Source organism: Trachypithecus francoisi, unplaced genomic scaffold, assembly GCF_009764315.1.
Source record: "Trachypithecus francoisi isolate TF-2019V2 unplaced genomic scaffold, Tfra_2.0 Lachesis_group17, whole genome shotgun sequence".
NCBI classification, from domain to species: domain Eukaryota; kingdom Metazoa; phylum Chordata; class Mammalia; order Primates; family Cercopithecidae; genus Trachypithecus; species Trachypithecus francoisi.
In genome coordinates, this window is record NW_022681462.1 from 90,640,682 (window position 1) to 90,712,770 (window position 72,089).

At 42.8% G+C, this 72,089-nt stretch overlaps 1 protein-coding gene across 2 annotated transcripts; it reads right to left on the reverse strand.

The window, feature by feature from the left end:
* Positions 1-9,979: 9,979 nt before the first annotated feature.
* On the reverse strand, positions 9,980-59,106 carry KCNS3 (potassium voltage-gated channel modifier subfamily S member 3). Of its 2 annotated transcripts, none has more exons than XM_033176491.1 (3): positions 58,623-59,106; positions 25,127-25,318; positions 9,980-11,992 (listed from the first exon to the last, which is right to left on the reverse strand). In XM_033176491.1, the coding sequence occupies exon 3, from the start codon at positions 11,931-11,933 to the stop codon at positions 10,458-10,460; it is 1,476 nt and encodes a 491-aa protein (XP_033032382.1). In that variant the 5' UTR covers positions 11,934-11,992; positions 25,127-25,318; positions 58,623-59,106; the 3' UTR covers positions 9,980-10,457. The 2 variants fall into 2 exon arrangements, with proteins under 2 accessions (XP_033032382.1, XP_033032383.1); XM_033176492.1 differs by lacking the exon at positions 58,623-59,106 and adding an exon at positions 53,612-53,686.
* Between the last annotated feature and the right edge of the window lie 12,983 nt (positions 59,107-72,089).

Genomic DNA, 72,089 nt, shown 5'->3' on the forward strand with positions numbered 1-72,089 from the left:
AAGAATTAAATAAGTTAATTTAGATAAAGCACTTAAAACAATGTCAAGCATATATGTAATATTATTATTGTACAGTTTCTATTCCAATTGCAACAGCACATTCCAATGTATCCAAACTACTTTTAAAACTCCACTTTTATTAGATCTGCTGATTGCAGGCAGTTTCTTGAGATGGACTGAAACATTTCAGCATCAGAAATGATGGCTGCTTGTCCCAGGACAAACCTGTGCAATTGCATTGTAGACATCGGGTGCTCGGTGAGGAAGGGAAATCCCTGCCAAAACTTTCATGGAATATGGTGATCACTTCCGCACTAAAATACTGGTTTGTGAGGCAGTTATGTGGGGCATACATTGTTTTTAGAATCCTTCATTGTTTGATAAGGCAATATTAATTCATAAATGTCAGCAAGTCTGGAACTGTTCGAGGAAGCTCTCAAGGCTCAGGGGTCTCCTGACTCATGATACACAGATCATGAGGGGAAGAGGGAAAAGGTCTGTACAAGCAACCTGTCAAGGGTAGAGGATGCCCTTGACCTCAGAGCAGCACTGGAACTTAATATCATACTGATATGCCAATATGAGTTTATCAGCAAAGAATGAGAGGGGACCAAGTGATTGTAAATCTCAATCACCAACTGTCTACTCTATTCAGATTCACTAAACTGATGTCAAGGTTTCAATTCCGCTTATGTAATAAAACCTTAGCCAAGAATGCAATATTAGTTAACAAAAAAATGAGGAGAGTAACCTTTTGTGAGCACCTACAATGTGTCCTTAATGTGTGTTATCTCAGCCTTGTAAAATGGGCCTTAGTCCCCTTTGTATAGTTGAGAAAAATGGAGGCTTCAGAGAGGTTAAGTAACCTGACTGTGGTCACAGAGCAAGTAAGTGGTGAAGCCAGACTCTGAACCAAGGTCTGACCTCCAAGGCCTGTGCTCCTTTTCTGCTACCCTTAAACACCCCAGCTCTGGATGTCCATCCCATCAGACAGTGAGCATCTTATAAGCAGGAACTGTGGTTTTTTTTTTTATCCACTATATCAGAGCATAAATATATAATACAATGGAACATAACATAGAGTAGCCTTTAATATATTTTTATTGAACAAATGAAATTGGATATGAGACAAAACCATAAAAATAATCTGATCCTCAAGGGCAATCACTCACTCACAATAAAAGCTATAGGGCCCTTCCCTACTCCACTGGGAAGCTGTCACAAATAACCATACAACTCTACAAAGTCCCTTATGGACAATCTACCAAGAGCTACTGGGGCTGACTGATTAAAAGAGGGGCAATTATACTGGAGGTTCCAGGAATATGCAAGTGAAGCATGGTCCATTTAAAATCCTATTAAATATCACACAGTATCTTATGTTGAAATGACCCCAAGCTTCCAGTGGGAGTTGATAACTCTTACTAAGAACCTTGGAATGGAGTCTGATCAGGCCTGTGTCAGTCACCTGAGATCATGAACAGCCTGACACATCCAGGTCTCTCTCTCTGCGGGCTTTCAAGAAGTTAGACTAAACCCCAGCTAGCTAAGACTTAGGCTTGTCCTCAGAGGCTACCCTGGGGTAGGCTTACATGAAAATGTTCTAAAATGCGGAAACACGTAGATGGAGGGTATGAGTGGTAGCTGGAGTAATGAACAGAGAGATGATTTGCCAAGACGCAAAGGCAGATGGTGGACAAAAACCAAAGCTCAGAGTCAAGAACCAGATTACACCCGATCCAACGGAAGCAGAAAGGGCCAATGAAGAGAGTCTGGGTATACTGCTGTGAACCCTGTGGAGGGTTGCAGCTCACTTCTATGGGCTGCTAGGCTGTCTGACCCAGAGACAAAGGTTTTAAGGAAACATGAACCATTCCTGCACCCATCCCCAGCAAAGCCAACAGCAGGATCCTGGAAAGGATTCTAAAGTTTTGGCTTGTGCAGACCCCAGCAATGGGGCAAGATGGTGTCTGCAATGGTTCTGAAATCTTTTTCTTGCTAGGCAGTGAAGGGTGAAGCTGAGGATTCTGAATGTGCTGACTTTCCATGTTTCGTCTCCTTTCTGACACCATGCACCTTGCACCATGACTCTTCCTTTGCATCTGGAATCTGTTGGGGTTGGCTCAGAAAAGAATGGGCCAACTGTCTGACCCAGGGCCTTACAACGTATTCAGTCCATGATTAAAATGGCACATGCTGGAGTCAACATCATCTATAGAGAGAATCCCTTGCAGCAGTAGATTTGCTGACAGAATTTATAAATCTATCATTAGCCCTTCAGGAACAATGAGACTATTTCTTGCCAGCACTCAGGGATGAATGCATGTGCTGTGCATGCTGACAAACTGTTTTTACAGTTTATAAATACCAGAGCACGTGCTCCCTACTCCAATGGGACTATAGCTGGCTTGTCTGCTGCAACAAGGCACAATTTCATCAGATAATTGCTACTGGAAAAAGAGCTCTGTGTGTGCTTCATACAGCTGGCCTTACAGCACCATGGAACTTTGCAGTAAAATGTATACTCATGCTGGTATCTGGCGGGATTCATTTGGAAAGAAAGCTATCTTCAAATAAAGCTACACAATGCTTCAGGAAACAAACGTTCTGTTCATTGATTTTTTTTCAGTGATGTAATAAGTCCATCGTGGACACACATGTAGTTGCTTCACCTCTTCATCTTTCTCATCAGGGAAGAGGGACCCCGATGGCTCCTTACTATGAAGTGTTTATGGGACATACTTGAATAATTTTTACATATTTACAGCCATGATCTTGTTCTTTCCTTTTCATACATTAAGACACTGAAGCTTAGAAAGCTAAGGTAAGTAGTTTCCCCATGCGCAGCTAGAGAGAAACAAACAGATCTGGCACACAAACAGGTATCCTCGGCTGGGTCCAGTGGCTCACACCTGTAATCTCAGCACTTTGGGAGGCCGAGGCAGGCAGATCACTTGAGGCCAGGAGTTCAAGACCAGCTTGGCCAACAAGGTGAAACCTCATCTCTACTAAAAATACAAAAATTAGCCAGTGTGGTGGTGTGCACCTGTAATCTCAGCTACTTTGGGAGGCTGAGGCACAAGAATCACTTGAACCTGGGAGGCAGAGGTTGCAGTGAGTTGAGATGGCGCCACTGCACTCCAGCCTGGGTGACAGAGCGAGACTCTGTCTCAAAAAAAAAAGTATTCCAACTCCAGACCCAGTGCTCCTTCTCATCTTCAAATCCCTTGCCAATCAGTGACATTTTTTGTTTTGCAAAAACCTTTACAAATTTCACTTAAAAGTTGCTCCAATATGCTGTGATTCTGCTATTTTAGATTTTTATTTCCTAATTCAAAATTCTCACCATTGTCTTTTCACACAATAATACTTCATAACTTACCCTTCTATTCACTACTGTAAATGTTTTGATATCAAATTGTTTTTGGTTTCATTAATATATTGCAAACAGAAAATACCTGGTTCTGCATGGGTACCACATAAGATAAGCCAAAGGGAGTCTTGCATTATAATAATACAAGAGCTCATTTATGGAATGTGTACTATATGCCAGGTACTGCACCAGATACTTTATATAGATTAGCCAATTTCATCCTTATACTAGTCCTATGAGAAGGTTGATATCATCCCCATACACAGATGAGAAGACTGAGGCTCAGAGAGGTTAAAGTGCTTGCCCATAATCACAGACAAAACTAGGATTAGAACTTAAGTTTGATGCAAAAAGGCATGCTTTTGTCCACTGTCCCTTTTTCCCAACCAGTGACTTGTAATATATTGGTACAACATTAACATTAAACCTTGTAGCTGTGTAACTTTGGTGCAGTAGGCTGAATAATGGCCCCTGAAGACATCGATGTTGTAATCCCTGGAAACTGTGAATGTTATATCAAAAAAGGACTTTGAGGATGTGATTAAATTGAGGATCTTAATGTGGGAAGAGTACCCTGGATTATCCAAGGGGGCCTAAATGTAATCACAAGTGTCCTTATAAGAGAGGCAGAGGGAGATGTGACACAGAAGAGAAGGCAATGAGACTGTGGAGGCAGAGATTGGAATGATGTGGCTACAAGCCAAGGAGTGCCAGCAGCCATCATAAGCTAGAAGAGGCAAGGTCTGGATTCTAACCCCAAAGCCTCCAGCCAGAACCAACCCTACCAACTCCTTAGGTTTAGCCTCTAAGATTCAGTTCAAACTTCTGGCCTCCAGAACTGGAAGAGGGTAAATTTTTCATCTTTTCAGCAACCAAGTTTGTGATAATTTGTCACAGCAGCCATCTGAAACTAATACTCCTAGGAAAGTCATTTAAGCTCTCTACTAAAACACCTACCGCACTTGGATGTTGATTAAATTGGGTAGCATCTAATAAATATTTTCTCTTTCTTCTCCTACTTTCCTGAAAAAAAAAATACTGAGTAAAAGTTTAAAAACAGGGATTCTTTACAGCAGAAGGAAGCTCTAAATGGAAACCGAATAACTTGAAGAACTCAGACATTGATTATTCAGAGGGCAGTTAGTAATTGGTTCTACCTTCAATACATGTGAAATAAGGACAAATGGACTTGAACTGCCATTAGCAACATTTAAGTCAAATGTAAGCTGTAAGGTGTGTTCTCTCAGCCTCTGGAGGTCTTGAAAAACTGAGAATACATTGAGAATCTAAGCAGACATCATTTCAATTACTTTTTGAGGCTCACTACATTCCTGTGACTCTTCAGCATAACGTTTGTAGAAATTCCTACTCAAACTGGGTGTTCAGAAATGCCACGTAACTAGAAAGTGATGGTTATACAATACTAAGTCTGGCTATTTCATAGCATTAAGGAGTAATCATTAATTTTTAGTTTTACTAATGGCATTGCAATCATGTTTAGAAAAAGACTGCTCTTTTAAAGATACTTTGTGAAATATTTATGGATTAAATGATATGATTGAGACTTGCTTCGAAATAAACTGGGGAGAAGAGGAAATGAGTCACAGAGATGAAACAAGCTTCTGTTAAAGCTGGTGATGGTCCCAGGGAAGTATATGATACTATTCTTGCAACTTCTGTATATATTTACACTCTTTTATAACAAAAGCAAGGAGAGGGAGGGAGAAAGGAAAGGAGGGCATCAAAGAGGAGGGGAGCCAAGGGGAGATGGGGAGGCAGGGGAGGGGAGGACAAGGAGAGAAGGAGGAAGGAAGGCACAGAGAGGGAGGAAGGCAAAAGGGAGGCGATAAGAAGGGAGCAGGGAGGGAGGGAGGGTGGTATGTCTGTATTCTAGTCTGGATTTGGTCTCTGCTGCTGCATGGCATACTGTATTAGGCCGTTCTTGCACTGCTGTAAAGAAATGTCTGAGACTGGGTAATTTATAAAGAAAGGATGTTTAATTGGCTCACAGTTCTGCAGGCTTTATAGGAAGCATAGTCCTGGCACCTGCTTGGCTTCTAGGGAGGCCTCAGGAAGCTTACAGTCAAGGCAGAAAGCAAAGCAGGAACGGACACATCACATGGCAAAGGCAGGAGCAAGCAAGGCAGTGCAGGGGGCGGTGCCACACGCTTTTAAATGACCAGATCTTGCAAGAACTATCATAAAGGCAGCCCCGAGGCACGTGAGATCCAACCCCCTGATCCAAACACCTCCCTCCAGGCCCTGCCTCCAGCACTGGGGATTACAATTAAGCATGAGATTTGAGCCCCGGGACACAGATCCAAACTATATCACATGCCTTACTTAGGTAAGTCATTCCTTTTCCTCATCTATTAAATGGGAAGGGGGCCAGACTGTCACATTCCATGGCTTTAAGCAGTGCTTAGACATCAAGGACCTGTGAGTTTTCTCTCTCTCAGCTCACCCCTGCTCTTTTTCCTGTGTTCTTAAATGCTTTGGCATTCTTCCTGAGAAGGACAAAGCAGCAGATGCTGAAAATGAACAAAGTTCAAGCCACCAAGTGATTTAAAAGCAAACCAAAATCATGCACTTTTTGAAGTTCAAGAGGTTTTCACCCAATATCATTCCAGCATTTTAGGGGCCTTCACTCCTCGCCAGCAGACATAGGGAAATAAATGATCCTTTGCAAGTGTTTTTAATAACCTAAGTTTTAAGGTAGTCAATCCCTTGGGCCATCAACAACCGGAAGTAAAACCTCATTGGTTAGGATTCTACTGAGAAGATAAGAAAAATCAGAAAGTAGTTTAAAATTGGTTTTTGCTATGCACATTTATAACGAAAGCCAAGTTAGAAGGGAATTAGCCATTTTGCAGTCACAAAGCAAATTACACAAGTGTCAGAGATATAAAGAATTCCAGCAATTGGGCCGCCGGGCCCAGTGGCTCGTGCCTGTAATCCCAGCACTTTGGGAGGCCAAGGCGGGCAGATCGCGAGGTCAGGAGATTGAGACCACCCTGGCTAACACGGTGAAACCCTGTCTCTATTAAAAATACAAAAAATTGCCAGGCATGGTGGCGGGCACCTGTAGTCCCAGCTACTCAGGAGGCTGAGGCAGGAGAATGGCGTGAACCCGGGAGGCGGAGCTTGCAGTGCACTGCACTCCAGCCTGGGTGACAGAGTGAGACTCTGTCTCTAAAAAAAAAAAAAAATTCCAGTAATTAATGTATTCATCTCAAATCTAAGAAAACAAGCTCAGAGAGGTTCTCCCCCATCTCCTACTCACCCAGCCAGCACGCCCTGGTGCTAGTCCTAAATCACCAGGCATCCTGGTGCCCACTTCTTCCTTAAACCAGACATGTAGTAGATAGGACCTGTTACAAGCTTGTCTAAGAACTTGAGAAATACCTTTGTGCTAACATGAGGCAAACCTTTAACAATAAAATGAACCATATTGAAACTGCTGTTATTCTTAATCAAAAAGTGATAGATATTGGCAGTTCCATATGGTACAAATTACCCATTTCTGAACATTAGTTACAGCTTCTCCAGCAACATTAATCAGCCTCTATAAAACAGAACAGCGGTCTCACAGCATAGAAGCCCCAAGACAATGGCCCACCATAACTATCCAGACAGAAACAATAGCAAGTGCCCCTAAAACTCTGAGTTAAATACAAAATAAACACTTGAGGGAGATTTCAGGCATGTACACAAGCAACTGAGGACCAAAAACAAACAATGAAAAAAAAAAACAGGAAGAGCAAGTAAAGTCACAAAGTTACCTATATCTGCATATTTAAACCTCTATAGGAAAAAAAAAAAAAGAGAGCGATCAGCACATCTAAAGGTGAAAGATCTTTTAACGGAAGTTGGGTGGTCAGCAAAAGGGGAGAAAAGAGAAGCTCCAGAGGCAGAGATTAGTAGTGTATATGGCTGGAAAGGGGGATCTGGGAGGCAACAAACTCCGCCTGCTCAGTATCAGTGAAGGTTTTATCTCTAATATCAAACTGAACTCACCAGATCACCAGACTCAGAGACTAGCACCCCAAACAGCTCAGGTGTCACCTCCTCCAGGAAGCCTCTTCTCTCTTTGCTCTCTCTCTCCAAACAGAGAGAGAAAGAGGTGAGTCAATTGACCCCTGTTTCCTGTTAGCCTGAAGGCCCCCAGAGGATAAGGATGGAGTCTCAGTCTGCTATTCCCGGAGGCTGCCCTGAACATACATCAGAGCAAGCACTCAGGAAATGCTGAATGAAAACAAGCGGAAGTTGAAACAATCTCCAGGGCAGAGGGAATGGGAAAGAGAAAATCGACTCAGGTGGGACAGGTGCCTGGGGAGTCAACGGCCTTCCAAACCGCCATAAAGAACTGCTGTGGATGAAAACAAATCTGAGGAACTGGAAGGAGAAAAAGCGGTCACAGGACAAGAACAAAGAACTGGAAAGAAATACAGGATAAAACTCCTCAAGTGGTCGAGTCTCCCACAAATGAACCCTGATGCCCAGGACCAATCAACACAGAAACAGGCAGTGCCTCAGTCCTCAGCCAGCATCCTGCGAGTGCGTGTTCAGCCACTGACTCAAGCCTTGGAGAAAGAAGGAACCCAGCATGTCACCATGTGGGAATGAAGAAGAGGAGCCCTTTGTGGACAATGGGAAAACTCAGAGAGGCTAAAATAAACACAACAAGGCACTGCAATTTGTGGCATGGAGGCCTAGGGATGTGGCAGGGATTCTAACTGAAGAGTATGGCAGGGACCGGGCTGAGAAGGAGTTGAGGGAAGGGTTTGCAGCTGGCCAAGCCCAGAGGGAAGCCACCATCGCCACTCATGCCACATAGCAAGCCGCTCTCCAGCAATTAATATGAGACACAGGCAGAAATCCAGTTCCTACGCAGGTCCAACTATCAAAGCTCCCCTTAATCTACTTGCTCTCACCAGCGAAGAGACATTTCTAGGCTCTTACAGAGCCACGGTTTATGCTGTGTCTGCCATGCAGTGTCCTCAAGGACAGACCCTCAGAGCCTGTTCCAGCTTCAAGGGGCATTCTAGAAAACTGTCTCTGTAAACAAGTGTGTCTGATGTCTGGATTAGGAAAGGAAAGATACATAAGCCAGCATTTCCCTCTTTCAGCTCACATCCTTAAAAAGTCAAAGTTTGACAGCATTTGTGGCTCGTTGTCCCTTCAGATGCACTCTGTTCTAATGTTTCCTTAAATCCACTCCCTAACACAGCAGAGCAGGGGGCAGTGAAAAGCATAGGCCCTGGAGTCAGCCTCCTGGGTCCAGAGCCCAAGCCACTGCTGACTCTTGAACTTTTACAAGCCCCTTTCCCTGCAAACCTTTGTTTCCTCATGCCTTGAACTTACGCAAGTCACTTTCCCTGCAAACCTTGGTTTCCCATTTTAAAATGGGAATAGTAACAAACTTTTCTTCCAGGGTGTTGTAATAAATAAATGCAATTATACAGTTACCTTATTATTATATTATTATTGCTGCTGTTGTTATTACTATTACTGCTCTTACTATTCTTACATAAGCAGTCTTCAGTTACCTCACCACTAATTAGAAAATATTTGATAAAACAAGATCCCAAATTCTCTTGCTGTGCCTCAAAACTATACTTACTCCAATATCAAAAATGCATTTTGGAGAAAAGATTTTTTTAATGAGCAGGGGGTAACACACATGCATGTAATAAACCTCCAGATTTAAAAGTGGCCATAAACACTGTTTAGTTATATCCATCTCAGAAGCCATAGAAACATTAAGAGGAGTGATGAGTCAAAGAGTTACCTATATCTGAAAATGCCCTTCTTTCAATGAAATGCATCTACAAACATAACAAATCCATGTGGCTCTTCCACTGGGAAGATTTCAGGTAAAGAATTCCATAACCAGCCCCTGGTGGCATGCATGAGAGTCTCCACACATCTCCACAATTAACGCTTTAGCTAAATAGTCTTCACATGGGATAGAATTGCTCTGCCACTGTCTGAAAATGCAAAGGTATGTCTTCTTTCCTTGTGAGAAGTTTCTACACGAGATGCAGAAATTACCATCTCTATGGCTATTGAAAAATGTTGGCTCATTTTATAGCTGCTGGCATAGCTTTTTCCAGAGATTTAAGTTTCACTCCTCTGGTCATGATGAATCACATCTGTGTGTTTGTACAACATTACTCCCTTTTTCCATTCACTGAAAGTATTCGTGCCTGTGAATGTGTAGGTTTACTCTGCTCTGCAATATTTTTTAGGTAATGAGATTTTGTCTTATAATACATTATTATAAAATTCAAAATATATACTGAAGAAATATCTGTAAGGGCACATGCTTCATACATATATGCCAATTTTGAGTGTGTCCCAAACACCTACATATTTAATCAGTTTATGCTGGACAGCACAATTTAGTCATGGACATGTTCTTCTATCTGCCAACTCCCATCAAGTCTACTGAAAAAGAGCTAGCATATGCTTGGTATATACCCCAAATTCAAAAACATAAAGAAAGGAGGGCTCTTGGTACTCCAGAAAGAACATTTTTCTTCCAAACCAATCCTGAACATACTAAAATGTAGTTACTCAACATAAAAACACACAACCAAGACATTCTCCATACTGAATCAGGAAGTTTATTAGGCTCCTAGTTTCCATGTTTAGAACATGAGCATGGATTGACATGCATCGTCTCATTTTGTGGATCTCACATGCATGTCGTCTCAGTCAGCTGAACCTCTGATTCTACTCGTGAGTAATTTAAAGTTAGCTCAATGTGAGTAAATGACAAACACAGAATGATGTATAAGCTGTAGCCACAATCCCCACCCAATGTCATTTGTCTTATATTCCAAAACCATATCACAACTCTCTCTTGTAAAAAATAAATTTCAGAACAAGGCATTTAGCTGACCTCACAGAGAAAAATAAAGACAATTCTATCATTTCAGAATTCAGCAATGAATGTCCAACTATGGCTGAAAGGTTCACCCTGAGAATTAAATGATTTTAACGAACCCATCGAGGTTTATAAAGCTGTGTTAACCTAATGTCGGGAAAGGATAAGAGAAACAGGCACAAACACCCCCGCTCATTTTGCTGTGCAATTCTCCAAGGAGGTGGTGTTACAAATGTCCTCATTGTCTTCAATGCTTGAAGCATCTGTGGAGTCAGGATCGCTCACCACAATGCCTACAGAAGAGAGACTGGTAATGAAGGCATGCATCCGCTGTGCATAAATATCCCTAATGTTAAAGTAAGGTAGCTCATGACACTTCTCTGGTGCATCCTCACTGCACTGGTCCACATCAATGTCCTTTTGCTTCTGGTAGTACTTGGAAAACTTGTTGAAGATGATGGTGATGGGAAGGGCCACCACCAAAATGCCACAGATGATGCACGTGCTGGCAATGAGCTTCCCCGCCAAGGTGACTGGGTGGGTGTCTCCATAGCCCACGGTTGTCATGCTGATGGTGGCCCACCACCAGCAGATGGGGATGCTGGTGAGGCTGGATGTGTGGTCATCTTTCTCCACAGAGTAGATAAGCACAGAAAAAATGGAAATGCCCACAGAGAGGAAGAGAAGCAGAAGCCCAACTTCATGGTAGCTGTGCCTCAGTGTGGCACCTAGAGACCGAAGTCCTACTGAGTGCCGGGCAAGCTTTAGAATTCGGAAAATCCTCATAAGCCGTAGGATCTGGACCACCTTGCCCATGTTCTCAATATCCTCACTCTCTTCCTCCTTGGTGTCTACAGCCAACGTGGCATAGAAGGGAATAATGGAGACAAAGTCAATGATGTTCAGAGGGTTTTTCCAGAATTTCTTTTGACAAGGAGCAGCAGCCAGCCGGACGGCAAGCTCCCCGGTGAACCAGGCAATGCACGCGATCTCCACTCCTTCCAGCACTGGATCATCCACTTCTCCATCCTCATTCTGGAACTCTGACATGCTGTGAATGCACATGGCCACAATGGAGGCCAGCACCACGCTCAAGGAGGAGATAGCGATAAGCTTAGCAGACAGGCAGTATGCTGGGTTCTCCATTCTGATCCAGATTTTCTTACGGAGCTGACCAAATCGCTGTGTGTCAAACTTCTCCAGCTCTTTCTCAAACAGAGACGACTCTTCAAACGAGGAGTCGGTACTCACATCATGGCTTTTCTGATCCCAGTCCTTCTCGTGGTTTTCCTCTTTGCGTTCCTGGTAGCGATTGCTGCAGCAGGAGTCAATGAAGAGCTCGTTGATGCCCCAGTACTCGATCTCCTGGCAGAATGAGAACACACACAGCTCCTCCATGACGTGCAGCTTCCCCGTGTAATAAAAATTCAAAACATATCTGAACAAAGAGGGATTCCGATCAAAGTAGTATTCCCTATCAGCCACACTGTAATCATCACACAGCTCCAGAATGGCCTCTTCAGAATGGCAAGTAAGCAGCTTCCCCAGTCTGGTGTGAGGAAACCGCAGGAGGGTGCTTTGGTCAACAGACTGCTTAAAGCCCCCCACATTCAGGTTGACAAGTTCCTCGTCTTGTCCAGGGCGATGGAAAAACTCACCAAACACCATGGTGGATACAGGAGGCAGAGTGCTGGCTGGCAAGGGAGACGAGGAAGATCAGGCTGCACCTGGAAAGAGCACAAGATGATATTAGCACTCTGTTCTGCCGTGCCTGGCCAAGCTTATTTTTAATCTGCCCTTTCCAGGATGATGGGCTACATTAAAAGCAAAGCAGGAAATGCAATAAAAATGAATACATTATTATGCATTATGATCAGAAGAAAATCAACACAAAACAGATTTTCCCCCCAAAACCTCAGGATTTTGAGAACCCATTTTCTTTAGGAAAGAGAAAGATGGCAATATAATTTTTATGAACCCTAATTGCCACTTCTCAGTTTATTAAGCATTCAAACTGTACCTCCCAACCTTGTCCCCCAAAATACAATGCAATTTAGATCACTTACATAATATAAGCATCTCCAGAGATTCAAGCACAGGCTCTTCATGTCTGGGAAAACTCAATTCAGATGTGATAGGCTAGTTGCTGCCAGGCTTGAAGCTCATCCCTTCCCATCCCTGGGGCTTGGTCATGCCCCCAATGCACACATCAAAGGGGGCTCAGCTCAGCTCTTACAAAGGATGTGAGTTTCCCTTTGCGTATCAATGTTTTACTCCTTTAAGAGAAAGCCCTACTCCCTATGTTTGGATGTGGACAATCAAGAGGATATAATTATCTCCCTGTGCTTAAGTACCTTGTATCTTTAAGATATCATTACACTTCATGGGATGGTGTTTCAGGAACATCCACATGAAAAGCACCTGACTTGGGAAAACCTCTTTATGGTAATTGCACTATCAGTTTCCTGACACAAACGCGCTCTACTCCCATCTCCTCCTTCCCCTCACAGACAGTCCCCACGTGGCCCTAATCTATAATTATCTTTCCATAGATTGTCTATGCTGGCTGAGCACGTGGCCTGTTTTTAGTTCTGACACTAATCAGGATGCACCAGGTCCATTTCTCAGAGAGAAAATAACAGCTTTTGATCCTCACCCAATGCAATGATGCTTCCTCAGAACAGATGATACAAATAAAAGGAGACTGTCATATACTGAGTCCTCACCTGATACTGCTGGATGCTCTTCCACATTATGTCATTCAGTCCTTCCAACACTATATGGTAGCTGGATAGAAAAATGGGTACTGCTCTCAGTCTCTCTAGGTACGTAATAGGTAAATGGTGGAGCCAAGCCATTTAAACCTAGGTTGAATTAATTCCAAAGTCCATGTTCTCTCCACTACATAGACTTCTCCCACCTTCTTCCTTTTTATAATCTAATAATCCAACGTGAGGCATGCTATGCGAGAGGTCAGTCAAGCATCTTTGGGATTACTGAGAAAAAAAGCAGTGACCTTAGCTGGAGAAGCTTCATAGCAGAGGTAATATGCAGCTCCAAGGTTCAAGTGGAGTTCACCTGATATGGTGTGGCTCTGTGTCCCCACCTAAATCTCATGTTGAATTGTGATCCTGTGTGTTGGAGGTGGAGCCTGGTGGGAGGTGACTGGATCGTGGAGGTGGTTTCTAATGGCTTAGCATCATCCCCCAAGTGCTGTCTCGTGATAGAGTTTCATGAGACCTGGTTCTTTCAAAGTGTGTAGCATCTCCCCCTTCATTCTCTCTCTCTCTCCTACTCTGCCATGTAAGACATGCTGGCTTCCCTTTCACCTGCTGCCAGGACTATAAATTTCCTGAGGCCTCCCCAGTCATGCCTCCTGTATATCCTGCAGAACGGTAAGTCAATTAAACCTCTATAAATTACCCAGTCTCAGGTAGTTCTTTATAGCAGTGTGAGAACAGACTAACACACCACCAAACTGAAAGGAAAAGGACATTCCCACCAGAGGCATCAAAGGGTAGACAGAAGCCAGATTGTGAAGGACCCTGTACGTCAGTCCAAAGAATCTGGATTTTATTCTGTCAGCAAGATCACTAAAGGGTCTTAATCAACAAGTGAACATAGCTATGTTTGTGACTGTGACTTAGAAAGCCACCAATGACAGCAGCATGAAAGCTGCTTGGGGCAAAAGCTGGGCCCAAGAAGACAGGGCTGCAATAGAACAGGTTAGGGGTGGCAAGAACATGGACACACACAGTGGTGGTGCATAGAAAGAGGAAGTGATAAACTCAGAAGAAGTTTATAAGATAGAATCTACAGGATTTGGTAAGTGATTGGAAAAAAAAAAAAAAAAAAGGACAAGGAAGCAGAAAGGCCAAAAGAGGATATGTTTTCTAGTCTGTAAAAGTGGGCAGACGGTAACACCATCAAAGGGAGCAGAAAGGCCAGAAAAGAATCTCTTTTCCCTTATGTTTATGGAAAGGCAAGGTTGTCTGCAAGAGAACAAACGCCTCCTCTGAAAAAAAAGAAAGGAAATAATAAAGATTAACATGCAAATAAATAAATGGAGAATAAACTTAAAAACAGAAAAAAATCAACAAAGCCATTGGTCATTTAAGGCAATCAACAAAATTGACAAATATTTAACGAGGCTAATCAAGAAAAACTGAAAGTACTTTGGCAGGCCAAGACAGATGGATCATTTGAGGCCAGGAGTTCAAGACCAGCCTGGTGAACATGGCAAAACCCCATCTCTACAAAAAATACAAAAATTAGCTGGGCATGGTGTCATGCATGTCTAGTCTCAGCTACACGAGAGGCTGAGGCATGAGAATCACTTGAACCCAGGAGGGGGAGGCTGCAGTGAGCCGAGATAGCACTACTGCACGCCACCCTCGGTGACAGAGTCAGACTCTGTCTCAAAACTTAAACAAAACAAAGGAAAATAAGAAAACGAGAGAAGATTCAAATTAGCAAAATCAGCAATGAAAGAACAACACCACTATTGACCTTACAAAATGAAAAGAACTATAAAGGAATACTATGAACAATCATATGTTCACAAATTAGATAACCTAGATGAAGTATATGAATTGCTAGTGTCGACAAAAAGAGTCAAACTCTGTAAAATATTTAAAGAGACTTATTTTGAGCCAAATACGAGTGACCAATAGCCTGTGACATAGCCCTCAGGATATCCTGAGAACATGTACCCAAGGTTGTTGGCCTACAACTTGGCTATATACATTTTAGGGAGACACAAGAAATCAATCAATATATGTAAAATGTACATTGATTCTGTCCAGAAAGCCCAGAAAACTGGTAGCTGAGGTGGGGGGGGCTTCCAGGCCATAGGTAGATTCAAAGATTGTCTGATTGGCAATTGGTTGAGAGTTAAGTTATTGTCTGATATGGTTGGGCTTTGTATCTCCACCCAAATCTCATCTCCAGTTGTGATCCCCAAGTGTCAAGAAAGAGAACTGGTGGGAGGTGATTGGATCATGGGGTGGTTTCCCCATGCTCTTCTTGTAATAGTGAGTGAGTTCTCACAAGATCTGATGGTTTTATTAGGAGCTCTTCCCCCTTTGCTCATCTCTCATCTGCTACCATGTAAGACATGCCTGTTCCCCTTCTATCAGGATTGTAAGTTTCCTGAGGCTTCCTCAGCTCTGCAGAACTGTGAGTCAATTAAACGCCTTTTCTTTATAAATTACCCAGTCTCATGTATGTCTTTATAGCAGTAAGAAAATTGAGTAATACTGTAAATTGGTACCACAGAGACTGGGGTACTCCTACAAAGATACCCTAAAATGTGGAAGCAACTTTGGAACTGGGTAACAGGTAGAGGCTGGAACAGTTTGGAGGATTCAAAGAAGACAGGAAGATGTGGAAAAGTTTGGAACTTCCCAGAGACTTGTTGAGTGATTTTGGCCAAAATGCTGGTAGTGATATGGACAATGAGCCCAGGCTGAAGTGGTCTCAGATGGAGATGAAAAACTTATTGGGACTGGGAACAAACACTCATTCTTGCTATGCTTTAGCAAAGACAGTAGTGGCATTTTCCCCCTGCTGTAGAGATCTGTAGAACTTTGAACTTGAGAGAGATGATTTAGGGTATCTGGTGGAAGAAATTTCTAAGCCACAAAGTGTCCAAGATGTGACCTGGGTGCTCTTAAAAACATTCCATTTCACTCATTCACAAAAGATCATTTGAAATTGGAACTTTTGTTTAAAAGGGAAGCAGAGCATAAAGGTTTGGGAAATTTGGAGCCTGATGATGCAATAGAAAAGAAAAAACCATTTTCTGAGGAGAAATTCAAGCCAGCTGCAGAAATTTGCATAAGTAACCAGGAGCTGAATATTAACTGCCAAGAAAATGGGGAAAATTTCTCCAGGGCATGTTAGAGGTCCTGGCGGCAGCCCCTTTCATCACAGGCTTAGAAGCCTAGGAGGAAAAATGGTTTCATGGGCTAGATCCAGGGCCCCACTGCTCTGTGCAGCCTTGGGACATGGCACCCAGCATCCCAGCCATTTCAGCTCCAGTCATGGCTATAAGGGACAATGGTACAGCTCAGGCCATGGCTTCAGATGGTGCAAGCCCCACGCTTTGGTGACTTCCATATGGTCTTGGGCCTGTGAGTGGACAGAAGTAAGAATTGAGGTTTGGGAACCTCTGCCTAGATTTCAGAGGATGTATGGAAATGCCTGGAAGTCCAGGCAGAAGTTTACTGCAAGGGCAGAGCCCTCATGGAGAACCTCTGCTAGGGCAGTGCAGAAAGGAAATGTTGGGTTAGAGTACCACACGGAGTCCCCATTGGGGCACTGCCAAGGGGAGCTGTGAGAAGAGAACCACCTACTGTCCTCCTGATCCCAGAATGGTAGATCCACTGATAGCTTGCACTGTGCACCTGGAAAAGCCACAGACACTCAACACCAGTCCATGAAAGCAGCTGGGAAGAGGGCTGTACCTTGCAAAGTCATAGGGGTGGAGCTGCCCAAGACCATGGGAGCCCACCTCTTGCATTACTGTAACCCAGATGGGAGACATGGAGTAAAAGGAGATCATTTAGGAGCTTTAAGATTTAATGGCTCCCCTGATGGGTTTCAGACTTGCCCCTTTGGGGCCAATTTGTTTTGGGGCCAAAACAATCCTTTGTTTTGGCCAATTTCTCCCATTTGGAATGGAAGCATTTATCCAATGCCTGTACCTCCATTATATCTTGGTAGTAACTAACTTGCTTTTGATTTTAGAGGCTCCTAGTTGGAAGGACTTGCCTTGTCTCAGATGAAACTTTGGACTTGGACTTTTGAATTAATGTTGAAATGAGTTAAGACTTTGGGGCACTGTTGGGAAGGCATGATTGGTTTTAAACATGAGGACATGAGATTTGGAAGGGGCCAGAGGTAGAATGATATGGTCTGGCTTTTTGTCCCCACCCTTGAGTTGTAATCCCTATGTGTCAAGGGAGAGACCTGGTAAGAGGTAATCAGATCATGGGGGCAGTTTCTCCCACGCTGTTCTCATGATAGTGAGTGAGTTCTCACAAGGTCTGATGGTTTGATAAGAGGCTCTTTTCTCTTCTCTCACCACTCTCTCTTGCCTGCCACCATGTAAGACATGCCTCTTCCCCTTCCACCATGATTGTAAGTTTCCTGAGACTCCCCCAACCCTGCGGAACTGTGAGTCAATTAAATCTCTTTTCTTTATAAATTACCCAGTATTGGGTATGTCTTTATAGCAATGTGAAAACATATTAATACATTGTCTAAAGACTTACAATCAATAGGAATGTCTGGGTTAAGATAAGTGGTTTTGAAGACCAAGGTTTTATCATGCAGATGAAGCCTCCAGGTAGCAACTTCAGAGAGAATAGATGGTAAATGTTTCTTATTGGAATTAAAGAGACTGCACTATCAGTCCTAAGGTTTGTGTTGATGTTAACGCTGGTAAGCTTTTCCTGAATTCCAAAAAAGAGGAGGGTATAATGAAGCATGTCTGACCTCTCCTTCTCATCATGGTCTGAACTCATTTTTCAGGTTAATTTTGGAATTCCCTTGGCCTAGAGGAGGGGTCCATTCAGATAGTCGGGAGGGTTTAGAATTTTATTTTTAGTTTACACTAGAAAGACATGATCTACACAAACTAACTCAAGAAGAAAAAGGAAATCTGAATAAACCTATTTATTAACAAGTAAAGATACAGAATTTGCAATTTAAAAAATTTTCATATGGAAAGCTCACGTACAGATAGCTTTGCTGGTGAATTCTACCACAATCACCACCAATCTTTCACAAACCCTCCCAAAAATTAGAAGAGAAAGGCATACTTTCCAGCTCCTTCTATGAAGCTAGTATTATCCTAATACCAAAACTAGAAAAAGACATCACAAGAAAACTACAGGCCAGTATCCCTTATGAATACAGATGAATAAATCCTCAACAAAACATCAGCAAACCAAATCCAGCAACATATAAAAAGAATTATATACCATGAGTAGTGAGATTTATCTCAGGAATTTAAGGTTAGCTTAACATGTAAATCAATCAAGGTAATATAAATACTAAAGAAATAATGAAAATGACATTATCATCTCAAAAGATGCAGAAAAAGTATTTGAAAAAATCTAGCACTCTTTCGTGATTTAAAAAAATACTCAAAAACTAAGAATAGAACAGAACTTCTCTAATTTGATAAAGAGCATCTATGAAAAACCCACAGCTAAAAACATATTTAATGATAAAAGACTAAAAGCATTTCTCTTAAGATGAGGAACAAAACATGAATGTCCAATCCCACCACTTCTATTCAACATCGTACTGGAAGTTCTAGTCAGGGAAATTAGGCAAGAAAAAGAAAGAAAATGCATCCAGACTGAAAAGGAAAAGTTAAACTACTTCTGTTTGCAGATGATATGATCTTGTATATAGAAAATCCTATGGAATATATATACAAAAAAAATTATAACTAATAAATAAGTTCAGCAATTTTGCAGGATACTAGATTGATATACAAAAAACTATCTCTATATACTAGCAATAAGAAAATACAAATATGAAATTAAGAAAACAATCACATTTTCAATAGCATCCAGAAAAATACAATATTTAGAAATAAATTTAACAAAAGTGGCATAAACCTGTAAAATGAATACTACTAAATGTTGTTGAAAAAATTAAGGAAGAAATAAATGAATAGAAAGACACCCAATGTTCATGGATTAAAAGATTTGCTATTGTTAAATGGTAATACCCTTTAAATTAATTCATAGATTAAATACAATTCCTATAAAAATCCTAGCTGCCTTTTTTCAGAAATGACAAATTGATTCTAAAATTCTAAAATTTCAGAAATTGACAAATTGATTCTTAACACACTTGTCAAAAACCAATCAATAAACTGAAAAATAAGCCCATATGGGCTTTTTGATTGATTTTTGACAAGTGTGTCAAGACAATTCAACAGGGGTAAGAACAGTCTTTTCGATAAATAGTATTGGAACAACTGGATAGCCACATGCAAAAAAACCTAAATTGGATATGTATCCCACACTATATATAAAAATTAACTTTAAATACATCAAAGGCCTGAATGTAGGTGCTACAATTATAAAACTCTTAGAAGAAAATATTAACATACATTTTCATGACCTTGAGTTAGAGAATGACTTCCTAGCTATTACACTAAAATTACAGGAAAATAAAGAAAAAATAGTTAAATTGACTTTATCAAAATGTAAAATGCACTTCAAAGGACACTATCAAGTCAAAAGACAAGTATCAAGAAAACGAAAAGACAACCCACAAAATAGAAGAAAATATTTGCAAATCATATATCTGATATGGATAGAGTATCCAGAATAAAGAACTCTTACAACTCAATAATAAAAAGACAAATAAACTCCTTTAAACTGGGCAAATAATTTTGATAGACATTTCTATGAAAACATATAAATAGCCAAAACGTACTTGAAAAGATGCTCAACATGATTAGACATTAGGAAAATGCGAATCAAAATTACAATGAGATACCACTTCATACCAGTATGATGGCTATAGTCAAAAAGTAATAATAATGCAAGTGTTGTATTATGACACATCAGGTGATGGCAGGGATGTGGAGAAAGTGGAACCCTTGTGTGTCACTGGAAGTAATGTAAAATAGTACAGCCATTTTAGAAATAGCTTAAGCCCATTCCTCAAAAAGTTAAACAGAGTTACCATATGACCCAGCAATTCCATTCCTGGGTATAGTCCCAAAAGAACCGAAAACATACATTCAAACAAAAACATGTAGGTAATGTTCATAGCAGCATTATTCATAATAGCCAAAAAGGGTAGATAATCTAAATGTCCATCAAGGAATGAAGTTCTGACACAGACTACAACCTGGATCAACTTTGAAAACATTATGCTAATGAAAAAAGCCTACTAAAAAAAAAGACAATAAAAGATCATATATTGTATGATTCCATTTATAGGAAATATCCAGAATAGTCAAAACTATAGAAACAGAAAATAGGTTAGTGGTTGCTGGGGGCTGAGGGTAGGAGAGATGGGTACTACTAATGGATTTGGGTTTCTTTTGGGGGTGATAAATATGTCTTGGAATTGGAAAGTTGTACAGTCATGAATATACCAAGAACCACTGCATTAAACACATTTTTAAAAAGGTAGATTTTTGCTGTATTCAAAGCATATCTCAATAATACTGTCATTTAAAAAGGGATACCATCCCAGCACTTTGGGTGGCCAAGGCAGGAGGATCACTTGAGCCCAGGAGTTTGAGACCAGCCTTGGCAACACACTGAGACTCCATTTCTGTTTATTATTTTAAAAGTTATGATAAAAATAAGTGAATAAATAAATAGGGATTCTAGATCATAAGTAAAAAAAGAAATAATAGAATTAAAATCTTGTCATTTTGCAACTCATAATAAAATAATAGATCTAGGCAATGATCATCAATGGCTGATAAAATCCAGCTAAAAAGCTGATGGGGAATCATAACAGAGATCAGAGTTACAATATTTGAACCCACTAATCAAGCCTAATATAACAAAACAACTAGATTTTACTGAAACAAAATAAAATTTTTAGAGGAATATGTTCAATAACACCAAAGGGGTGCAATCAGCAAAATCAAGACTGGGAAACCTTACAGGACAAATGACACAGATCAAATAAGAGGCATACAAAGCCAATATACAGACTTTGTATAGATCCTAATTCTAACAAGCCAAATGTTTAATATATATACATATGTATATTTATTTTTTCATATATATGTGTGTGTGTGTGTGTGTGTGTGTGTGTGTGTATATACACACACACATGAAAATCAGGGACTTTTGAAAACTGATATGGTCTGGCTCTGTGTCCCCACCCAAATCTCATGTCAAATTGTAATCCCCAAGTGTCAGGGGAGGGGTCTGGTGGGAGGTGACTGAATCATGGGGGCAGATTTCCCCTTGTTTTTTTCATGATTGTTAGTGAGTTCTCACAAGATCTGGTTGTTTGAAAATGTGTAGCATCTCCCACTTCACTCTCTCTCGCTCTCCTGCTTCACCATGGTAAAATGTGCTTGCTTCCCCTTTGCCTTCCGCCATGATTTTAAGTTTCCTGAGGCTTTCCCAGCCATGCAGAACTCTTAATCAATTAAACCTCTTTCCCTTATAAATTACCCAGTCTCACTTAGTGCTTTATAGCAATGTGAGACTGAACTAGTACAAAAATCAACTAGATACTTGATATTATAAAAAACTTATTATTAAGTTTTAGTGTCCCAATAGTAATATAATTATGTTCTTAAAAGGAAACCCTTATCTTTTGGAAGTACATACTAAAATATTTATTGATAAAATTACACAACATTGGGGATTGATTTCATAATAATACATGGAAAGGCAGAAGAAATGGTCATACAAGATGGCTATGAGTTAATCACTGTTGCAGCGGATGACGGGTAGGCACACAGGAGTTTAACACATTATTTTATTTTTGTACATGTTAAAATTCTCCACTAAAAATGCTTTAAGAAAAATGTACTAAGCATCTTTTTTCAGGCTATGCACTGTGGAAACTGCTTTCATATACACTATTATTCACTCTTTTATTCTCAACAACTGGTGCAGTACATAGACACTAGCAGGCAACAAGTACATGTAACTGAATGAATGAATCATTTTCTTTAATTCTCTAACAGCCCTAAGTCATAGACCTTAGACTCCCGTGTTGCAAATGGGGACATCTGAGGCTCACAATTTGCCCAACGTTGTCCAGCTTTTATGGCGCAGATTCTTTTCACGATGCCTCAAATATGAGTATTTGAAGATTTTTTTTTAAGTGGGAGGAGGTAGAGACTGGCTGATGTTCTCATTTGCATACTATGTCAGCCATACTGTAAGGACATTGACATTCACATGCTGAAGTCACATGGGGTCTCAAATCAGATGCATCTGAGGGTACAGTGGCATTGGCCACAAAGTAGAAGACCCAACTGCTATTTTCATTCTCTTCTTAAAGCTAAACTTAGCTTCACTGTCTTGACTCTCCTCCCTACTATCAACCCAAATCACTCATGGTGAGAACACTATATATACAGTATTTGACCGCTTTGTCCCTCTTGGTGTTTATAAGATTGAAAAGAAGAAAAACACGTCAAAAATCCAAGATACTCACTGGCAGCTTAAAATAAAAACTACCATTGATTCAGTTGTTTCCAACTGGCACCCTGTAAAGCTTTTTCAAAGCCATTAACCTCTTATTTGCCTCCTCTTGGTCCACTTCCTGCTCTTGTTGCTTCATGCTCTCAAACTCACCTAAGAAAATATTCTCAAAATTGTGTCTTTTTAAGGCTGACTCATACACATACACACAAGCTCATGACTGTCTCTAATAATGCACCTGCTTTGCTCAGAAAAGTAATGAAAGTATTATAATACAAGCCAATTTTTCTTGCTGGACAGAACTGCTTTTTGGTATCAATTTCATAAAAGTAAATAAAAACCCAGATTTGTTTTTCCTTCTTGTGTTGTACATGTCCAAAAACCTATATTAATCCTTTTACATCAAAGAAAAAAATACACCATTTTCAGTATTTAACACTGCCTTCTTTTTGGAACATTATTCTAAGAGTTTTCTTTTGTTCTATTAAATTTAAAAAGAAAGCTCATTTCGAATTTTTTAAAGAGTAGGTCATGCTAAATTCAATTTCTGGTCATGCCATGTGAGGATATACAAAATGGGAAAACCAAGCAAATGTAAACAGAATTAGAAACCTAAACTCAATCCACACCCATGTCTCCTCCTTACCACCCTCCTACCAGGCACCTCCCAGGTGAAAGCCTTCTCTTACAGCATTGTCTGAGCATGGCGAGGCTCCTACATGGAGCCATTACCTCCAGTAGCTTTCCAAGTGGTGCAGCCCAGTCCACTGAGAAGGCTTTCTGTAAAGCGTAAGCCCCACTGGCCAAACAGGCAGGCAAGAAAACTCCCTGCCAGCTCTGTTCTGCACTTGACGTGTTCTGACATCATGGGCCACAGTCAGACAGCACACCAATGACACAGGTCCAGAAAGTTTGCAGGGTCCCAGGGTGCTCCATTTCAGAGCATTCATAAACTGAATGCAACGTTTAAACGTTGAACTTAACAAAACAAAAACTGTGTCCTCTTATTCATGCTGAATTATCAGCAGCAACTAGCAAAAAAGAGGGAAAGACTAGGATTCTGAAAACTTGCATCTGAGCTCCCTCTTCTTATGTGCATGACCTTGGGCAGGTGAAGTCTTGATCTATAGAAGGAGATTATAAACCCACCTTGAGGATAAAATAACAAATGTAAAAGTCTTTTGAAACCATAAAGCACGAGACACATGTAAAACTGTATTCCAAAAATAAAAGATTGATATAACGGTATTTCTACCTTCCCCCACTTCCTTCCTCTATTCCCTTCCCTTCTCTTACTACCACCAACTGGTACAATCACATTAAAGTTGTACTCACTCCCTCTGGATCTGTATTTAGTGTGACTCTCTGGAAACTCCAGGGATCTCTGTAATTCACACAGCTCATCGCCAAGCAGAGAGCTGCTCAGAAGGCTGAGTGATTTAGTGAGCCAAGCAGCCAGAAAGCTGTCCTTTTTGTAAAAAGCGAAGAATCATAGATGATAGCTTTTCAAACAGAAACAGGAAAAACCTGGACTTTGCCACAAGAGGGGCCCCTAGCCCTGCTGCAAATACTCCATCACATCTCCAACTGAGCCAGGTTGCTTGGAATCATGCACATACAGAGGTCTGTCATGGGAAAGCTCTGTTGCCCAGGGGAGGGAGTTTTGGAGAATTTAGGCCCAGGCCAAATTAATGGTTCTCCCTTCTCTACCTCCCCATTGTATTCACCCTCTCCCATAGCTCATTTGTGTACACCTTGATTTTAGCACATATCACAAGGCGTTATGATGTTATCTACAATTCTCCTTATTCCCCACAAGTGTGACTGTTGCTCAGTCTAGACTCCAAGCTCCACTGTGGAAGGAACCATGTATTATCCTCTTACAGCTATAGCCCCTTATGCTAAGTGCTGCCCATAATCTAGTAAAAGATACTTGCTTTTATCTGGAGGAATTAACAAAAGCTATTACTACTTTTGTCAAAGAGCTAACAGAATGACCTAGAACAGGCATGGCGAAATTAAATACCTCCAGTGACCAAACAAGTCAAACAAATGAGATGGCTGGGGATAGTGGTGAACTGTCCCCACTTATCTAAGAGGCAGAGGCTCCTCAGTACTGGAATCCTTTTTAGGAACAGAGGCCCAGTATAGACGTATCATTCGGTCTTCCCAGGAGAACCTGGAAACCCTGATCCTTATGTGCAGTGTCTCAAGTTTAGTTAGAATTGATCCAACATGTTTTAAGCATTATGTGGCTCAAACAAAGATGTGCCTCTGGGCCAGGTACATCTGATGAGCTACCCAGTCTGTGACCTGAGCCAAACTCTGACTAATTCCATCCACAACACACATTTTAAGCCAGACTGGCTAACATGAACACAAATGGAATCTAGTTACAATAGCAGTAGTGTCATTCTCTCAAGTCTGAACTATAAATGTCAAAAAGGGAGAGGGAGGAAATGTGAAAAACAGCATTTTCTAAAGTTGTCCAATGGTGTCCCTTAATGTAACTCCATTCTAATCCTTCAAGACCAACACTTTTCTTCCCATAGTCATCTGTCCCAACTGCCCACTCGATTTGACCATCCATCAGAAGAGTCTAACTTTCATCTTTCTCACTACACTGGAAGGCTCATTCTCATCCTGCTTTGATAAATAATGGTGCTTGAGAAAATAAGATAGAATGGCAACTCTTACCCTTGAGGTGGAGATGCCACAGGCTCTGCCTTCATCCTGCCCGGTGGGATGTCCATCATCATCCAAGACGCTCTGCCCTTCTCAGCACACTGGAATGTGTGGTGCACATAGGCATTTGGTGGCCAAAAAGAAGGGAAGAATCCTGTTCTCTGGTTGTACAGGCCAAAGCAATCACTGGAAAATCACTCTCACCTGCAGAAAAAACCATCAGCCAAGCTGTAACTGCAAGGAAGAAATACACTCAAGACATTCTATCTCAGGATCAGCACTCTGGGCACTTTACTGATGAGACTCAAATCTGAAAGCCCCACCTAATTCTCAGCATGTGGAGGGTGGTCTCTTTCCCCTGTGGAACCATCACTGCCAGTGGACACGTGCTAGGTTTAAGGATCCTCGGAACTCAACAGTAGTGAAAGTCTGAGAACTCGTCGACTGGCAGAGGCCACTAAAACATCTAAAGATAAAACCAGGCACTATAATTAGGGCTGCAGTTATCTACTCCCACATGGTTTCTTATAGAAGTGTTATTCTCCCAGCTAATTCATCAAGGATATACTTGTAAGCTTCTAAATGAATGCATTCTAATCCATTTCAAAATCCAACTTCTGGGTATTACTGCTATAACAGAATTAACACTGCTGCTCTAATTTGAAATCAATAGATTTCAAAGGCTGGCCAAATTCAATTTTGCTTTATTTGCCCATTATTATATTTCACAGAACAGAAATGACACAGGTGTATTCACAGTTTCTGTGTGTGGTTATGTGTATGAAGTATGTGTTGGGGGGATGTTTTAAGTTTCTGTCACAACAAACAAAAGCCAAATTTCAGTTTGTCTCTGAATAAATTTTAAAAAGCAAAAAAATTCCAGTTTCCACCCAGGTAAGCCTTGCTTCATGCTGATGAATTCCCATACATTGGCACTAGCTTCTAAGCATCCATCCATTGATTTTCATGTTTTTCAATCAACACCAGGTCCAAAAGGGGGAGGAAAAAAAGAAGAAGAAGAAAATATTGATTGTGAGCAAAAAAAAAAAAAAAAAAAAAAAAAAAAAACCATGAAGAAAGTGCCTCTGGCTAGGTCAGTCATTAAACAAACATTCGCTGTGGTTTATGATCTGCTGGGCATTATCTTAGGCATTGGAATTATAAACCAGATGCAGTGCCTGCCCCAATCCCCCAAGAGCTCTCAGGCCCAAAACCAGATAAACAAGTGAATAGCATCCTAACAACATCAAGGGGCAATGGAGGGGAATGAAGCAGGAACACAGTTTCCAAGTTGTCCCAACAACAGCAGAGCAATCCTTCAGCACATCTGGACTTTGCAGAGGGGTAAATTCCCACCTCCAATAGAGATGATACTGAAGAAAGATCCAGAAGCAAAATGCAACTCCACCCAAACTGAACTTATAAGATGCAACACTTAGCAGAGGAGGTAGACAAATCTCAACAGGGTAAGTAAAATCAATTCAGGTGCTAAACTCCTCCTCCTTCCTCCTCCATGCTTTCCTCCTCCTCCCCTTCCTCCTCCTCCTCCTTTCTCCCTCCTCCTCCTTCACCGCCTCTCAGTAGCATGTCCTTGGGTCAGCCTCAATTCTCTGCATTCCAATGAAACACACAACTGCTGCTGAACCTTGGTAAAAGGATATAGCACATACATAGTCTTCCTTTCCCTATCAGATGCCTTTCCAACTGTAGCACATTTTAAGGGAAGGTAGGATTAATCTGGCTGAGAGGTAATTAATAAATCACTATATTAATTATTAAAGAAAAAAATAACCAAATATTTAGGCTATGCAGCATTTCTAAGAATCCCCAAGCACTACCTAAAGTTCATTGCACTGGCTTACCACAGGAAGGTCAGGGTCGGTCCAGGGACAGACTGAGAAGTTAGCCAAGTGTATCCTTTTTATAGCACTGGTACCTAATGGGCCTTTAGTCTATGTCTAATGAATAAATGACATCCCAGGCTGTCCCTTTCTCTCCCCCTCCCTGCAAAACTCAGAATTCCTGTGCCTTGCCCCATTTTCCATCACCATGATTCCGATCCAAAAAAAAACTGGACTTTTAGACAAGATGTAATACCAGACAATACCTCTTGTTATGAATTTATGTAAATTAGCACCCCTCTAAGAGCATTCACATTCTAAGTGTGACTTCTCAACATAAAATTACAACTAGCATCTTCTGAGACCCACAGGAAGCCAAGTACCTTTTTAGGAGTTTTATACACATCTCCTCTGCCCTCAGCCATGATAAGTGGTATTATTCCCATTTAATAGGTGGGACATTGAGGCTCAGAGAAGTGATCTGTCCAAAGTCCTACACCTAAGGTGCACCACAGCCAGGAGTGAAACTCAGGTGGCTCTGTCTGAGATCAGTTAGTGTGGAAAATCAAGATCTCTCTTAGTTGTTGGGGAAGGTCAAGCAGGGATTGCGGGGAGTGGGCAGAACACGACCCAAGCCAGCAGGCAATGGGGAAGAAAAATGTGTGCATTCAACATATCCTCCCATTCCTGCCTAACAATCCCATCCAGTGTTTCCATTTCTCTGTGTTCCTACCAGCCCAATCCTTGTTGGCCTGTTCAAAAGAAAAGAGCATTGTTTGTGACTTAGCACTTAACAGGTTTCTGACTTTGCTGAGTGATTCAGCCTGATCCTGGAAAACACACCAAGCTCACTCAAGTATTGCCACCTTCTGCAGAATTCCCTCCTTTCTTGACAAAACTCTCTGCATCATCCTTGTACTTCCCTCCAGGCTGGCTGTATTTCCTGGTGGGTTGACTACAGCATTCAAAAGTGAACAAGTGACTGCCTCCATTATTGAGAGGGAAAAGGTAATGACTAAGTGGCATATTGGACTCTTTCATCTTCCAGACACCTGATACCCAATCTTGGAACAGAACCCAAGGAAAAGCAAATGGACAGCAGACAGTCCACATGAGTGAGAATAACTCCCTGCACCCTTCGCCCAGGTCTCAGAATCATAGGAATAAGGTTGCTCTCCAAAAACCACAAAATCAGTGCCTGATAGATCAAAGCAGATACTCCAAGTGACACTGCACCATAAGTCTGTGTCCTCTGTACTTGCACAGAATCCTGTGTGGCCCCATCACTATCCTGGCCATAATCTTCTGAAAAGTTGTCACACCAGTGCCACCCACTAGACGGGGAGAAAGCCTCCAGTTAGGGACAGTATCCTAACATCAATCTTCATATTAATTATCCCTGTCACAGAGTAGTATGATACATTTTTTGAACCAATTCCTCTTCCCTGAGCCAACAAGACTAAATTAATGAAAAGAATAAATATGGATAATGAAAGGCAGCTGGTAAGTAGTAGAAGCAGAGAAGGAAAATGTGAAAGACTGAGGTTGGTTCCCAAGACCCATCCCAGCAGTGGTGAAAACAGAAGAGTCTCATCCTGAAGAGTCAGCATGTCCAACTCAAATGGTGGGACATCTTGAGTGGGGTCTTGAGTTTCAAGACCTCGGAGTTTCAGGTATCTTTATAATCCCCAAAGACGTCCCTTTGTTCTGACTCCAGGCTCCCTGAGGCACCTCCTGCTGATCTGGGTTCCCACACACCTTGCTATCAGGAGCAAACGAGCTATACAGACAACACAAGTGTCTACTCTGCTAGTTCTGTCTATGACTGTACTGGAACTTAGTAAGTCAGCAAGAGGTCTATTTATGCAGTTTCCTGTGAGTTTCAATGCAAGTCAACCTCCTACAGTTTGATCAGCTCTGGGACACCTGAGAGTGAAATTCTGAAGTTGCAAGGCTAAGAGATAGCTGACTCCAACCTGTGATAATCTTACCTGGAAAATGGGACCTGTGAGTACCCTCCTGGCAGCCGGCTGGCTTATCTGGAGATATCCTGACCTTGAAAACTTCTATGGCAGGATGTCTCAGCCTCAGCACTATTGACATTGTGGGGTCAGGTAATTCTTTCTTGTGGGGGCTGTCCCATGCACTGTAGAGTGTTTAGCAGCATCTCTAGCCTCCATCTACTAGATGCCAGTTATACACCACCCACCCATCACAATGCTGTGATAACCAAAAATGTCTCCAGATACTGCCAATATCCCTTGGGGATCAAAATCATCCCCACTTGAGAACCAGTGCTCTACAAGTAGAGTAAAAGAACCCCAGGCAGCTGTTTGGGAGCTGGAAGGTCAGAGGGCTTGGAATGACAAATTGTACTAATACTTCATGTGCTGACAGGGGCTGGGGATGCCCTCCCAACACTTGTTCTTTCAGAATTCAGTCATGGCATTTCCAGTGTCATACAACCAAAACTTTAAAAATGAAGAAAGATAAAGGCAAGTTTAACCTTTTGTTGAAACTCAAACCATGCTTCATGCAATTTGAGTCTAAAGGTTAGTGAGTCTGTCTTAAATTTTCCAACATTTTCCGTGCCAGAATGATATACTGTGCACATGCACTAATCTAGTTTCAGATCTATAGCCTGCTGCAGCTTTCTGCAGGTAGTGCTGCTCCTGCTGAATACGCCCACTCCTGACCAAAGCTCCAACCTTGTGGAGACTAATTGGTGTCCCTGGAAAAAAATGCAAATTCATGTCAGTTTTGTAGTCTTGCTACCACTCATCAACCACAGACCCACTTTTAATAAAATCTGAGAGCAATAAAATTAAATGAATAGTAACAAAAAGTGAAACCCAACCCTAATTCTCTCTATCTGGCTTAACTATTGAAAATTGTCACCCAGTATTTTGCTTAAATAAAATTAAAATATCATAATCATACTGTCATAATTGGATTCAGCATGCTAGAAAAAAAAAATTCTACTGATATTTAAATCCTATAATCCAAAGCAATCAGAATCAAACATCTTCCAGTTGATTCAGACAGGGCATTACTAAGAATATCCCTCCACTACTCACTCTGTCCAAATTTAACTCTGTCAAATTTCAAGAAGTACCTTAAGTTAATATGGCAAATCCTTGAATTAACATGCTTTTTAAAAATCTGTCCCTAAAAGAAAATGAAAACTTCTCAGGGTCTAATATATTCAGGGACAAACCAGTAAGTGCTTTCTAAAGCAAAGTCTCTAAATGATTTTTGAAAGCTTAGTATAAATTATATTTTTCTTGGTCATTCAGAGTGAGTAAATGCCACACCAACTGCAGAAATCCCAAGACTTGATGCATGGGTAACTAAACACCACCTTCCTCTCCTCTTGCTCCATGTTTCTAGACAACCTCCCCCTGGGGAATGGAGGGGAGGCAGCAGGGACGCAGCTGTGTCACCTCGGCAAGAAAATCTAGAGAAAGGAAAGGAGAGACAGGCAGACCAGGAGCTTCCCTGGGGAAGGGTGTGCCCCTCACAGAAGGAGGCACCACACAGCCACTGAGTGTTGACAAGGCTCTAGGGTCACTCGGAGTGGTCCATGCAACTGCTCCTGGCCCCAGAAAGGAACTGCACTGGCTCCATCCACCTTGTAGTCATCTCCCTACTGCATGGCTAGCTGGAGACAGAGGCTAGGGCTGTCCCGTTTTAATGCATCAAATGACTGCACTAACACAGGCAGATAAAGAGGAACTGAAAGCAAGCAGCTTTGGAGTGAGCAGGAAAGTATCGTACAATGATAGCAGTGAAAACTTCTTAAAGAAACCTTTCTGGAGGACATCATAGCAATGTGTATTACAAAATCCCAGGGTTTCGCATTTTGGAATATATCCTGAAGAAATAAATCAGACAAGCGTTGAAAGATGCATGTACAAGGTTGTTCACCGCATCATTAATTATTTGTAAGAGTGAAATGTCAAAGACAACCTGCACATCCATCAACAGAGGAATGATTAAATAGACTGGGGGTAGCCATGCAATGAATACTCTGTAGCTATTAAAAATGCTGAAATAATAAAAGTTACAGAAGTTAAAGCTTCCTTATACTAAGTCTGGCCCTGTGCTTTTTACATGTCTAAATCCATTTAATCCTCGCAGCACTCAGACAAGTGTGTTTTTATTGCATTCGTTTTGCAGACAGAGAAACTGGTAGAGAAGTTAACTGATTTTACGGAGTCAACAGCTATTAAGTGACAACTCCACAATTCAAACCCAAACAATAATGCTTCAAAGCCATTCTCTTAGCTACTATAGCTCTACTACCTTTATAACCATTACAAAGTCACAATATGCTAAGTACAAAAGAGAAATAATTATGGTGCAATATATAGCATGATTCTATCTTTGTAAAATACGTCTTTTTAGAGGAAATAAGAATATATACCAAAATGTTAAAGTCATTGTCTCTGGATGATGGAATTTAGAGTGATTTTCACTTTCTACTCTCTACCTTTCAACATTGTGTACATTTCTCACTTTAAACAAATAGGTATTATAAAATATTTATGAAAATAGTTATTTCTACATAGAAAAATAAAAGGTCATAAGCAGCTCCAGTCAGCATTTGGGCAGGGGAAAAGGGGAATGAGAGAGATATCAAATGAACATACAGATTCAAGTGAGAAAGGGTCCCCAGCCCCCAGCCAAAGCCCTCCACTATCATGAGATGCTGCTGTTCATTCATGGCTGCTTTATGATGGGCAATATCCTGGGAACTACCAAGGACAAAAGATAACATGGATCTTGCCCTCGAAGCTTATAGGAGCTGAGAAGAACAAGAAGGAGGGTAACTTTGGGAGGCCGAGGCGGGCGGATCACGAGGTCAGGAGATCGAGACCATCCTGGCTAACCCGGTGAAATCCCGTCTCTACTAAAAAAATACAAAAAACTAGCCGGGCGAGGTGGCGGGCGCCTGTGGTCCCAGCTACTCGGGAGGCTGAGGCAGGAGAATGGCGTAAACCCGGGAGGCGGAGCTTGCAGTGAGCTGAGATCCGGCCACTGCACTCCAGCCTGGGCGACAGAGCGAGACTCTGTCTCAAAAAAAAAAAAAAAAAAAAAGAAGGAGAGCAAATGGGTAAATAAATAACTGTAATACAAGGTGCAGTAGTATGTCAGGCATGGGAAAAGGTACAGAGAAGGTATTGAGGAAGTTCAGAAGAGGTAGAGTCCCTCGAGATAAGGAAGTGGGGATAGCTACATGAATAGGTAGCATTTGGAGCTAGCCCTTGAAGAGCAAGGCAGGTATGAACAAGGTAAAGGAGCCAGGTAAGGGTAAGAAGGTTCTTCTCCAAGGAGAGGAAAGAACACGTACAAAAGCATATGGCAGGAAAGTTCGTGGTAAGGACAGAGAGCAGAAAATGGTAGACTTGGGCTATAGGAGGTAGCCTATGACCTAGAGCTATTTATACAGATTATTTCTTTTAAAATATGAAGAACTGTGCCTGTACTATCTACATCTTTGTGAACTAGGAATACCAAAGTAAGAGATGTCTCTGGGAGATGAGAATGGATTGATTGTCTGTGGCCATACAGAGAACCTGCAGCTACAAAAGGACCATACCCCAGGCCTCCTGAAAGATTTAGCCACAAGGAACCGATCAGAGACTATAAAGACCTCTTGGAGTCACTGCTCTTCCTAGAACCTTTAAAAAAAAAAAAAAAAAGACACTTCCACTGGGTGTGCCAGTCTACCGAGAATCCCAGTGATCTGAAATGGCAAGCAGTGAATTCCAGGAGTGCCAACTGACATGCAGACAACAACAGAAACAGCAACATTCCATTACTTCATCCCACTCCTCTTTTGTATTCCATTTAATCTGTTCACTTAAGAGTCAGAGTAGGGGGGTCTGTGTTGAAATTCAGGAGGTCCTTGAATTTCGACAGAAAAAAAAATATTTATTTTCACTAATCTCTAACTAAAATTTTAGCAATTCCTTCCATTAAAAATGCAGGCACTGGCCCAGGGTAGTGTATATTACCAGTGCCAATGACTTCACACCAACAGAAGTGTGAATAACTTAATATCCTATCAGCGTTGTTGCAGAGATCTCAAAATACCATTTATACTCATTATTACTTTAGAATCACAGTAGTCACGGCCCTACTGCTAGATTTTAATTAATGAATTAATAAGCACATATATTGTTAACTCATAAATTGCTTTTACTATTTTGGTAATTGCATTTCAACATAACTGGATTCCTTTACATCCTGTAGGTTTCATCTTTTGTATTTAAACGTGCTATTCTGAAAAGGGGTCCATAGGCTTCTCAGACTCCCAAAGGAGTTCATGGCAAAAGGAAGGATTAAGAATCCTTTAGCTAGAGGTCCTGTTAAAATGTGCATCACATCACGTCACTCCTATGTTCAACCCTCCAGTGGCTTCCATCCTACTCAGAGTCAAAGTGGCCACCACCCACCCTCCCCTAACTTCATTTGTCTAATCTTACTTCAGACTCCTCTCATCCTCTGTCATTCCCATCTGGCATCCTGATCTCCTTGCTAATGCTTATCCTGCCAAGTGAGGCACATCCTAACTTACGGCCTCTGCAGTGGCTGATCCCTCTGCCTGGAATGCTCTTTCTCCAGGTGAGACTGCATGGCTTGCCTCTTCACTTCCCTCAAGTCTTCACTCAAATGATATCTTCTCAACAACACCTTCCTTGGTTAGCCTATCTAAAATGTCAATAACCCCCTACAAGTTCAATTCCCTTCCTTGCTTTATTTTTAATCCGTAGCATTTATCGCTTTCAAAAATATACTTAGACATATACTTTATAATTTCATTATCTTATTTATTGTTTGCTTCTCCAGTCCAATATGAGCTCCCTTAGTGCAGGGATTTGCATCTGTCTTACATATCACTGCATTCCCAGTCCCTAGAACTTCATCTGACACATGTTAAATTCTTAACAATGTATTTGCTGAAACTATCACAAGGACAGAAAACCAAACACCGCATGTTCTCACTTACAGGTGGGAACTGAACAATGAGAACACTTGGACACAGGAAGGGGAACATCACACACTAGGGTCTGTTGTGGGGTGGGGGTCTGGGGGAGGGATAGCATTAGGAGATATACCTAATGTAAGTGACGAGTTAATGGGTGCAGCACACCAACATGGCACATGTATACAAATGTAAAAAACCTGCACGTTGTGCACATGTACCCTAGAACTTAAAGTATAATAATTTTTAAAAAATTTTTTTTGCTGAATTAATGAGTTGGTTGACATTTGCCAATAGCTTAGCTACTGGCTGCTTCCATTCTATATCAAATTTTAAAGTCTCTCTTGCCCACTGCATTAACTGGGAGAAAAGAAATCACAACAAACGTGCTTTTGAAATGGTGGTCACCACAGAAGACAAGTAGCTTATTTATCAACCACTGCAGATGGCAGGTACATTTTTTTCCTTAATTAGGACAGTTTTTATTAAAGACAAGATAGATAAATTCTAACATACACACACATACAAGTTATTGGCTGGATCAAATTATATCATAAAACAAATACCAAAAAGTAAATGGAAAAATTGGGGATGTGGCATAAAATCAATAAAGGCACACTAACCCAGATTGTAATAGAAGTGATGCTGGCTGATAAGATCATCATACAGATTCTACCTGGCTAATACAAAAGGAAATGGACAGTGTACATACTCATGAGCAACTGTAGGTGGCAAATCACAGTAACACTGCTCAACTTAATCTACAGTTGTTAAAATGTAAAATTACCCATCTTAAGGCAGGGCTGCTTACATATTCAACTAGTAAAAATGCATTTAACACTAGTAAAGATCTAAAGGGGCAGGGCTGTTTTCGCATAGATGTATAAAATGCGCTTTATCCCATCCTATAACCTGGAGGGCTTTGTTTTCATAAAAACCACCAGTTTTAGAATAATCTATCAACCAAAGTTAAGACTAGACTTTTTGTAGTTCTTATCAAATGTAAGTCAAGGACAAACAAAGTACTATTTTATATAGACATACTCAAAGCACTCACATTAAAACACACACACACACACATACACATTAAAGTCTCCCAATCTCAAATTCCTCTAACACAGCTTCTTGAAATTATTTTCTACATTCACCCTTCCTTTTACTCTACAATTCTTGACCTAATACCCCATTTTTAAGCGTTTTTGCAAAGGGCAATTCCAGGTGACCAAACCCAAAGGACACTTCCCAATCTGCATATCTGCATCTGTCCATAGCATTTGTCCTACTGACCTCCCCTGCTTCTGCAACTCACTAACACCATTGCTGTATTCTCTCCCACTTGTCTGACTACTCATGTTTAGTTTTTATGAAACTCTGTGTCCTCTTCCCAAATTTTAAATCTGGGCTCACAAAATATTGATAAAATGCCTGCAGGAGCAAGGCAGGGGCCCAAAATGAGAGGAGGAGGACACCTGGTCGCTGTAACTACCAGGGAGCACAGGTCCTGCTGAAGGACGGCGCTGGCCAACTGTTGTCCCTTATCTGTGGGTTTCAGGTGGCCAGATCACCCAATTTGTGAAGAACACCTATAAATTTTATTTTTATAAAAAACCAATTTTTTAAATGTTGGCAACTATGGTTCTTCCTGTTTTAATATCATCAACCAAGCTGAAGACACCTGCAGCCTGGATACAATCTGCAGGCCTCCAGCTTTGTGTCATCTTCTGCCCAGCCTCACCTACCACCATGGCCTCCTCCTTGTGCCTCTGCTCTTCTCATTGGCCAGTGTCATCTGACAGTGGAGTCCAGATGTGCATCTCCAGCCCAGTCTCCATCCTGCATTCCAGACTCACAGAGCTGCCTACCAGATGTGTCTTTCTGAATGTCCCATTGGGAGCTTACAATAAGCACATCCACACTTTCCCTTCATCCTCTACTCCCTTCATACCCGCTTACTCAGGCCAGACACCTGGAGATCACCCTAGGCCCCTCCTTTTTCCTCGCCATGCAGGCCTGCTGGCAGCCAGCCAGCACTGAGGGTGAGCAAATACACATCCCCATTGCCTCTCAAATCGATTTTTTTTCTATCCCTCCTGCGTCTGCTTTAATCCAGACACTCGGTATTTTTCCACTGGTTCACCATAACAGACACCTAACTGTCCCCCACGCCTTAGGCCTATTTCCATTACCCACCCTCAAATTCTTCCTTCACACTAAGCTGAAGTTACCCTTACCATGCACATTGGATTAAGTGATACCCTACTCACCAAACTTAAAGTCCCCACATGGCTCTTTTGGCCTTCAGGGTAAACTCTGGATCCAGAATGCTTGAGTTGGTATCCTGGCTTCAGCGCTCACTAGCTGTGTGATCTTGGGTCAGTCATTTAGGTTCTTTGAGCTTTAGTTTCCTTATTTGTATAGCATGGATACTAAATATCAGATACCACAGAGAAGTTATGAGGATTGAAAATGAGATAATACAAATAAAACACTCTGTGCTTGGGATATAGAAATGCTCAATTAAATGGTAGCTATTATAATTGTTATTATTATTATTATTCCTTATCCATCAGCCTTGCCTGTCACAACCCAACTGAAACTCTAGAACAATAAAGATTAGTGAAAAACAGACGTGGTGACTCATGCCTGTAATCCCAGCACTTTGGGGGACCCAGACAGGAGGATCACCTGAGGTCAGGAGTTCGAAACCAGCCTGGCCAACATGGTGAAACCCTGTCTCTACTAAAAATACAAAAATTAGCCAGGCATGGTGGCACATGCCCGCAGTCACAGCTATTCAGGAGGCTAAGGCAGGAAAATCGCTTGAACCTGGGAGGCAGAGGTTGCAGTGAGCCAAAATCGTGCCGCTGTACTCCAGCCTGGGTGACAGAGCAAGATTCCATCCCCCAGTGAAAAACAATTAATGAAAATCCCTGAAAGTGCTCCAACTTCTCACAACTCCAGGTCTCTGCACTTGTTTGGTCTGCTCAGAATGTCCTTCAAGATTCAGCTCTATCATATTCTCCAGAACCAATCCCAGACCCCAGACCTCTCCCTACCTCAAAATCAGGCTCCCTTCCACTGCACCGCACCCACCAGTACCGGCCTCCATCAGAGTACTTAACTTGCTGAAATGCAGTAGAACAATTTACTCATTGTCTCCACACTGCACTGTGAGCTCTGCAAAAGTAGGCCTATTTTTCTTAATTTTTGTATCCTTAATGCCCAGCCAAAAGTAATGAATAAGCAAATGATCTTTTTTAATCCCAAGATCAACGCAGAGAACCAGGCATTAAGATGATTCCCCACTTATGAACGAGGACATTGAGGTTTCAAATAGTTAAATGGAAAGCAGAGGTGGCAACCCCAGAGCCCACGCCCGCTCTCCAGTGAGCCCCATATTGGGGAGGCACATCGTACTCTTTGCTTCTGTAGGGGGTGGTTGTTGTCTGTCCTAAGACACCAGGCTCATGTCCTTAAATTCAACTGTATTTTGGCTTTATCTCCCTAAATGAGTGTATAAACAATACCAATGACTTATATCACCTCATGCCCTTTCTGTGAAGAGCTACAAAACATTTACAAAGTACAGGGATAAACAGAAGAGTCACAGTTTGTTATGTGCTTATCTCTATAAAGTACATATGTGCAGTCTTCTTTATACGGTCCATTACAAAATAACTATTCTGGAAAACATTTATATAGTGCTTACTTTGTGCTGGGCACTATTTGAAGCATTTTACTTTATGCTACCTAATACTAGATAAATAAATACTATTATTACTCCCATTCTGCAAATGAGGATACTGAGGCCACAGAGGTTAAATAACTTGCCCAGCCAAACAGAAGTGGAGCTAAGATTTGAATCCAGGAGTAAGAGCACAGATTCTGTTACTACCACTTTCTGTTTGTATAATGTAGCTAAATTATTAAAATTATTCCTTGAGGTTTATTCATCTGTTGATAAATAGATGATAGATAGATGATTGACAGCAAAAGACAGATAGATGTAATATAATAATAAATAATAGTACCTATATCAAAATTTGATTATAAGAAATAAATGGGTTAATATGTATATCACATTTATAACAGTGTCTGGCACATTATATAAGTGCTATATCAATATTTACTATTGTGATTTTTTTTTTGTTTGTTTTGCTTTTTGGTTTTTTGAGACAGAGGCTCTGTTACCAGGCTGGAGTGCAGTGGTGCGATCTTGGCTCACTGAAACCTCCGCCTCCCGGGTTCAAGAGATTCTCCTGCCTCAGGCTCCTGAGTAGCTGGTGCTACAGGCATGCGCCATCACGCCCAGTTAATTTTTGTATTTTTAGTAGAGACAGGGTAACACCATGTTGGCCAGGATAGTCTCAATCTCTTGACCTTGTGATCCACCCACCTCAGACTCCCAAAGTGCTGGGATTACAGGCCTGAGTCACACACCCAGCCTACTGTTATTTTTATCACTAAGTACTGACAGAACCCTGAGTGCCATCTAAGAAAGAACTGGAATTGTAAGTACACAGGAAATGCTCCCACCTATTTGATGCTAATTTGACCCACTCTAGGTAGACCCTGGAGCAAGACCAGCCTGCAGCAATACTGGTATGCCAGCAAAGTTGGTCTGCAGGGATTTAGTTTCCTCCGCCCCTTTGAGAACATCCCTTGTTCTCTCTCTGAAAATAATGTCCTCGTGTTCTCTCCTTGTGCCCCTTTCAAACTAGTAGGAAAGGGTAGGAGATTAGTCTTTAAACTCTGGTATGAAGTATAAGACCTCTGGACGTTTTCTACTTCTATTAGGGTTCTTTGGACACAAGCAGCAGCAACTGGTTGCAGCTAACTCAAACAAATGCAACTTTTTCAGATGGCTATGTGAAGCTCCTAGAACCAAAGAGAAGCCTGAAAAGTCACACCTGGAAACAGGCAGGAGTCAGGGCCCTTCTGAGGAATCTGAAAGTTGAAATTATAGGAATAATCAATATAGTTAAAATGGTAATACAACTCAAAGCAATCTACAGATAGATTCAATGCTATTCCTATCAAACTATTAATGTCATTGTTAAAGAATTAGACAAAACTACTTTAAAATTCATATGGAACCAAAAAAAGAGCCTGAATAGCAAAAGCAATCTTAAGCAAAAAAGAAAAAAAAAACCTAGCAGCATCACATTACTGACTTTAAGCTATACTACAAGGCTACAGTAACTAAAACAGCATGGTACTAGTATAAAAACAGACACATGGACCAATGGAAGAGAACAGAGAACCCAGAATTGAAGCCACATACCCACAACCATTTGATCTTCAACAAAGTCAACAAAAATAAGCCATGGGGAAAGGACTCCCTAATCAATAAACGGTGCTGAGATAACTGGCTAACCATATGTGGAAGGACAAATTTGAACCCCTACTTATAACCATGTACAAACATTAACTCAAAATGGATTAAAGTCTTAAATGTAAGACCTCAAACTATAAAAATCCTAGAAGAAAACATGGGTTTTCTTTCTAAAAAGCATTTATTAAAGGAAATATCTTTCTCAACATCAGCCTTGGCAAAGAAGTTGTGGCTAAGTCCTCTAAGTAATTTTAACAAAAATATTTGACTAGTGGGACCTAATTAAGGAGATTCTGCACAGTAAAAGAAACTATCAAAGAGTAAACAGCCTACAGAATGGGAGAAAAAAAATTGCAAATTATGCATCTGACAAAAGACTAACATCCAGAATCTATAAGGAATTTAAATCACAATAAAGAACAAATAATCCCATTAACAGACACTTCTCAAAAGAAGACATACAAGTGGCCAACAAGCATATGAAGAAATGCTCATCATTACTCATGATCAGAGCAATGCTGGCAAGGTTGATGAGTAAAGGGAATACTTACACACTGTTGCTGGGAATTTAAGTTAGTTCAGCCATTGCGGAAAGCAGATTGGAGATTTCTCAAAGAACTTAAAACAGAACTACCATTCCATTCAGCAATATAATTACTGGTATATCCAAAGAAAATAAATCATTCTACCAAAAAGACACATGCATTTGTATGTTCTTCATGGTCTGATCACAATAGCAAAGACATAGAATCAACCTAGTTGCCCATCAACAGTGGATTGGATAAAGGAAATGTGCTACATATACACCATGGAATATTACACAACCATAAAAAAGAACAAAATCATGTCCTTTGCAGCAACATGAATGCAGCTAAAGGCCATTATCCTAAGAGAATTAACACAGAAATTGAAAATCAAATACCACATGTTCTCACTTATGTGAGTGGGAGCTAAATGTTGGGTAAAGATGGACATAAAGATAGGAACAATAAACAATGTGAACTACTAGTGGGGGAGGTAACAACGGGGGCAAGAAAAACGACCAAACTACCTATTTGGTATTATGCTCACTACCTGGGCGACTGGTTCCATCATACCCCAAACCTCAGCATCAAGCAATATATCCATGTAAACAAACCTACACACATACTCCCTGAATCTGAAATAAAAGTTGAAAAAATGAAAAAAAGCAACTACAGGAATAATTTATAGAGGAAGAGATCTCTTCAGAGAGCCACCACAGGAAAGAACTCACTCTAGTGGTCTCTTCCATTCTCAGACAGTGTCAGACTGGCTGAGCCTACACCATCTGTCCACCCAATGGCTATACTGGGGCAGGGAGAAGAAGCTGGCCAAAGGAACCTCTCGGGGGATCTTAACAGTTACTCACAAAGTCAGTACTCAACAGTGCAGTATAATTACCCAAAGGGAATTAGGGAGACCTCAGGAAGATGAAACAGACATGTGGCCAAAAAGTCCACTCAACCTTCCCAGAATTTTCGATTCAAAAAAAAAAAAAAAGAGTCTAAGGAATTTCAGCCATCAAGGAACAAACCCAATTAACTATCTGGATGACAGAGGTCCCTCTCCAATGCCCCCAAAGTCACACCAGTACATAAGCCAGTGACATCATCTTGTTTCTACTTGCAATGCCCTTCCCCCTCTGTGGATGGCTAGAGGGACTTTTCTAAACTGTAAGTCACAGGCCAGGCACAGTGGCTCACACCTATAATCCCAGTACTTTAGTGGGGCTGAAGCAGAAGAATCATTGCTTGAGTCCAGGAGTTCAAGACCAGTCTGGAAAACATAGCAAGATCCCATTTATACAAAAAAAATAAAAATAAAAAATGAGTCAGATGTGGTGGTAGGAGGCTATAGTCTCAGCTTTCAAGAGACTGAGGTGGGAGGATCGCCTGAGCCCAGGAGTTGAAGGCTGTAGTGAACTATGATTGTGCCACTGCACTCCACTGGGCAACAGAGTGAGCCCATCTCTAAAAAAAAAGAATAAATAAATAAAATTTAAAAATATATAGGTCAGAATATGCCAATACTCTATGTAAATCTTCAATAGCTTCTAGCATCTTCAGGATGGAGTCTAAACTCTATCCTGTCTGTTTGGCCTCGGCATCCAACAATACACCTCATACCTCTGCCTCACTCCACCAAATTATTCACCATCCCCAGCTGCACCACACACTCTCCCTTCCAGACCTCACCGAAGCTGCTCCCTCTGATTGGGGCGGCCTTTTCCCTTCTTTACCAGTTAACTCCAGTTTTGTCTTCAAGAAATCAGTTCAGGCCGGGCGCGGTGGCTCAAGCCTGTAATCCCAGCACTTTGGGAGGCCGAGACGGGTGGATCACGAGGTCAGGAGATCGAGACCATCCTGGTCTACACGGTGAAACCCCGTCTCTACTAAAAAATACAAAAAACTAGCCGGGCGAGATGGCGGGCGCCTGTAGTCCCAGCTACTCGGGAGGCTGAGGCAGGAGAATGGCGTGAACCCGGGAGGCGGAGCTTGCAGTGAGCCGAGATCGCGCCACTGCACTCCAGCCTGGGCGACAGAGCGAGACTCCGTCTCACAAAAAAAAAAAAAAAAAAAAAAAAAGAAATCAGTTCAAATATCACCTCTTCCAGGAAACTTTCTCTCAATGTACTCCCATCCTTCCCATATACACACACCTAATGCTACACAGGCGCCTCACCTTTGTGCCTGCAGAACAGCATTTCTTAGCAATATCACTGACATATGGTGGCATCAGTGCCTGCTACACAGTAAACAAGTGGGAGATGTCCAGGGAAAGTTTAACTAAACAAACATTCCACTTAAAGGAAAAAGTAAGGGTTTTCCTGCTCAAAGGTTGTGGAGAGGGCCGCTTGGGAGGTACCTTCTCACCATATTGGCTTTCCTAGGGGCTCCAGGACATGGCGTTGACAATGTCTGACTAAGCTGTTGTTTTTCTATACCCCATCTGAGCAACTGACATATTGTAGCATTTCCAAAGGATTTTAGAAAAGTGTTTATAGATGCTAGAAGAAAAGATGGTGGTTTTTGCCAAGCTATATAAATCTTCAGCATATTTACAGCAAAACTCTCAGAGGGCCAAGTGTCTATTGCTGTAGTATGTTGCCAGAGTGACTATTTATTTCAAGAGGTTAAAAAAAAAGTTTTACTTAACTTTTTAAAAGATATAATAAACATGATGGTTTATATAGCATCTAGACTATTCTTTAGAAGGTAGTAAAAACGGGTTTATGCTTCACAAACATCCGTATCCAGTCCCTGGAAACCATCCTGGGAGGATTTTTTAAATGCTTTGCCCAGAACTATCAATTATAACTAATCCTACACTTCATCAATATAAAAAAATTATAAAATAATGAGATCCCCAGGCAATGCAAGTCAAAAAAAGTTTTTAATTTGACTTATTAAAATGAATTATCACACCTATCCTTTCTCCAGCCCATTTTCTAAATACACCCAGCTCTCTGAGTTTCCAAGTTCTCCATACAAGAATGAACAAGGTAGAATTGAGCTGAGGAAGAAAAGGAGGTCCTTGGAAGAACACCCACACCCTAAGGCAAGCCCAGTAGTGACGTCAGCCGGCTCAGGGCCAAGCCTCAGGAGATGGTTGCAGGCGTCATCTCTGAACAGGTGCAGGCTTTCCTTCTGCCATGCAGAAAGTTCTCACTCCACAGCAAATTCAAATGCACGCTTGGAAAAAACAAACCCCAGGCAATCTGGAGTAAAACGTGGCTTTCTTTCCCTGATGTTCACAATCAAAGTTTCTGTGTTCGTACCGAGGTCAGTTTAACAAGGGAAATTTGAAATAGTTTCACACTCAATCTATTTGGTGGTATCTGAAGAAGGTCACAGTAGAATGGCATGAACAGGGTTTATGGAAGACTGTTATTGTCTGTTACATAAAAAAATATAATATGCTCTTTTGTGGTTTGTCTACTTACATCAAATTAGCTAAGCAGTTCACATTAGTGTGCACTGCCTCCTAATGGAGACACTAGGGTGTGTGTTTGTATGGATGGGTATGTGGTGCAAGTGTGTGGCCCCCTTCCCAGGAGAGAAAACTCATCTCCTCCCTTCTACATCATACAGTGCTCGGGTCCTGGTACTCAAAACAATATCACTGTGCACTCATTAGGGCTTACATCTGCTTTGGTGGGGCAGTCTGAAACCTAATCCTAGTATCTAATGATGTCTGCATGCAAATTGTTTCTGAGTTGCTCACATAACTTATAAATGAAGGATTGTAAAACAGAGCTTGCTTATGTATTCTTAACTCCATTGATGTGAGTTATAGGGATGACTGGTAAAAAGCAACTAAAAGCAAATCTACTGGAATTCAGGGCCACATTAAACTGTCCATCCTGTAATCTGTACTTCAAACCCCCATATTAAAAAAAATGGCTCCTGGGATCATGGCAGAGGGGAGGCAGGACTAGACTGCAGCTCCATATAGCATGCAGAGGTTTGCATTGTGAATTTTATCTTTAGATTGACTGCAAGAACAAACCAGCAATACCGAGAGGACCATAGACTCCCTGAAGGAAGCAGACTGCTCCTGCAGGACCCAGGAGACCCGCAAATACTGTGAGTGCCCCAACTGCGGAAGTGGGAAAGGTAGACCCTTCTCCTCCAGATACACACCCCCAGTGGAGAAGCTGAAGGTCTGTTTGCAGGAGAAGTTTCCAACTGTACCTGGAACTGAGTCAAGTTACAGAGCGGAGCAAAATACAGAGGAAGCAGCAGAAAGGCCCTGGGAGCTCACTGGGTCCCCAAGCAGCCCATTCCTGCCTAGCACCACGGGGATCCATCGTGAGGGTGACCAGAGGCGCAGGGGGTAAAACTCAACAAAGAGAAGGAATTCTCTAGGCAAAGTTCGTAACAATTTGAACAGGGTGAGAAGCCCCCTGGCCAGAACTCAAGAAAGGGTGCGGATCTGGCATGCAGACTTCACAGGTGGGGAAGAACTAAAGCCCCTTCTTTCTCAGCTGGGAGGCGGATTGTCTCGGGCAAGTTTCTAAGACCCTCTCACCCTCCACCTGGAAACAGACTCCGGGCTGCAGGATGGGACATGGTGGGAGTGGGACCAGCCCTTTGGTTTGCCTGGGAACTGGGTGAGGCCTGTGACTGCCAGCTTTCCCCCACTTAACTGAAAACCTGCATGACTCAGCAGAGGCAGTCATAACCTTCCTAGGTACACATCTCCAGTGACCTGGGAATCTCACCTCCATTCCCCACAACAGCCACAGCAAGACCCACCCAAGGAGAGTCTAAGCTCAGACACATGTGCCTAGCCCCATCCCCACCTGATGGTCCTTCCCTAGCCACCTTGGTAACTGAAGATAAAGGGCATATAATCTTGAGAGTTCTAGGGCCCCACCCACTGCTGGTTCCTCCCCATACTAGCACAGCTGAAAGTGCCACCTCCCGGCAGGGGGCCAACCAGCACAAAAATAGAGCATTAAACCACCAAAGCTAAGGATCCTCATGGAGTCCATTGCACCCTCCGCTACCTCCACCGGAACAGGCACTGGTATCCACGGCTGAGAGACCCATAGACAGTTCACATCACAGGACTCTGTGCAGGTAACTCCCAGGACCAGCCCAGAGCCAGGCAAACTCGCTGGGTGGCTAGACCCAGAAAAGAGACAACAATCACTGCAGTTCGGCTCACAGGAAGCCACATTCATAGGAAAAGGGGGAGAGTACCACATCAAGGGAACACCCCATGGGACAAAAGAATCTGCACAACAGCCTTCAGCCCTAGACCCTCCCTCCGACAGAGCCTACCCAAATGAGAAGGAACCAGAAAAATCAACTCTGGTAATATGATAAAACAAGGCTTTTCAACACCCCCAAGCAAATCATGCTAGTTCACCAGCAATGGATCCAAACCAAGACGAAATCCCTGATTTACCTGAGAAAGAATTTGGGAGGTTAGTTATTAAGTTAAACAAGGAGGGACCAGAGAAAGGTGAAGCCCAATGCAAGGAGATCCAAAAAAATGATACAATAAGTGAAGGAAGAAATATTCAAGGAAATAGATAGCTTAAAAAGAAAACAATAAAAATTTCAGGAAACTTCAGACCCACTTTTAGAAATGTGAAATGCTCTGGAAAGTCTCAGCAATAGAATTGAATAAGCAGAAGAAAGAAAATCAGAGCTTGAAGACAAGGTCTTCGAATTAACCCACCCAACAAAGACAAAGAAAAAAGAACAAGAAAATATGAACAAAACCTCAAAGAAGTATAGGATTATGTTACATGACCAAACCTAAGAATAATCAGTGTTCCTGAGGAAGAAGAGAATTCTAAAAGCTTGGAAAACATATTTGGGGGAATAATCGAGGAAAACTTTCCCGGCAGTGCTAGAGACCTAGACATCCAAATCCAAGAAGCACAAAGAACCCTGGGAAATTCATCACCAAAAGATCTTCACCTAGGCATATTGTTATCAGGTTACCCAAAGATGAGACAAAGGAAATAATTTTAAGAGCTGTGAGACAGAAGCACCAGGTAACCCATAAAGGAAAACCTATCAGATTAACAACAGATTTCTCAGCAGAAACCCTACAAGCTAGAAGGGACCAGGGCCTTATCTTCAGTCTTCTCAAACAAAACAATTATCAGCCAAGAATTCTGTATCCAGCAAAACTAAGCATCATATATGAAGAAAAGATAGTCTTTTTCAGACAAACAAATGCTGAGAGAATTCGCCATTACCAAGCCACCACCACAAGAACTGCTAAAAGGAGCTCTAAATCTTGAAACAAATCCTGGAAACACATCAAAACAGAACCTCTCTTTTTTTTTTTTTTTTTTTTTTTGAGACGGAGTCTCGCTCAGTCGCCCAGGCTGGAGTTCAGTGGCGCAATCTCAGCTCACTGCAAGCTCTGCCTCCCGAGTTCACGCCATTCTCCTGCCTCAGCCTCCCGAGTAGCTGGTACTACAGGGGCCTGCCACCACGCCCGGCTAATTTTTTGTATTTTTAGTAGAGACAGGGTTTCACCGTGTTAGCCAGGATAGTCTCGATCTCCTGACCTCGTGATCCGCCCGTCTCGGCCTCCCAAAGTGCTGGGATTACAGGCGTGAGTCACCGCGCCCGGCAAAACAGAACCTCTTTAAAGCAAAAATCACACAGGACCTATAAAGCAAAAATACAAGTTTAAAAGCAAAAACAAACAAACAAAAACACAAACTACACAGGCAACAAAGAGCACGATGAATGCAATGGTATCTCACATTTCAATACTAACATTGAATGTAACTGACCTAAATGCTCCACTTAAAAGATACAGAACTACAGACAGGATATGAATTCACCAACTATCTGCTGCTTTCAGGAGACTCACCTAACACATAAGGAATCACATAAACTTAAAGTAAAGGGGTGGAAAAAGGCATTTCATGCAAATGGACACCAAAAGTGAGCAGGGGTAGCTATTCTTATATCAGACAAAACAAACTTTAAAGCAACAGCGGTTAAAAGTGACAAAGAGGGACATTATGTAATGGTAAAAGGCCTTGTCCAACAGGAAAATATCACAGTCCTAAACATATGCACCTAACACTGGAGCATCCAAATTTATAAAACAATTACTAACAGACCTAAGAAATGAGATAGACAGCAACACAATAATATCAGGGGACTTCAATACTCCACTGACAACACTAGACAGGTCATCAAGACAGAAAGTCAACAGAGAAACAATGGATTTAAACTATATCTTGGAACAAATGGACTTAACAGATATATATAGAACATTTCATCCAACAACCAAAGAATACACACCCTATTCAACAAATGGAACTTTCTCCAAGATAGACCATATCATAGGCCATAAAATGAGCCTCAATAAGTTTTAAAAAATTGAAATTATATGAAGCATTCTCTCAGACCACAGTGGAATTAAACTGGAAATCAACTCCAAAAGGAACCTTCAAAACCATGCAAATACATGGAGATTAAATAACTTGCTCCGAAATGAGCATTGGGTCAAAAATGAAATCAAGATGGAAATTCAAAAATTCTTCGAACTGAATGATAATGATGACACAAACTATTAGAACCTCTGGGATATAGTAAAGGCAGTGTTAAGAGGAAAGTTCATAGCCCTAAATGCCTACCTCAAAAAGTCTGAAAGAGCACAAACAGACAATCTAAAGTCACACCTCAAAGAACTAGAGAATCTAGAACAAACTAAACCCAACCCCAGCAGAGGAAAGGAAATAACCAAGATCAGAGTAGAACTAAATGAAATTGAAAGAAACAAAAAAAATTACAAAAGATAAATGAAACAAAAAGCTGGTTCTTTGAAAAGATAAATAGAATTGATAGACCATTAGCAAGATTAACCAAGAAAAGAAGAGAGAAAATCCAAACAACCTCACTAAGAAACGAAACAGGAGATACTACAACTGACACCACTGAAATACAAAAGATCATTCAGGGCTACTATGAACACCTTTATGCACATAAACTAGAAAACACAGAAGAGATGGGATAAATTCCTGGAAAAATACAACCCTCCTAGCTTAAATCAGAAAGAATTAGATACCCTGAACAGACCAATAACAAGCAGTGAGATTGAAATGGTAATTTTTAAATTGCCAAAAAAAAAAAAAAAAGGCCAGGACCAGCTGGATTCACAGCAAAATTCTACCAGACATTCAAAGAAGAATTGATACCAATCTTTTTGACACTATTCCACAAGACAGAGAAAGGAGGAATCCTCCCTAATTCATTCTATGAAGCCAGGATGACCCAAAACCAGGAAAGGACATAACCAGAAAAGAAAACTACAGACCGATATCCTTCATGAACATAGATGCTAAAATCCTTAACAAAATACTAGCTAACCAAATCCAACAACATATCAAAAAGATAATCTACCATGATCAACTGGATTTCATACCAGGGATGCCAGGATGGTTTAACATACACAAATCAATAAATGAGATACACCACATAAACAGAATTAAAGAACAAAAATCACATGATCATCTCAACAGATGCAGAAAAAGCATTAGACAAAATCGAGCATCCTTTATGATTAAAACTGTCAGCAAAATCGGCATATAAGGGACATATCTTAATGTAATAAAAGCCATCTATGACAAAACCACAGCCAACATAATACTGAATGGGGAAAAGTTGAAAGCATTCCCTCTGAGAATGGGAACAAGACAAGGATGCCTACTGCCACCACTCCTCTTCAACATAGTACCTGAAGTCCTAGCCAGAGCAACCAGGCAAGAGAAAGAAATAAAGGGCATCCAGATTGGTAAGAAGGAAGTCAAACTGTCACTGTTTACTGGTGATATGATCACTTACCTGGAAAACTCTAAAGACTCCTCCAGAAAGCTCCTAGAGCTGATAAAAGAATTCAACAAAGTTTCTGGATACAAGATTAACATACACAAATCAGTAGCTCTTCTATACACCAACAGCGACCAAGTAGAGAATCAAATCAAGAACTTAACCCCTTTTACAATAGCTGCAAAAAAAATAAAATACTTAGGAATATACCTAACAAAGGAGTCAAAACACCTCTACAAGGAAAACTACAAAACACTGCTGAAAGGAATCATAGATGAGACAAACAAATGGAAACACATCTCATGCTCATGGATGGGTAGAATCAATATTGTGAAAATGACCATACTGCCAAAGGCAATCTACAAATTCAATGCAATCCCCATCAAAATACCACCATCATTCTTCACAGAATTAGAAAAAACAATTCTAAAATTCATATGGAATCAAAAAAGAGTCCACATAACCAAATCAAGACTAAGCAAAAAGAACAAATCTGGAGGCATCACACTACCTGATTTCAAACTATACTGTAAGGCCTTAGTCACCAAAACAGCATGGTACTGGTATAAAAATAGGCACATAGACCAATGGAACAGAATAGAGAACCCAGAAATAAACCCAAATACTTACAGCCAACTCATCTTTAACAAAGCAAACAAAAACATAAAGTGGGGAAAGAACACCCTTTTCAACAAATGGTGCTGGGATAATTGGCTAGCCACCTGTAGGAGAATGAAATTGGATGCTCATCTCTCACCTTACACAAAAATCAACAAGATGGATTAAGGACTTAAACCTAAGACCTGAAACTATAAAAATTCTAGAAGATAGCATTGGAACAATAACAAAAATTCTAGAAGATAACATTGGAAAAACCCTTCTAGATATTGGCTTAGGCAAGGATTTCATGACCAAGAACCCAAAAGCAAATGCAATAAAAATGAAGATAAACAGCTGGGACCTAATTAAACTAAAGAGCTTTTGCATGGCAAAAGGAACAGTCAGCAGAGTAAACAGACAACCCATAGAGTGGGAGAAAATCTTCACAATCTATATATCTGACAAAGGACTAATATCTAGAATCTACAACAAAAACAAACTCAAATCAGTACAAAAAAAAAAATCCCATCAAAAAGTGTGCTAAGGACATAAATAGACAATTCTCAAAAGAAGATATACAAATGGCCAACAAACATATGAAAAAATGCTCAACATCACTAATGATCAGGAATACTCGTGCAAGAATGGCCATAATTGAAAAACCATAAAACAGTAGATGTTGGAGTGGATGTGGTGAACAGGGGACACTTCTATACTGCTAGTGGGAATGTAAACTAGTACAACCACTACAGAAAATAGTGTGGAGATTCCTTAAAGAACTAAAAGTAGAACTACCATTTGATCCAGCAATCTCACTACTGGGTATCTACCCAGAGGAAAATAAGTCATTATTCGAAAAAGATAAATGCATACACGTTTATAGCAGTATAATTCACAATTGCAAAATCGTGGAACCAACCCAAATGCCCATCAATCAATGAGTGGATAAAGCAATTGTGATATATACAGATATAGATAGATATATATATATAGAGAGAGAGAGAGAGAGAGAAAGAGAGATGAGATGATAGAATACAATGCAGCCATAAAAAGGAATGAATTAACAGTATCTACAGTGACCTGAATGAGATTGGAGACTATTTTCTAAGTGAAGTAACTCAGGAATGGAAAATCAAACATCGTATGTTCTCACTGATATGTGGGAGCTAAGCTATGAGGATGCAAAGACATAAGAATGATACAATGGACTTTGGGGACTCAGAGGGAAGAGTGGGAGTGGGGTGAGGGATTAAAAGAGTACAAATAATGTGCAGTGTATACTGTTCGGGTGATATGTGCACCAAAATCTCACAAATCACCACTAAAGAACTTACTCATAGGCTGGGCGCGGTGGCTCAAGCCTGTAATCCCAGCACTTTGGGAGGCTGAGACGGGCGGATCACGAGGTCAGGAGATCGAGACCATCCTGGCTAACACCGTGAAACCCCGTCTCTACTAAAAAATACAAAAAACTAGCCGGGCGAGGTGGCGGGCGCCTGTAGTCCCAGCTACTCGGAGGCTGAGGCAGGAGAATGGCGTGAACCCGGGAGGCGGAGCTTGCAGTGAGCTGAGATCCGGCCACTACACTCCAGCTTGGGTGACAGAGCGAGACTCCGTCTCAAAAAAAAAAAAAAAAAAGAACTTACTCATGTAACCAAACACCACCTGTACCCAAATAACTTATGGAAAAATAAAAACAATAATAATAATAAAAGAAGAGAAAAAATAATAAAATAAAAATTACACAAGAAGGCAACGTGTGCTGCTTTAAATCTAGAGAGACTGGGAGAAGAAAATTCGGTGCTTATCACCAAAAAGATGCACCATGCTGACATTCAATTTCTAATTACATCAAGAAGTCTGGGGAACCTGCTTAAAAAACAAAGTTCTCAGGTTTTGCATAAACTTTGACAAGACTCCTAAGTTCACATCTCAAAAGAGCCTACTTTATAGGAATTGTGGTTTAAGGAGAAGATAAGAGGGCATGGGAACACCGATACCTTTTTACACTGTGGCAAAGGTGGGTGGGTGGGCGGATGGATGGGTGGGTGGATGGATGGGTGGATGGGTGGGTGGGTGGATGGATGGATGGATGGATGGACATTTAAATGGGTGGGTGGAAGAATGGGATGGATGGATGGACATTTAAATGGGTGGGTGGAAGAATGGGATGGATGGATGGATGGATGGAGGGATAGATGGATGGATAGATGGATGGGACACACAGAGATGAACACTGTCATACATGGTACTTTCTTTTTATCCTTTTATCCCAGAGGAGACAAGCTCTGTCATGGAGGCTCAGGCCTGAGCCTCAGGGCTGAATCTCATCTTCATACCAAGGGAAAGAAGCACCAAGGGAAAGAAGACTGGGGTCTTATGTCAGTGGCCTCATGAAGGTACCACACTTAGAAAACTCAGATCTTAAAAACCCACAAAAAAAAAAACCACTGCCAAGTGTTTTGTCTTTGAACTCAAAGACAAGAATAATGAAATGCTTTTGCCACAACATCTCCGCTCAATCCAAATCTACAAACAACAGTCTTTAACCATGAAGTTCTCCCATCTCTTTGGCCAATTACATTTTTATCTCAAGTAAATCACAGGAAATGCTTTTCAGTTCACCATGGCATGTCCATCAGGGCTTAGAAAAGCCAGTCCAGTCCATAGCGGAATAAAAGTAAAAAATACATAAGCATGTTGAAGCCCCAAATTTAGTCTGCTGGCATTCTTTTGTCTCAATACACTAATTATTTGCCAGGATTTAAGCCAGCATTCCTAAAGTCCAGAGGCAGCAAATGACTTGACTGATCTTTGGAGTAACTTTCTGTTCTATGGTCCTATTTATACTCTCATTCCCTACAACTAGAAATTCATCACTGGATACTCTATCCTTCTTCAATGCCCCATCAGGCTATCTGTGATGGCCATTATTGATGTTTAGGCCAGTATATTCTGTTAAATGTGATGTGATGGTTAATTTTATGTGTTAACTTGGCTGGGTCACAGGGTGCCCAGATATTTGGTCAAACGTTATTCCGAGTGTTTCTCTGAGGGTATTTTGGAAGAGACTGGCATATAAATTGGTAGGCTTTGAGTAAAGCAGATTGCCTTCTATAATGCTGGTGGGCCTCATCAAATCAGCTGAAAGCCTGAACAGAACAAAAAGTCTGGCCTCCCTCAAACAGGAAAGAATTTTCCAGCAGCCTGCCTTCGGACTTCATTGCTCTTCCAGGCTGTATAGCAACTGCCTCCAAACTTGAAATGGAGTGTTGGCTCTCCTGGGTTTCCAGCCTGCTGGCCCATCCTGCAAATTTTGGACTTGCCAGTCTCCATAATTGTGTGAACCAATTTCTTATAATAAATCTCTTTCTACACATATGCACATCCTATTTGTTCTGTTTGTCTAGAAAACCCTAACACAAATGGGTTCTCAGAAAACAGACCAGATTTACCTCTCTTTTCTTTTGAACAGATATCCATGCGTCCAGAGGAAGTGTCTCATGCAATGAAGAAGACCAGGTAAGGAGGAGTCCTACTGAAACACAAAAAGTGGCTCGTAACCATGCCCAGGGCTCTCCATCAGTCCTTATCCCATCTACATTGGAAGGGTTACTGTCTCCTCACCACCAGACTTTATTATTAGTGTCTCTTCATTTAAGCTAATTTGAAAGCAGCTTATCCATGATCAACAGTGAGCAAATGCTTAGAATCCCACCACAAATGTTCCTACATCCCCATTCATCATTCTGTTAATTCCATTTATAAAAAATAATCCAAATTAACACATATAAAGAATGCTATTAAAGACCATTGCAGGAAGATTGCATTTTTAAAAGAAATTATAAAGTCACCAGGCAGTGAAAAAAAAAAAAAAAAGGGAAGGACAAGTGATATGCTCAGTTACCCAGATTTGGGGACAGAACCAAAGCCAGGATTCAAATATCTAATCTTCTAGAAGTACTCAAAGTGATATGCTTAAAGTTACCTAGATTTTGAGATAGAGCCAGAGATAGGATTCAAATGTCTAATCTTCTAGAAGGGCTATATAACTACACACAGAGGTACATATATGTTAATTTACCAAGGAGCTGGACTCACATCCCTAACTTCAGAAAAGGTTGCCTTTCACAAAGAGACAAACCTGCCCCCATACCCATCCTGTCTCTCTGCTCCCTTTCACAACCAAGCTATATGTGTAAGGTCTGCACTTCCTCACCTCCATTCATCTTTCAAGCCAGTCCAATCTCACTTTAGGTCCCACTTCTGCAACACACCTCCAAAAGAGGCTTCTGCTTCCCATGCTTGCACCTCTCCAGTCTATTCTTCTATCTGTTGTCACAGCCTTCCCAGGCAATCTTGTATAAATTTAAATTGGCTCGTGACACTCACCTTCTGCAAATCCATTTTTCACAGCCCTCAGAATAAACCATAAGACCTTGAACTTGACCTAAAGGACACAGCTTGATCTGACCCCGGCCGGCCCTCTTCTACAACTAACTTCCTCGCAGCGGTCCCCACCCTTGTTCTCCTGAAGTTCCTGAATAGAACAAAAAGAGGTTCAGTGCTCATTCCTGCCTTAGAATCCTCAGCCTGGAATTCTCTTTCTCCCACTCTTCACTTAATGGACTCCTTTCATCACTCAAAATGAAATGTCTCCTCTTTAGAAAGGTCTTTCCTGACCCTCTCATCTAAACTAGTGACTCCCTACCCTTGTTACTCTCTCCCATGAAGTCCTTTAGAGCACTTACCACCACTTAAATTTTGCATTGGTTTGTTTAATGCCTGTCTCCTCCCACTTCTCATCCCACCCCACCCCACCCCCGTTTCCTTTACCACAGTATACCCCGCACCTAGCATAGTGCATAACATCATGTAAGTACTCAAATACTTGTTGAATGAATGTATGTACACATTTGAATATATAATGAGAATATATATATGTGACTATGTAAGTTAATCATTATGTCACCTTTGGTGAGCATCTGGTAAGTGCTCGGATGACTGATTGGTAGGACAGTCAGCAAGATACTTCATTCATCTGGGACTTCACCACTCGCTGAAGCTGGCTGCTGCCAACATTAACTACTTAACTGTAACATTATTGGCTAAAAGCAGACCTTATGCCTTTATCATTCAATACTCGTGCAACTGAAAACAATATTTATACCATATCTCCTCAAAGCAAATCATAGTGCAAGGCTGTGCAGGATTCCAAAGAGAATGAGGCCTCTTGCCCATAAGAAAAATACCACAACCTAGTCTAGTAACTATTTTTAGCTTATTAACGAGTTTACTTTTATAATGTGCAGATTTTGATCCTCTTAACAACTGCGAAAAAAAGTATAAGGTGCAGGTATGCTAAAAAGTTTCAAAAGATGATCTAGAGAAATGATAAAGAAAAACAGGGATGAAAATTCTAAATCAGCTTCTACATTTTATTGTACATTTTAAGCCTTGTTATTATGTTCATGATAATTGAGTATTCACTCCAGGCTTCACAAAACAGCAGGCCCCTGAAAAAATAAAACAACACTCTTCTCCTCTTTTTCCTCCTCCCCAGCTTGTACTTACTCCCATTCCCTGCCTCCACTAAGCACCCAGGGTAGTCCAGACTGGCAAGCAAAGGGCAGGTCCAGGATGAAATTCAAACTCAGTCCCCCACTCCCCAAGCACTCTCGATAACTCACTGTCCTCCTGTTCTGCTCCCTAGCTCCACACAGAAGTAAGGCAGAAAGATTCTGGACTTCAAGTCAGATGACCCCGACTGTGTCCAAGTTCAAGGCTCACTTTGCCTTAATTTCTTCATCAGCAATATGGGCTTCCTAACTTCCATCCTGCCTATAGCTTATAACTCTCAGCTGCTCTGAGGACTGGAATGAGATATCCCATATGAAAGTTCCTACAAACCACAATATGTTGTACAAATGTGACCGAGTCATTGTGATTTTTATCAGGACTTAAGTATTTAGCATCTTGTATTGTTCTATCTTGTCTCATTGATCTGGAGTCTCCAGATCCACTACAAGTTCAAACTCAAAGACCATGTCATAGATTCTACCTACCTTCATTGCCTGTAGTACTGAGCACTTAGCACCCATACAATAAGTACTTGTGAATTGGTCACTGGTTGATTTACCTGACAAATGTGAGTCATAGTGCAAAGTGTTCTGTGATTTTTCTGAATTTCTTACACTGATAAACATATTTTCTGAAAATCACCATAATGTTTCCCTGGCCCATGATCTTTATAGTTTATCTTCCTTTTTTCCTAACCAGCTGGGCAGAATTTCACTGAAAAGCAGACTATTTTGTCAAAGGCAAAAATAATATTTTGCTAATGCAGTCTTTAAGGTTCCTTTTAAGGCTGAGACATGGGACCCAAAAGTCACTTGATAACTGCAAGCCCCCTCTGTCACTGTTCAACAAACGCAGTCCGAGATCCCACTAAGCACAGGGTACAGTATTGGAACTGTAGCAATAAATGAGGAAGACTGAATCTCACAGTGGCTCTGCAGTCAGACTGCCAGGGATAGAATCCTAGCTTCACCTTTTCCGGGCTGGGTGACCTTGTACAAGTTTCTCAGTTTGTCTCTCTTTCCTCCTCTAAAATAGGGTAATAATAGAACCTATCATCCTAAGATTGTCATCAGGATGAAATGAGTTAATACATGTAAAAGTTTTCAGCTTTTAGTGCCTAGTACAGGGTAACAATAAATACTAGAGATCTAGATCAATGTAGCTAAACAGACCAAGACCCAGATTAGCAAAATGACACATCAAGTCAAGGAGCCTTAAAGAAATACATATCAGAGCTGGAAATCAGGTCCCCACATCCTATTCTCTTCTCTATGATGTTTCTTTGTGAGTATTTCACACAGGTGGCACTCTGGAAGATCCACTTTCCTGACACCTGATAAACAGAGTCAGTAAACACACCCACCTTCTCCTCTGCTTCAACCTAACCTGCAGAGCCATCCTTCCTGCTAGTGAGACTTCAGGCCCACCATTTCCCATTGGCCTCCTATCTGACTCAACGTGCACCTGGGGGGTTCCATCTACTGCTAGCTCCCACAGCAATACTGCAGTGAAGAAAGCAAGCATCACATCCTCATGCAGTTCTTATGAGAATTAAACGAGATAATGCCTGGAAAAGTGCCTAGCAGAGTATCTGATATATAGTATGCAGCCAATAAATGTTATCTACTAAAAAATAGAAGAAGGAAAAGAAGGAGCAAAACCCTGTGGTGCCTACTGTCTCAAAGCTGACACACATTCCAACAGCAAATGCCAGACACAGGGCAGATTGAGATGGGTGGTAGAACAGAGGGATGCACGTCTGTGAAGAATTACAGTGAAGGGCAAAACCCACTGAAGACAGGAGGGAGCTGCAGTTCCCACTCTTCCCCTTCCTTCTTAAAAGAAGATGATGATACTGTTGGTGCTTTGCTGGCAAACTCAAGCTCCAGAGCTTTCGGTTTTTAACAATATTTCAGAACAGAACAAAGACTGATTCTGACCTCCCAATTTGCCCTCATACGCTTGACCAGCAAAACCTTAGCATAGCTGCATTCATCAATGGCTCTATTCAGGCAATAATGGCTCAGAGAAAAGATTCAATTAAAACAGATCCCACAAGTCTCCTTAGTATATTCACAACATGCTTTGGATTCAGAGTTCTATGGCACTTCCATATAACCTTCTCCGTGTCCCAATATTGACAATTTCTAGTTCGGAAATGACAAACATAATATTACAACAAGAGAAGAAGGGAAGCTAGTGAGAAATAAAGAACAGACTAGACTGGGTGCAGAAATCATATCCATTTGCTGTCTGTCCCCGAGTGCATCCTGGGGCCTGGCCCATGGCAGGCTGGTTGGAAATGCATACTGAACGAGTCAATCTCCTCAAGAAGGTCACAACCCAGGTAAGAAGTGGAGTCTACACATTACACCAAGTTCAGATAGAGAATCAAAGCCACCTCTTTGGCTCCAGATATGCAGGGAGGACAAAGCATGAGAGCGTATGCCTTCAGCAAGGAGACAGGTGCGTGCTTCCTGTTTACCTGGGCAGATATTTGCAAATAGTCTAAGAAGGGGGGCAACTAGGAGTGACTTACACGGTCCTAAGTGAATGGTTATGCAAATCGCTTGAGCAAATACAGGGAAAGAAACAGGAAAGGCTTCTGAACTGGTTTTCCTCATCTGCCTCAGTATTTTCAGAGAGTAGGGTGAAAGACAAAAAACCCGAAGGCTCCGGGCCAACCGCAAAGCTACTCTCCAGGAAGAACATAAGGAACACCTAGCGCCCCTCCCCCCACTTCGCGCCTTGGCACCAAACCAGCGCCCCTGGGTCATTTTGGCAGGTGGAGGTAGCTCTTTGCTGTCCTCGGTCCCTGCCGCGGGCCACCTGAGTGAAGCTTTCGGCTCGGTCTCCCCAGACAAAACCGGGGGGAGACATCAAGGATGCAAAAGGTGCTCCTTTCTCCAAATGAACGAGAAGGGACAGAGCGGGATGGGGGGTGGGGGGGGCGTGCAGGACAAGCCCTGCAATGCGAAAGGCGCCCAGCCAGGCTCGCCGCGGCCCCTGCCGGCAAGACTGGCTCGCTTGCTAGCCAATAGCCAAGGTGCCTCAGGAGGTCGGGAGGCCACCCAGAAGGGCGCGGAAAAGAGGAGTTCCTGACCCCGGGGCACCCATCCCCACCACTGCCACTGATCCAAACGCGGAGTCCGCAAGTGACTCCACACCTGGGCTGCAAGCCCCACGCCATCCCCACCCCAGGGCGCAGGGCTGAACAAGAGCAAGGACCCTGGGTTCACTCTTCCCTGCAACTGTCGCGGGGCGCCTAGCACAGCTGCAGGGCAAAGGGGAGGGGGGAATGACAAAGAAGGCGGAGCAGACGGCCTGGGAAGCATTTACAAGCTCCAGGAAAGCGCCTCCTCTCGAGGAAGGGCAGGAACGGCTTCCCGGCCAAGGAAACGCCCCGGGGATACCCCTGCGCGAGGTGCCGCCTTTCTCCGGCTCATTGATTCTCCCGCCTCCAGCTGGTCCTCTCCCGTGGCCATAGCTCACCCCACTCCCCGAAAGCTGATCCTAAATACCTTCCCCGAGGCTTTCAAAGGAACCCAGACACCGGTTCAGCAGCCCGCAGCTCACGCAACAGGCGGAGCCTTGGGGCTCCAGCGACGGCGGGCTCTGGGCACCAGAGCATGCGGACTCCGCAAGCCAGGCGCCCAGCAGCACAGAAAGTGCCCTGCGGCCGTAGACCCTCTGGGTCGTGCACCCGCGACCTGGACCACAGGGGACTGTGGCAGCAAAAGGTGGGGGAAGGTGCGGTAAAGTTGCAGGGTCGCCCGGAGAAGTCCCCGGAGCGCGCAGTGAGGTGGGGACGCCAGCCAGGTACCTGCAGGAGTCCGGGCGCATCCGACTCGCTCCGCTCTGCGACGCCGTCCGCCCGCGCTGCAGGGATCAGGCCTCGCGGCGCAGCCCCGCGCCTGCCGCCGCGGCGGCGAGGAGAGCCGGGCGGCCCGCGTCGGCCGGTCTGTCCGTCGGTCCCGCCCAGCTGGAGCGAGGCTCCGGGGAGCTGCGGGCGGGGCGGGGCGGGGCCCGCCGCTCGGCCGCCGCCCCATTGGTCGCAGCTCCGCCAGCCCCTCGCTTCGGGCCCGCAGCCTGGCGCCCTGGGCCGAGGGCGCGGGCCGCTGAGGACTGCGGGGCTCCGACCGCTAGACAGGCGGACAGACTGACGGACCGAGACACTGCCCTGCAGGCAGCGCGCCCCCGCCCATGCCCAAGTGCAGAGTCACCCTGGAGTGGCCGGCGCTGTCCGGCTGGGAGCAGGAGCGCGCCCCGCACCTCCCACCTGCGCTCCCTCCTGGGCCGGAAGCGCTGGAAAAAGATGACCTCCCCCGCGGCCACGGCGGTTGGGGCAACCGCTTCTCTAAAGTCGCGGCCCCAGCGACACTTTGCTAATTTGCCTGGATTTCCTCAGGAAGTCGCGAGGCCCAAACTTGTTTTAAAACAAAGTGCGAAGGAGAATACATACGGTTCCAGTTCCTGCCAATGTTTGCTACCGGTCCCGCTGCCTGAAGACTCACGCACAGTGCAGAACAAGATGCTTTGTCTCATTCCTCGACTCACCGAGTCAGAAGAGGTGCCTGGACATTTGCACCAAGCAAATGCGCCTCATTTGTAGAAGAGGAACCAGTCGGGTCCCCTTTCCGAAGGACGAATGGAAGAGGGAGTCAGGGGACGTTGCCTTCAGCCGACGTTGAGGAACAAACCACGACCTCGGCGAGGACAGCGTGTGGTCCAGAAGGCATCGCTGGCGTCGCTGCACTGAGCAAGAGCGCTCAATCAACAGCCAGGAGAAATGGGACGCTTCGGGACCCACCCCCGCGCTCCCCCTCCGGCCCCCAAACTGCAGATTTTTAAGTTGTGCAGACGTGCAATAATTCCTTGGAGCCAGCTGCTCCAAGCTAAGACGCCCAGTGTTCCCTGGGTTCTCACCCGCAGTATGCGCCCTGCCAGCTGCCCCCAAGCCAGCACCCGCTGACCACTAACCTCAGGCAAGCACCTAGGGAGACAACGCAGATTCAAGCTCCAGGCCTTGAGCCAAGCGCTGGGGAGGGAATGGGGGCAAAGAGGTGGTGGAAAACACTTTCCTGAACTTATTGAATACACTGTGTTATGTGTGGGTTTTCTAATTGTTCTTTGCTTAATGAAAAACCCACGTTGGAAATCAGAAAAAGGGAATAATCCTCACAGTATCTTGTGGGCTTCAAAGAGGTTTTCCCCTTAAAGGGGGTGTTGGTCCAGAGGAGAGGCTAACAGCAGGCAGGAAGGGCAGAGGAAAAGCTAAAGCCTAAGGTGGTCTTCCCCTTGAGACCTGGAGCCCACCAAGCTCCAACAGTTTCATTTGACTTCTGGAAAGCAAAGTACAGATGCATGTGTCTGCAGAGCACTGTTTTGAGCCATTTGTCCCTAATTCCATGGTTCTTTGGTTCCTCCAGTCTTGTCTCCTCTCCTGTGGAAAAGGATCCAAAGCATTGGTCTACACTGCTATTTACAAGCAACTGAAGAAGGTGATTTTCTTACATGGTTCATCATCTTTAGCATAAGAGCTAAGATTGTTCCAAAAATATATTTACATTTTATCAACACCTTAGAAGAATGCTCCCAAATCTCTCCCAGCAGTTAGCTATTTAATCATTTTTAAATAATTAAGTTTATCCAAAAAGTCCAGCATGGTTTACTTGAGAAGGAAATATGTTCAAAATCTCTAAGCACTGCAGAAGGCATCTGCAGTGCAGAAGAGTTGGCAGTGAGGTCTTTCTCCCAGGGTCTGGGTGGCACGTGTGAGCAGGCGGGAAGGCACACACAGTGGGGGCCAGGAAGGGCCCCTGTGCATCTGCGGAGCTGAGGACAGAAGGGGTGGGCCTCCACGGTGGGCATGCAGGAGTGGGCACAGAGAAGGGCCACAGATCTGAGAGTCAGAGAGGCAGGACATCTTACCCTGCTGAGCCCTGCAGTGAGCCACTTCATCTTTCAGCCCTGGTTTTCTCATCTGTAAAGAAAGTTCTGCTCTCTCAGGTAATCATGTGAAGCCAATGAAATAAGAAACAGGACCACTTCGGATGACCCATAAGGCAGGTGTGCTCCCCAAAAGTTTACTCTTGAAGGTTGACGAAGGTTGAGCTAGGCAAAATGGTAAATTCACACACACGGTATGTACCCCTTCCCCAACCCCAGTCTCCAATACCAGGGGCAAGTTGTGACCTAACTGCCTCCTTTTACCCACACACCCATCTCCTGCCCAGTCTTTATGCCTGGTGATATGACATCCCATTCCCTCTTAATTAACTGTGCTTATAGGGAAGCATCTGGATAAGCTATGCATTTAATCTGTGAGGGGTCGATCATTTAATCATCATTGACAGTAATGCTCATTCCTTTGTGGTTTCAGAGGACTTCTGGAGTGGATGGAGACACGTGCCACCAATGGATGCATTTCAGTCTGTCTTCCGGGCCTCCTTTAGAGGTCTCCCTCTCTTACCCACCTATCACACGCCCATGTCTTCCCTCCTCACAGCCAAACCTGTCCCCAACTTTTTGTTCTCACTAAAGTCCAAATGACAGAAATCTAGCTGGATTAGTACTTACCTTAGCCTTGAAGGAAAGGGAAGTGCTCATTAGCTTCTTAAATTGGAATAGGTCTGCAGGTGAAAATGAAGATGTGCTCATCTCTGGCAGGAAGGTTGGGCGTGAGGTGTCTAGTCCTAATTTGGTGGGTGCCTCCCACTTGCCACTTTCTACACAGCCGCCTGAATATCACTCCAGTTAGTCTGAGCATATGAAACACCTGCAACTCCCTAGACCCACCATGCTTTTTCATGACTCTCTGAACGCACAGCAGTCCTCCGCTAAGAACACAGTTCCCCACCACCAAGCTTTGTTTTGCCCAACAGACCCCTTCCCCTTAGGACGAGATTCAGTGGATAATGACATCATAATCATGACCCTCTGGGAAGCCGCCTTTCTCATCCTGGGTTGTGTGTCTCCTCTCCACACTCCCTCAGCACCCTTTGCCTCCCTCTTTCATAGAATCTACCATATAGGATTTAACTGTTTATCTTCTACTCAATGATGAACTCCTTGAAGATTGAATTTCCAGGACCTTTTGTTGGATCTGCATGTTTGTGAAGTGAATTACTGAAGGCTGCCCAGTTTCATCTGCTCCTAGTCAAAACCTAAATCCCTTATTTCTATGGTATCTTTTGTCAGGTAAAAATAAAACATGTAAACCATCATATCGCTATCTTTGCTTGACTGCCAGGAAGCTCAGAACTAAATTTACAGTAAATTAAATTTAGTTCTCAATCAGCTAGAATGTTTTTATTTCAGATTATTGCTACAATGATCATGCTCTTTTCACAAAATTATTGTATGCTCACTCTAACTGCCCTATGGTATTATTTTATATCAAAAGTTTCTTAAGGCCAGGGGTGGTAGCTTACATCTGTAATCCTAGCAGTTTGGAAGGCCAAGGTGGGTAGATTGCTTGAGTCCAGGAGTTCAAGACCAGCCTTGGAAATATGGCAAAACTCTGCCTCTATAATAAAGACAAAAATTATTCAGGCATGGTGGTGCATGCCTGTAGTCCCAGCTGGTTGGGAGGCTGAGGCAGGAGGATTATTTGAGCCTGGGATGTGGAGGTTGCAGTGAGCCAAGATGGTGCCACTGCTCTCCAGCCTGGGTGACAGAGCGAGACCCTATCAAAAAAGAAAAAGAAAAAATTCCTTAAATCCTTATGATCCCTTTCATGTCCAAAGACTTGAATTCTGATTCAGCTCTGTCCCTGATTAGCTCAGTGATATTTCCTCTTGGGCCCTCCATTTGGGTTGGGACTATATGATCTTTAAGGCCCTTGCCAGCTCTAAAAGCTTTATGTTTCTATAGATAAAAGGAGACACTTTATAAATTATTAAAGAAAGAAAAACCCTGTTACAGGCTATGTCTCCCGGCACAAAGGAACGCTATCCTCAGGTACTCAGAGTCACCCTCTGAAGGCCCTTGAGTGTTGCCCGAGGTGAGTGCCACAGAACACCTGTACCTGGCCCTAGGCATGGAAAGGAAGGTGTTTCCTCCATCACACGGGCAGGTCCTCATAACACTCTAACATAGGAAAGGCTCTGTCTGAGAAGTTAGCCCACGAAAATATCTCAAGGGATGGCCTTCCAGATTGCTCATACTCCGGTCACAACTTGATTTTTTACCACATTTCAAGCTCTTCACACCTTTCTCTCTGCCTTACTCATTCCCCACCACCTCCCCTCCCCTCTCCTTGGCACTTTCCTCACATTCCAGCCCTACAGAAGTGGCCCATCTCTCCTCTGTGCTCACTGCATACCATCTGAGTCTTGCCTTTCTGGTGCCTCATTCCTATAGTGCTTCCTTCTCCACCTGGAAAATGCCTGCTTAACCTCCAGGATCCAGTATATGTCACCCATTCTATGAGGCTTTCTCTGACTCGCAAAGCAAATTTAGTTGCTTGCTCTACTGGGTTCCATTGTACTCTGTACAAAGCTCCAATTACAGTTAGACTCCTGTACCATCATTCATTGTCTATATGGATGGATTAAACTGTGAGTTCCTTGAGGGCAGGAACTAAGTGGTGTTATTCATCTCAGTATCTTCAGAGCACATTATAGATGCTAAGCAAATACTTTAAGAATGAAAAGTGACCAGACATGGTGGCTATTGCCTATAATCCCAGCACTTTGGGAGGCCAAGGTGGGTGGGTTACTTGAGGCCAGGAGTTCGAGACCAGCCTGGCCAATGTGATGAAACCCCATCTTTCTAAAAATCCAAAAATTAGCCAGGCGTGGTGGTGGGTGCCTGTAGTCCCAGCTACTCAGGAGCCTGAGGCATGAGAATCACTTGAACCTAGGAGGCGGAAGTTGCAGTGAGCCAAGATTGCACCACTGCACTCCAGTCTGAGTGACAGAGTAAGGCTCCATCTCAAAAAAAAAAAGAATGAAAAGGGAAATGATTGGATGCCTGGATAGGTGACTGGATGGATGGATGAACAAAGACAACAGGGGAAGGTATACAGAAAAGCAAACCAAGAGGGAGCAAAGACCAGATATATCATCCTCATGGTTGTTCCTCTGGGGGCATTTTGCACCTCTTTAGTAGCCCTTCATTTGTGGGGTAGAACTTAAGGCATACCCTTCGTTTCCAACTAGACAAATGAAGAGTATCCCCATGGCAAAGAATGCTGGGCATACCCTCATGATCTTTTCTGCTTTCTCAGTAATAATATCTGCAAGTATTACCTGGGTACTAGAGTGACCAGCTCTTCCCAGTTTGTCTGAAACTACCCCAATTTTAAAATTCAAAGTCCAGCATTTCAGGAACCACTTCATTCCAGGGCAAACCAGGACAGTTGACCATCCTCCTAGCGATATTGCTGCCTAGGATAAAATCTACACAGCCTAGCCCCACACACAGTAAGAGGAGAGCATGTACCTGACTTATTTCCTATGGGATGTCAGTGGAAGTGGCACATTCTGCTTCTGGGGAGTGTCCTCACAGGAAGAGGGGAGTGCCTTTCCCCTTCCCTCTTTTGCCTTCAATGCTGTCTGGAGCACAGAGAAGATCATTGGATCTGGATAGACATTTGAACCCACAGGTACAAGCCACATGATAAGGATGGTCAGATGAGTAGCTAGAAGGGGCCTAGGTCCTCTTAACAGCACTGGACTGCCCTCATTTATATAAAAGAAAAAAACTAGCATCTCATTTCAGCTGTTGTTATTTGTGGTTTCTGTCACTCACATCCATCTTCAAGGATCGAGTTTCTGCCTGCTGAAAAGTGGGGATTCAGATGTCGTCCTCACACCTGGGTGCTGGCTTCTGAAGATCCCTTCTCTTCATGTTCCCCAGTCCCTTGTATTATGAAAATACCCTATGTTGAAGGCGAGAGTAGCCTATGGCTTCTGGCCCAGGTACCAGGTCCTAGTCTGTGTGTCTGGTGCAGGTGATCATGGCAGTCAGTCCACTCCCTTCCACCTCCTGTATGCAGGCCACTGAGAGCTCCCAAGTCTAAGCCAGAGGAGGTTCTGATAAGTGCTAGGTACAGCTGAAGTTTTATTCCAAATCGTGAGCAAACTGGGGATTGTGTCAGAAGTATGCAACCTGTTGATGAGTTTCAGTGTGTTAAAGTTTTGGCATAGCACTCTTGAGTCTTCATGATGGTTTTCATTATTAAAAGTTCTTAAAAGTTAAAATATATTTATGAATGAGATTCAAATAAAATGTTTAAGGAATCCCACAAAGAATGGAAAGAAAGGAAGAAAGGATGATGGAAAGAAAGGAGGGAGGGAGGAAGGGAGAGAGAGAGGGCAGGGGGAGAGAGAGGGAGGGAGGGAGAGAGGGAGAGAGAGGAAGGAAGGGAGAGAGGGAGGGAGGGAGGAAGAAAACACCCTAGGTTACCAGAATCAAGGCTGCTAGGACGCAGCCTTCCTTCAGCCCTGTGGGAAAGAACTGGCAAACTTGCTACCCTGCTCTTAGTGAGATAAAGAGGAATGATAGGTCTAGTGTGACCCAGGGTTGGAGAAGGGAAGGAAATAGGAGTGTCTATCATCGTGAGACAAAGGGTTCTCTAAGTGCTCAAGTGGAAAGTCATCATCCCACAACACAGGCACCCAGGTTCTCCTGTGTGTTCCAGAAAGCCTGTGTTAAACCAAATATCAGACACAAGAGGGCCACACATGGCATCACTGAGCTGCATCTGTGAGGAAGTTGCCCCCTATCCCCTGAAAGAAAAGGGGCCTGGAGTTGGCTGTAACTCCACCCTGAACGTGCTCCTCAAGTGGAGGTGGGAGATGAGGTCAGGACCTGAGGCCCGCATGGGGCAAGGAAGGGAGCCCAAGGCCAGGCGTCCAGGCACAGGCTCAGCCAGAAGCCTGGGGACTAGAATGCTCGTTCTTAGGGTTTAAGAAAAGAAAAAGTGTGTTTAGACACTATTTCTCTGAATGTGTTTCTGTTCTACATATTTTGTCTTGCTTCATTTTCTATTAAAATTTCTTTTGAAAAAAATCACCATTTCTTTTCACAATAAGGAGGAGGAAATTCTTCCATTTCAAAATATGGCAGTGAGAAGGGTTCAAAAAATCGTTCTGGATGAGCACAGTGAGCGGTGAACGTCCCACTCTCTGTAAGCGGTAACTCACAGGTCATTTCATCTAGAATGCAACTCACTCTTCCTCTTTATGAACAGCTGGAAATATCGAGGAGTGTTGGTCAGCTGCACTGACTTATTCATCTTTATTTCCTTCTTTTATTTCCCTTGGATGCAGAGGGTTAACTTGACCATACTCTTCAGTAATGGCATATTGTCATCATTAGCACTTACAAGGCCTCTCTCCTGGTTCGTTCATTTATTTGTTTGTTGTTTGTTCGTTTTGCTTATTCCCTCTTCCACACTTGCATGGCCAACCCACTATCCATAGGCAGCCTTTTTTTTTTTTCATAGATGAAGTCTCACTTTGTCGCCCAGACTGGAGTGCAATGGCGCAATTTTGGCTCACTCCAACCTCCACCTCCCCATTCAAGCGATTCTCGTACCTCAGCCTCCCGATTAACTGGGATTACAGGCGTCCACCACCACGCCTGGCTAATTTTTCTATTTTTAGTAGAGATGGGGTTTTGCCATGTTGCCCAGGCTGTTCTCAAACTCCTGACCAAGAGTGATCCACCCACCTCGGCCTCCCAAAGTGCTGGAATTACAGGCGTGAGCCACTGTGCCCAGCCATATAGGCAGCCATTGCCATCTAACCTGCTTATCGATAGCTTCTTTTTCCATGTGTCCCTATACAATGCATATGACTGTTTTGAATGCATACTGTTTTAATTTATGTAAATGGTAATTTGTCCTTTATCTCAATCTTTTCTTGTGTTCCACTCCACACGCTGTGGTGTTTTTAGCTCCATCACTCTTGCTCTGGGTGCATCTGGCCTGTTCCTCATTATTACCATGTTATCCACATGCTGCCCAACACTCCCCAGGCACAGATGCACAAACTACCCCAAATGCCCCCCCACACAAACAACACTGGGATGAACATCCTTGCATGTGCCACCTGATGCACATGGGGAGAATGCGAGGGGGATATGTACAGAGTGCAGGACTGTTGGTTAGAATACGAACAGAGCTGATAAGAGAATATTGAAATGTTTCTACATTGGCTGGTAAATACCCATGCCCCCAAGCCCCATGAACATCCTTCCTGTTGCCCCAGTCCTGTCCCCAGGACACTTCAGACTTTTCCACCCTCTCAAGAACTAAAGAGTTAATGCCTGGAGCAGCTAGAACTGACAGTCTGTCTAGCAGTTGTTAAATATTTGAATATCATCCCTGGATGACTGTCTCAATATGATTGTCTCAATCCTTATTTCTCTAGAGAACAGCTAAAAACAAAAACTTGCCAGTCCAATCTCCAGTCCAACCTTTAAGAAATAGTAGAGCTGCAGGAACCCTGCTGATATTTCCGTCGGCATTACCAAAGTCATGTTCTACTCTGCCTGCCCAGAGATGTGGGAGCCAGCAGGCTGTGACTAGTCTTCTGATGTCCGGACCAATGCAGCCAGAGGCAGTTGTCCCAGCAGGTGAAGAGCACTAGAATTTTAACTTAGCCCCATCCCTCTCTAGCTGAGTGACTTTGAGCACATCATTTCTCTGATCCTCGGCCTCCTCATTTGCAAGATGATTTGATACAGAGCAATAGAGAGGAAAGGAGAAGCTATATGGTGTCAGGTTCAGCATTATACTAGCTAAGTCACCTTGGCCCACCTGTGTCTCAGTTCCTCTCATGCAAAATGGGGATAATGATACTGTATTGTAAAGTCTGAAATTCCACGTGCTACTGACATCTTTGAGCCTCACAGGTCTCCAGAGGCTTAGCCATGAGTTCCCATGCTCTCGCTAGATATGCCCCCACACGGTGGTAAAGGCTCCCTGCCTGGCTATATCCCCTATCAGCTGGACCAGCTGCATCCCCTAACCCTAACTCAACCTAGTGGATTTTACCTCCCTGTCAGACCATGAAACTACTCATAAAGCTGATCACATCCTCTTAAGGAAACCAAGAGGCACCTGACACTGTTGTCGTTACAAAGCCTGCCTCCCACAGTCCCTATTGGTTCATTCTGCTCATGAATACCACCCCATGTGGCCCTGCATAGCAGGCAGCTTCCTCCACCCCAGGGCTGTGAGTATATGTGACTAATAAACTGCTGTCAGAACCACCTGTCAAGTGTCACGTGTCCTATGTGCAGTCATCCCATGCTATTTAGAGCAAAGGAGTCCTCCTTTACCAATGGAATGACTAGGAGGTGAGCAGAGCAGATGCCTGTCTTAAAAGTTATAAATTGAAGGGAATGATATACATAAAGCACCTAGCACCTTGCCTAGGTCTGGCAGAAGCTCATGCAAACAAAAATAAGAGCAAATAAGAACGTAGCCAGGACAGGATGTTGGTGACAACCAGAGGTTGAGGCACTGCCAGAACCTGAGTGGGAATCAAGCAGGATCTCTCTTATGTGCTTTTGAAAAGACCTGCGTTGTGCAGACTGATTTCATGTTTCATTGCCAAAAATGAAAAACCACATTAAAAAAAATACTCTTATGAACATGCTCTTTTCTGTAGGACAATGAGAAATGTCACTCAGAATTAAATTGGTGACTGCTTGGACAGTCTACATTTTTCATTTCCAGGATCTGAAAGATAAGGTTGTAATGTAAGACTGCTTTCTTCTCCAAATCCCCCAGAACCTGAAAAGGATGCCGGGTCTCTGGAATCCACGGCAGCAATGAGTGATGAGTTTCCAGCCTCTGGGTGACAGCAGACTGACTCTGCTCTCAAGCCTCATCAGTCCACATTGTAAGTCACACTATGTGCCTTTGGCTCCATTTTCTTTCCTGTAAAATGGGGATTTTGAACTTACTAATATGCCAGTTACGAAGCTAAAGAAAGGAGCCAAAGAGACAGGATAAAAAAGACGAATAACAGGTTCCTCCCTGTAAGAGCTCGCAATTCAGTGGGCTGACACCATCTGCCTTATCCACCAGATAGAGTGTTAGGATAACAAGATAGCAGCATAGAGAGTTGAGAGATAAGAGCACTATATAATGTGACAGGAACTGCCACTTGTCATTCAATTTCCATTCTGCCCTGCTATCTTAGTAACAGAACTCCCATTTTTACAGGGCAGACATGTCCCCAACTAAACACATTATATTTCCCAGCCTCTCTTGCAACTAGTGTAGAGAGACCAACTTTTAGAATCAGATGTAAGCCTATGCATTCTCTTATGATTCCAGGGAGTCTCTTTAAAAAGGGGAGTCATGCCCTTTTCCCTTTCTTCTTCCAACATCCTCCCTAGAATGTGGATGAGGTGACTGGAGTTCTTGCAGCCATTTGCGGCCATGAGAACAATGGGTACACCCTGGGGATGGCAAAGTGTGAGCTAATGGAGTACAGGGCCCTCACCTCTTTGTAGGGCTATTTTATCAATGTTGTATACTGCAAATCACTGTACTTCTTTCACCTGAGAAACAAACAGGTAACTTATATATATATGTGTGTGTGTGTGTGTGTGTGTGTGTGTGTGTGTGTGTATTAATGCAACTGATTCCAATGTCGACTAATAGGAAAATGTTTAACATTAATAAGTATTACACATAATCCCTACCTTATTTAGCTCCTAAAGATCCCGTGAGATTTATTTTAAAACTAACGTTCTTCAAGAATTTTTTAAACTTCTGGAATATCAAGTGGTCTGGTGGTGCTGAGCAATGCAGGTATTTTCACAACTATCTTTAGGAAATTCAAATCAACGCTTGGGCTCGGGTCACTTTATGACTGAGAAGTCTGGAAAATTCTATCTTCTTTTGAAGTAGCAGGTGAACTTGTAAGACAATAAATCAGCTAGACATGACTTGAGGCCACATGTACTCTCATTCACAAGCATATGCATATGCTTACCTGCATGGATGGACACGTACTTTCAGGAAGCCACACTATGCATCACACGCATGCACAGCCACACACAGGTACACTTTCACATCCATACTTAATAGCAGGCTCCAGTGGATTTCCTGCAATTTTGAAGGCCCTGGATTTTCCCTTCACCAGAACACTAAGCGATTATGAGTTATTATTTTCAATAACTTGGTTATACAATGCTGGAAGTGGTGTGATGAGTCATAAAGAGCAAGAGCAAGAAAGCTTGGTAGTCAGTCCTTGATGGTGAAGGTGGATTCATGGAAAAGCAGAGAAAAGCAGATTCCCTTCTACACATAAGTTCCAGGGTCAGAAGGAGAATCCTGATGAGCCAGGGGTAATCTGAACATCCAGAGGCCTCACTTTCATGGAGGATACTGCCATGAGAGTGTGAGTTAAGCTCCTCCCTGAGCTTCCGTCCTCCTCCCTCCGGGCATGCTCCTCCAGACAAGCAATTCTCAATTGATTCAATCACTGTTTGTATATTTTGCTGTCTCCTTGAGCTCAGCCTCTAGCTCTGATCCCAGTCCTTTGAGAACCTCCTCAGTGCTGTACATTATGCTCATGACTTAAGAAAACACAAAGATGAAGAAGACATCGTCTCTGCTCTCAAGAAGTGACATTCTATCAAACAATTGAGAAATAAATATTGATAGCCAACTCCATAAAAATATATAGAGAATTACAGGAGATGATACAAATGACAGAACCTTGGGAAATTCTCGGTTGTCTCATCCAAAACTTAAGAATAATAAAACTTCTGCCATCAGAAACTTGTGAGCTTAGAAACTACCCTCATAAATTATTTAGGGATTCCCTCTAGTACTCAGCAAACCTTTTACTCAGTGTTAATAAACTCTAGTTTATTCAACATTTCCCAGAAAACCCCATCCAAGTCTTCTCCACTCTAAACCCTGGAAATCTTCATAGTGATTCAATCCTCAGGTCTCATTCATAGCAGAGAACTTGTCTACCTACTTACTAAGAAAATAGGCCAGGCGCGGTGGCTCACACCTGTAATCCCAGCACTTTGGGAGGTTGAGGTGAGGGGATCATGAGGTCAGGAGTTCGAGACCAGCCTGGCCAATATGGTAAAACCACATCTCTACTAAAAATACAAAAATTAGCCAGACGTGGCAGCACATGCCTGTAGTCCCAGCTACTCAGGAGGCTGAGGCAGAAGAATCGCTTGAACCCGGGAGGCAGAGGTTGCAGTGAGCCAAGATTGCGCCACTGCACTCCAGCCTGGGTGACAGAGAGAGACTCTGTCAAAAGAAGGAAGGAAGGAAGGAAGGAAGGAAGGAGGAAGGAAGGAAGCCACAGGAGGTATGGCCCCTCAGTTTCCACCTTGTCTACCTTGAAGTCTCCCTTTTCTTCTGCCTCGAAGAGAGTTGCTTATACCCAAGTACTTTGGAGAGTCGAAACAATAATGACCAAGAAATCCGAGACCGTAAAAAGGTAGAGTTTTAGGCTGGGCGCAGTGGCTCATACCTGTAATCCCAGCACTTTGGGAGGCCCAGGCAGGCAGATCACGAGACCATCCTGGCTAACAGGGTGAAACCCCATCTCTACTAAAAATACAAAAAATGAGCCAGGCATGGTGGCGGGTGCCTGTAGTCCTACTCAGGAGACTGAGGCAGGAGAATGGTGTGAACCCGGGAGGCGGAGCTTGCAGTGAGCCGAGATCGTGCCACTGCACTCAAGCCTGGGTGACAGAGCGAGACTCCGTCTCAAAAAAAAATAAAATAAAATAATAATAATAATAATAAATAGAGTTTTGGCCGGGCGCGGTGGCTCAAGCCTGTAATCCCAGCACTTTGGGAGGCCGAGACGGGCGGATCACGAGGTCAGGAGATTGAGACCATCCTGGCTAACACGGTGAAACCCCGTCTCTACTAAAAAATACAAAAAACTAGCCGGGCGAGGTGGCGGGCGCCTGTAGTCCCAGCTACTCGGAGGCTGAGGCAGGAGAATGGCGTAAACCCGGGAGGCGGAGCTTGCAGTGAGCTGAGATCCGGCCACTGCACTCCAGCCCGGACAACAGAGCGAGACTCTGTCTCAAATAAATAAATAAATAAATAGAGTTTTAATAAACAATCACTGGTCTGAATATGTTCCCCAAAATTCATGTGTTGAAACTTAATGGTCAATGTTACAGTATTAAGAGATGGGGTCTTTAGGAGGAGAGCCCTCATGGATGGGATTAGAGCCCTTATAAAAGGGCTTAGGGGAGTGATTTTACTCTCCTCCCCTTCCACCATGTGAGGAGATAACGCACAAGGGCCTTCTTGGAAGCAAAGACCAAA

What these genes read in the sequence shown, in the direction of transcription:
- KCNS3 (XM_033176491.1), bottom strand. Translation starts at nt 11,933, where the DNA reads ATGGTGTTTGGTGAGTTTTTCCATCGCCCTGGACAAGACGAGGAACTT.